Genomic DNA, 72089 nt, shown 5'->3' with positions numbered 1-72089 from the left:
CCATTCTTAGCTGCCTTCACTATCTGCTTTTTCCTATCAGCTTTCTTTCAGTTATGGCTCCATTTATCCCAATATTTGGAACACAATTCTTGGTACGATTTTAAATGCCTACAGGCTCAAATTAAGGTGGATTGTTACTCTTGCCATTTAGATGTGCTGCGTCCTCCTACTCTTCAGCCCAGCTCTGTGGATGTTCTGTAAATGTCAAACCATGTTTTCTTCTTTCCACCAGAATCTTTCAACTGTTCTGTCCTTACCCTGTATTTATCACCTTTATGTTTTATGAAGCTCTTGAAAAGAAAAAAGCCACCCACAGCACTGTATGAATTCCCTTTTTCTTCCTCTTCTGCCTCCCACAGTCTCCTTTCACTTTAATCATTAATACAGTTTCAAACTACTTATCTTGATGACAAGCTTTAAGATATTCATCCATGGTCAAAAGCCAGAGAAAAACATTCCTACTTCTATACGTACCAGTTGTCATTATTCATTCAGATTCTCCAAATTCTTTCATCAAAACAAGCTTCTTCCTTTATCATCTGCCAACCCTAAGAAACGAAGCCCCTCGGGAGCTCATCTGCTCTGTGAAATGCTGTCTTAAGTGTGCCTTTATTCTGTACTTTCACAAAAATGAAAAGAAAGTTTCAGGAGCTTTATCAGTGAAAAATCATGAACTCTTGTGAGTGTTGTCAGACAAAGAGAGGGGGGAAAAAGCAATCAACTTAATTGTTAAAGTGTTCAAGATGCAACATATTGGCAGCTTTGTTTACCAGATTCTTACAGTCCTCTTGGCACACCTTCATTTAATATATATTTCCAGTTACAGTCCTGCTATTTGACTGGATATAATCACCATGGGCCTTGCTTTTACCTCACAAAGAGGTGCTCAGTTAGAAAATATTCTTATGTTGCTACACGAGAAAAAGAAACAGAACCAAAAGACGGCAACAACAAACCCCAAAATGTGCAGTTTAAAACATGTTTTTCCTCAGAAGCAGAAAATTAACCTGAATTTCAAGGATGGCAGAGAAAATTAGCTTAAGAAAACACATGTTTTTATTATTAAATATAGCCACAGGATCTGCCAGCAGCATCACCTGAGTGATTTATATGCAGACAAGAATAGGGGAAAAAAGTCAAGCAAATACCAACAGATTCATTAAGCAGGTATGGATTTCATTCACATGAACAGCCATGAGGTAAAGCACTTCACCAGAAAGGAGCAGACACACAAACATTGTCTGGTGATAATCTTTGAAGGTTTTATCACCCCTCTACCTCCTAAATTTGAACCTCAAATCCACCTTCAAAGCTGAATAAAACAGAAGCCCCAGAGCCCTCCTATTGATGCCTTGAGAGGCTACCTACAACAGAGGCTAAAGACAATGTTAAAGGAATTAAGTAGGTATTTATTAAAAAGGCCTTCAAAGGATACACCTTGGGGAATACAAGAGCCTGGCCAAGGCTACACCAAAGATGGATGATGGATCACACGTTTCACACTTTTATAAGTTTTGGACAATTTCCATATTGGGGCCAAGTGTCCAATTACAGCTTCAGGTTATGAAGTCCCATCCTCCCAGATTGCTCTCATCAATTTGCTGTTTTTATACTTTTTGGGCCTGAAGCTGTAACGTTGTCCTTGGTTCTTGGGCTGGAAAAAGAATTATTTTGTCTAATTACCCTGTGAAGAGAGCTTTATATGAGGCTTGGAGTTGCACAGTACAGAAGGCAGTACAGAATCTGGAAAATATGAAAGCTAGATTTTAAGGCATCACTGTGCCCTTCCCTTTGCCCAGAGCCCGGGTGGAGCTGGGGAGCACAGAATCCACATGGGGAGCTCTCCCCGTGCAGGCTGCTCTGCGAATGGACAGCCCTACGACACACATCTGCTTCCACCACTAGCCCTGGTGGGGTGGGACAGTCCAGAAGCAAGAAGAGAAGCAGCACCAGGGAGGCAGCCTGGGAATCACCAGTAGAGAGGTAACTTTATGAAGCAAAAATCCTTGAAATGAGCATAAAGGTGCTCTGCAGTAACCTTCCTGTAATTCACTCAACAGTCAGGCTGAAGCTAGGCTGGAATCCAGGGTATACAAGTCACACTGTGTAGCACTTTTAAATCACAATTAAAAATATAAACAACTGAACAAGGAAAATAAAGTTCCCCATTTTTCTTAAAATTTTAAACAAGCCTTTCATATTTTTTCAGCATTATCCCGCAAAATCTAGAAATTACAAAAGGGCTAATTTATGAAGCAGCAGTACTAAACTCAAAACCAGGAATCCATAAAACAACAATACAAAAACACCTTTAGAAGACAACAAATGTTCCTTCCACCACAGAAACCCAGAAAACCGACCAACATGACCCTGTTGTTGCTGGTTCTTTTACAGTTTGGCTGTGATTTGTGAAATTTTTGGCTGAGGGACCTAGGGAAGGTTTGGCTCATTGGCAGCAGCAGTAGATAGATTAAATCTAGAAATTAATAACAAATTAATCAATCTCCAGATTAAATGAGAAGACACAGGTGACTTGCAGTGTCCAGTCAGGGGAACCAAGGAAGAAAGGAGTGAACAGGGTAAATGTTCACGTGTGCACTTGGGAAGGGGAGATGGGACCTCACAGAGACAGTTCTATGACCAGAGACAGCCTGTGGGTCACAGTTTCTCCTCCCTCCATTAAGAAATGTGTTGCTTTGTTGAATTTTAGCTACTTCATCTGCATAAAGGTGGAAAGATGTTATTACAACATCAGGATGACTGCCTGTGGGCTACAAGAGCTGGATAACTCTCAGCTTTATCTTCACATTTTTCTCTGAAGGAAATTTGGTACAGCCAGCTTCCCAGTTTGTGTTTCTGCTCCAGATTAGCACAGAGGGCAATGGATGCCAGACTCATGGTATGATGGCATGATGCTGCTCTCAGACCACTCCCAGTGCACAAGAGCACTGTGTCAAGTTCAGTGGTGTCAGCAATGAATTTTTGATGTAGATGCTCAGAGCTGCTTTTCCACCTGGCTCTCAGAAGGTGAGAACTGGTGAAATATCTCAGGGCAATGATGGCCATGAGTACACAGCTGAGGTGTCTTCAGCCTTTGTAGCTGCAGGAACTTAAACTCTTCATTAGCACAGCAGCCTCAGAGCAGCCTGATTTGGATCACACAAAAGCCAAGTGAGGTGCCCTGCCCCATGTGACATTACAACTTTGTTTAGAATTGGCTGGTGCTGGACACAAAATGTCCCCGAGGCTGTCTGCTGCTCATAGCTTAGAGAAAACCCCTTTTAGTGAGACAAAGAGGATGCTCTTACAGCAATGATATATGGTTAATAATGTCAGCAGTGGAGCTAATGTGCAACCATTTAAATGAGATGCAGAGTTACATAGCTGCAGCTATTGTCTAACCATCAAATTTAACTTTTCTCTTTCCTTCCAATATCTATCTCTGTAATTATACATCTAATATCTCCACTATGGATTATTTATAAGGTGAGTTTTTCCCTGAGTTTCTGTGGGACACCCTGGCAGCCAATTGCTAATTTAAGAACAGTGCCTCAGCCTATAGGAAACATGGAAAATTTTGCCCCAAGTACAAGAGTACATGTTATTTCTTTTTTTAGAATAACCCAACTCTACCAGCCCTAATGTCTTTCTTCATTTATATTGCAGTTAAATTTGGACCTTTCACTTCTCAGGAAGCCTAAAAAAGAGAATGCATACTCTAGTTTGTGGACAGTGATGAATAGCACTCATTCAGCCTCCTAATACACCCCGAGGTGTCAAAAATATTTTCACATGTGTTTCATTAATAGACAAATTAGGGTCTGGCTTGCAAAGAGAGTGAGGCTAGCAGAGGCAGGATAAGAGCACTAAACCCATTTCTTCCTGTGAAGGAGAACCTACATACTCTGGCTTTTTTATAGTGACTGAATTTCATCTTCTTACAAAACATTACTGAATCTCCATATTAAGAGAGATCTTGTGCTCTTCCCTTTTTTCAATGCTGCCTTATCCAGTGTTGGGCTCTTTTCTTTGCTACATGCATTTTTCTCCTACTTTTCAAAGGAAAAAGGAGTGATTTTCTTACTGACTCTAACACCCTGTCAGCTGAAATGCTGAATGAGAAAACATTTTTCCTCAGCAGTTTGCTCATTTAAATGTCTGCCCATAGGTTTATTTCATAAACTACATGGGAAATGAGCTGAAAACACATCTTCCTAACTCCTTCCACTTTCTGCTGAGTAAGGCAACCCAAAATCCAGACCTGAGGATGTTTATTCAGCACCAAAGTCCTCTGTCAAAAGGTTTTTCTTCTTCTTAAGTAGTCCAGGTGCTGAAATAATGCTCAATCTCAAATTAACAGACCTGGTCTGTGCACAAGGTTGTACTCTGCTTGCAGAAATGAACAATTCCTTGCTTCCAAAGCACTAATTATAACAGCACCTGGCATCATCACTGGAGATAGGGGCCCTGTCAGCATTTTCTCCAGACCCTCTCATGTAGACATTTATAGCTCAGTCATTTCTATCTCCTTCAGCTTAAAACTTGATAGAGAATTTTTAGTGGTGTTTTTGTCAGGTATGTTTTGTATGGCCAAATTCATTTATTCAGTCCATCAAACAGAGGTTTCAATAAAATTGCAGAGGTGGGCTGCAATTGGTTATTTTCCCCTGAGTATCTTTAAAGAATAAGAACTGATAATGAATTTTTCAGAAAAATAGCTGATTTTATGTGTGTACATTTGCCAAATATATTCTTTGAAGCCTTGAGGGGTTTGAAAAGCTGGGAGTAACATCTTGCTTAAAATGATTGGATCATATTTAAAAATACATTTTTATAAATACGTATCAATATCAAACAAAATAACAAAAAAAGCTCAAGCACACCAACTCCACGATCTGACTATACACTTTTTACCCCATATGTGATATGAGAAATTACACAGTGAATCTCATGTTTGGCTGTAAATTGGGGCCATTGCTGTGAAACCAAGAAACTTTTTCTGACTGTAGGACTGAATTAGGGCAGAATTATATTTCCTCCCTCCTGTATCCTTGTGTATTTTTAAAAAAGGAGGAATGAAATTAATTCAGTTATCTCAGACTGATACACTATAATCAATTCAGACTTCAAGCTTGAAAAGAATTCAGCTTGGCTTAATCCATCTGATCTCTCCTTAACAAGAAAGGATTTTTAACACTAGAGAAATATTTTATAAAATCTAGATAAGTAAATGGTACCAGCTGGCTCCTACCTCATGGTAGCAGAACTAGCACCTTGTTAATTTTGTTTATGTAATTTCTGATTCTCTTAAAAATATACAGTTAATAATTTAGGTAATTCTAGTTCCATATACAGATTCAGTTGCTTGCCAGAGCTTTTCTCATGCTCCACTAGAAAATGAAACAAAGTAGAGAATTATATTTAAAAAATAAATTAATTAAATTAAAATAAATCAAATAAAATATAAACAACACTGTCAAGGTTAAAAATTTTGCATTTCCCTAGAAAGATAACCTGTTAACCTTATGTCTAAGCCACTGTTCTAGTGCTTCTCTGGCAGTTGTTGTCAATCTAACTCTTGCATCCAGCAATATATAAAATGTATGTCAATTCTAGAGCTAACAAACAGAATGTCCCACTGAAAATAACTCCCCAATTCCAAGTTACAGAAAACAAAAGTCGTGACTTAAAAGCAAAACAAAACAAAAAACAAACAAGAAACCAACCAAAACAAACTCAACTGAAAACCAAGTCACAAAAACAACAAAACAAGCCAAAGCCCTGAGTTTCTTTACAGAGCAGCATTTGTGTTAGTTTTCCTGCATCCCTGGACATGCATATCTTTGGCAGAATTAGCTTCTTATGTAATATTTATGGCATTGTCTTGCAAAGGAGAGAGACAGAAGGAAAATCTTACCTCACTGTGTATTTTGAGTTTTCTTATGAAAAGAGGAGCAGCGTGCAAAATGACATAAACATGAAAATTCTCCTATTCAATTATTATCCTATTGAATTATGTTATTGAACTTCCAGAAGTTTTCAGTAGTCCCTCTCCAGTGACATGGAATTGCCTTTGTTTCTGGTGTTGGAGGTGTTTGAGGAATGAGAGAGACGTGGAGGTGAGGCTCAGCCCTTTGAAAGGACTTGTTAGAAGAAAAAGAGGCAAATGGGTGACATCAGATGTCCCCTAAAAGCTGACCACTGCCCTTGTCCCACACATGACACTCCCTGAGCTCCATGTGGAGCAGAGAGCTGTGGTGAACATCCAAGAGAATTGAATGCATCTATATTTTAATTAAAGTGTATGTTAACTTAACTGCAGAAGTAAGAAACAATGTTAAAAATTACTCCAATACGGAAGACATTAGCTATGAAAACAAAAACCAACAGCCTTAATCATTTCCATAAAGCAGTTAAATGTGTTAACCACCTCAGGATGTAATGAATAAATGAGTTTGGGTTCTCTTGCTGCCAGATGATCAAGGAGAAATTTTCTCCATTCCAAAGAGCATAAATTCTGCTGAATGAGATTGTTATAACTGTGCCTACAAACTCAAAGTTCTTCCAAAGTGCCCCAGTCCCCACCTAGGCAAAAAGATCAGCGTGGCTGGGGGGAGGGAGGGTTTGTTCTGTGGTTTCAAAGGCCCTGCTGCCTGCAGTTATTTATTACCCTCCTGTGTGGTCCCTGAGCTCCAGCCAGGGACCACAGAACTCAGGTGAGGTGACCCAGACCCCTCCCAGCTGGGCTCAGCCTGGCTGCCTTAGCCCAGGGCTGCTCTGGGAGTGCTGATGTGGCCGGATCGTACAGGAACAGAAGTCTCTGAAGGAGGATGGGAAGGACCACACAGGGAATGAGCAGGCATTGAACATCTATGACTGTTTCCAAGATTATATTAATCAGGCTCCTAGCAATCCTTCTGGTAGCCTGATATCTCAGTATTCCCATTATAAGTTTTTTAATTATTAATTCATTAAGACAGGGGTTACAGCACTGGGTGATACATCAAAGCCTTCAGCTCAGCTGTGACAGAAGAGTCTTTGGAGTCCCATGTTGAAGCTCTGTGTGTGATAAGGTTTTTTGTCTTTTGCCCTGAGGCAGAGTCAGTTGTTTTTCACTGGCAATAGTTTTCTGCTAACCCTGTGGATAAAATTTATTGGATTTGGGCCACTGGTTGTTAAGCCTCTGGTCAAGAATTCATCTATTGCATTGTTACAGTTTCACACTCTTCTTTCTTACCCCTCTTAGGTCTCACTCTGTCCCTTTGATATCTTTTATTTCCCAGCTAAACTGGGCCCCCAGCATGTTTTAATTTGTCTTAGAGTAACAAAATGTATTAATTTGAAATGATATTTCAAACAACATTCCTCTCTGAAACTAACAAGCAGCTATTGTATGCGTACCAAGATATAAGATTGTGGTTTTTAGGGTGTACAGTATGAAAAAATGCACAATGTCTTGGATAGAATGGACAGAGCTACCCAAATGGTGGTGGGGGATGACAGATGTTTCAGAGCAGAAGCCCTGGCTGAACCCTGTGAGGAGGCTCACAGGCAGGGCTGGCCGAGCTCACCAGCCTGTGGGACACCAAAATGTGCTCCAAGGTTATCCTTGAATTCAAGCAATGTCACAGCCCAGCCTTCCCTCCCAAAGATGCCAGTGCTGAATCCCTCCTTTAGGGCTCCCAGAGTCCATGAAGAGCATAGCAACCCAAGGGAGGAGTACAAAAGCAGAGTTCTACCTCAAGCTCCACCATTCTTATCTACAACATTTACATTTTTGGTGATAAGTACCATTATTTACTATTATCTACTATTTACCAAACACGTTTGCTGCTATTTGCTATATACTGCTGCCTTTTCTCTTTTCTCCACAAGAATTAACCAAGAGATAGCTCCTGACTTTGTAGCCTGAGTCTCCTGCCTGGGGTAATCTGCTTTTAGCAGCAGTGCAGGACCTCCAGGCTCCCTGCTCACACTCAGTGACAGCATCAACACAGGGAAGTGAAATCTGTGGCTGTCTCCACTGCTTTGGGTTGCTCAGAAAGCAGCCAGGCCCTTCAAGCATTAACACATGGTAATTATCAGCTACACCTAGCTCACATGACTCATATATTCCCACACCACTTTCTTAACCATGATATTCCCTTTTCAACGAGCCATTAGAAAAGTAAATGAAAACCTCCAGGTGTGAAAGCTAAATGAAAATGCTTAATAGAGAAAGATATATAACAAGAAATTATTGTCTATTAATAGTGTTGAGAGAATTAGGTGGTGGAAATGCCTTAAAATCCCAGCAAGGGAACCAGGCAAAGTGACATTACCTTTGGCAAGTTGAGGTAGAAGGATTTGTACCTCATAATCTGTCTGAGTGATGGACAGGGCTGTCAGTAAGGCAGCAGCAGATGAACAGAACTGGCCAAGGAAAGGCAAGGAGCAAGGACACAGCCCTGCATCCCCAGAGGGACAGACCTTCATGGGCAGGAGAGCTGAGGCAGCTCCTGCCCCCTCCCCTCCCATCAGTGCTTATCACAAGAGACCCAGGGGTGCTGGGGGCACAGAAGAGACCACAGAGGTTAAGTGGAGACCTCTGTGAGAAATGTGAAGCAGTGTCTCCATACAGACACTGTGTGAAAGGTGTCCAGAGGTGTGTTTATAAATATGCAATATATATTCGTTTATTTTTGAGAGCATTCCTGGCTAGAGACTTACTGCCTCAGCTGCCACATAAATCAGAGGAGAAGTACAATGAATTCATGGCCCAGTGTACACTATGCCAACACAAACCAGGACACAAACACATCTCCATATGTATATGTATGACATTTAAAGCAAAGCAGATGCATTCCAAACAACCAGCAGATCTTGCTGCTCCTTTCAGGAGCGGGCTGAGCACAAAAACTCAGTACATGTATGAAAACAGATATATTTCCTTGTGTGAGAGGTGAAAAATAAAAGCATTTTATAACATTTCCAAGTAAATTCTAGGCAGTTTCTTTAAACTCAGTTTATTTAAGTTTTCCCTCAGCAGATATTTGTTACTCTGTGCTCCTGAGAGTCCACTGCAGATCTACTGCAAGGCAGTAATGAATTCTGCTTTTAACTTGGACATCCCCAGTTTGGGCTCCAAGAGGATGGTTATTGCATATCAAAGGATATAAATAAGACTCTGTGACTAATGAAGCCAGCCTTGTTGACCAGATGGCAGGGAATGATTGGAAGATTTGAGAAAATTCCACAGGCAATAATTTGTTCACATAAGTGATCTGACAAACACTTATGAATAAGGAATGAAGTAATAAAAGTCACATTCTTCTTATGGATATTTTGTAGAGCTGGAAAAAAAGGCTAAATTATTTCAATAAATGATTTTTTTTTTTAGGAACAGTTTGACCAGATGCAGATGCAATAAATAAGGTGATATATGACCCCATTGGGTGGCCATTAAAACAGCTAGTGGAGAGCAAATAACATGTGCTCACTAGTGAGGTAGGATCATATGACAAAAATCTTCAGAAAAAAAATGGTGCTTATAGTTGGGAAAAAGTAATTTGCTACACTTAAGTTGAAATAATGGTATAGGACCAAGCTACATATTGAATAAAATGCCTTTAGTACATTCATTTGCTTTTTCTGGTCATTACCCACTCTTCTATTTCAAAAGAAAAGTATAAGATGCAGCCCTCAGAAACTAATTTCTATCAAACTAAAATCATCCAAAAGACTGGAAAACTGCAATGCTGTGACTGGAATGAGAGTTAGGGACTTTAGAATGATTTATTCCCTATACCAACCTGTTGTGTCTTTGACACTATTTAACATAAATACGTGATGAAATCTAAACAGAAACTGTTGGTTAAAAGGAATTGGAGGTGTCTGACATGACCCAGCCCATGTTAATAAAACAGAAGTTTACAATCAGAACTCACCTGGAATCATTTTGAAGATGGCTTTCAGGAGACACCTGCAGCTCTAACACCTGCAGTTAGCCCAAAGACATGTGGTTGTTCCCCAAGCATTTCTTATCATTCTTTGTTTGAGCAATCCAAAATAAATTGTACAGCTAAACAAGATGATAGCAGTGATAGAAATGTCCTGACTTTGCTGAGACATGCTGAAATCCCCTGAAGAACTTTTTGTTGACAAGCTTGCTTACCTCAGGGGCATAATTCCACAGCAAAATTTTCTCTGGAAAAAAGATTCCTTACCTGCATCTGTGATGGCTTAGAGGAAGAGACTTAGGAATTAAATTGAGGGTTTTGACTTAGAAAATTCTCCTGCTTATTATCAATGATTGCTTTTATGCTTCCTAAGGAAATGTTCATAAAACTCTTGAGAGTTTTATGAGGAAAAACAAAACAGAGAGGAGCAGGTGTCTGTGAATTAGGCATTGGATCTGCTTTTCCCACATCCAGGAAAAGGCCTATTCCCTCTGTGTAACTGAGCACTGGGTGACAGCAGTGGCTGCTGATGGATAGTTTGGAGTGTAAAGCACTCGAGCAGCTTCTGCCCTGCTCCAGCTCTGCTGTGTCAATGTTTCACTCGTCAGGTTCTTACACTGGGTTCTATCTCCGGCTTCATTTGAAACACTGTTTAAGCCAATGGCCATTTTAGCAAGTCAGATTAAAAAAAGGCCCTGAAAAACCACCCCAGCAACCTCTGCTGAAGATGCCATTCCCTGCTACTGAGTAAGACTGCTATGAAAGCCTGTTCTCAGATTCAATATAAAAATGGGCTTGTTTTGGGAAGAGCTCACAACACAACAGCAGCCAGCTGGAAAAGTGCTCTGGTTTCAGCTGTTACTTTTTTTCCTGTTGGCTATTATAGTGCTGTATTTTGGATTTAGACTGAGTTTGATAACATACTGATGTTTTAGGTGTTGCTGAGCAGAGCTTCCATTAAACCAAGGGTTTATCAGTCCTGGCAGCGACAGGGCTGGAGGGCACAAGAAGCTGGGAGGGGACACAGCCAGAGCCAGGACAGCTGATCCCAACTGGATAAAGGGATATCCTGTACCATATGGTGCCATGCTCAGCATATAAAGCCAGGGAAGTTGGCTGGGGGCTGCAGCCCACAGTTCAGGACTGGCTGCACATTGTTCAGCAGGTGATGAGCAACTGATGGCACATCCCTCATTTTCTGTATTTTTTTTCATTATTTTTTGTTCTTCTGAGCTGCCTTTATATCTCAATCCCTGGGTGTTACCTTTTATCCAATTCTCTCCCCATCCCATGTATGTCAGTGAGCAAACGGCTGTTTAAACCACAACAAAAATAAAACCCTGCTGCCCTTCTTTGTGTGGGCTGACAGGATGTTAGAGGTGGAGAACCTTGCTCTGATCTCTTCTGGAGGCATCAGAAGTGTTCCCTTTGTCTGATAAGAGGGCAGGGGTATGCCTGAGACAAAACTAAGCACCAGCTTCACAGTGATGCTTTCAAGGGTCACAGATTCTGTGCTCCAGGGAGGCAGTATGAGATTTTAATTAACATGATACAGTTGCCTCTATCAAACATGTTTGCTGTCTTTCACCTCTATTATTCTTCTTCTAGAGGTTTGCTGAATCTTAAACTAAGGGTAGTTCTTCTCTTCAAGCCTATATTCTTCACTGAGTCATGTTTATCAAATTCATGAGATGATCTTGAAAGTAAGGCCAAGCCTTTTCAGCTGTATAAATTAAACATGTTTTTCTCCCTGCTAGAATAGCAGAGCAGTGACTGTTCTAAACATAATGGTTGCAGCAAAGGAGAAAAAAAGTTCAATTGCATCTATAATCTAATCTAAATGTTGTGATTAATACCCTTCTCTTTTCATAGCCAGCCATGTGACACTTATCCATGTTATACATTTTTAAAGCTATCAACTGCATGGATTTTTATTTTTTTTTTAATATGAGAATTAATCACAGCCCTGAATGCATGGATATTGTTAGAAAAGAATCAGTCCTAACAACTTCAGAGCATTGGAGTTGTTAGACTTTGTGGAAGAAGGCCAATCTGGCAAATAAATTCTGTTTAAAAAGCCTAAACATTTGAAGAGCTTGTCATTTCTGCATCTGTAAGAAAATTAATCAGAGGCAGAGCTAAATGGGAAAACTAAATGTAAAAGTAAATGATAAGGAGAGCATTAAGTAATAAAGTAATGCAAAAATTGATACTAGAGGGACTGAGGAGGCGAATTATTCTTCCTGTTTGGTTACAGTTTAGGTAATTTTATTTTTATATCCATTCTCTCTATGTAACTCTGTGTACAGCCATGACAGGCATCTAAAATATGAGGTGGTACCAGAAGCAGAGCACACAGGCCATCAGAATCCAACTCTTGCACTTCTCTGTTTGATGCTGGAATGGAGCAGAGGGAAGTTCAGGAGTCCTGAGGATGTAAGGATGGGTAGGGTAGGTACACACATGCAGAAAGCTCTCAGAACACTTATACAGATAAATAACATCTGATTGGGGGGACTGATCGGTCACTGGGACACAGCTCTGTGGAAAGGACCGACCACACAAACATGGACCTTCCAGATTCCTTGCTGAGATATTGCCAGGGCACTGGACTGATAATTCAGACCTTTGCACCCAATCTTGCTATGGAGAAAGATTTTTAAGAAGATTAATTTCAGTTTTTTTTGCATACACTTTGAACTCCGCCTCCTCCTCTGTGTGTTCATTCCTTGTCACCATCACCCTCAGCCTTCCCTCTGAATTGATGCAATTACTGAGTAGAAGATGCTCTGATAATCAAACCAAGCTGGTAATTCTTTAACAATGTACTAATGAAACATTCCAAGAACATCAGGCCCTAGTGAAAAGATGAATTTTGTTATTCATTGTCTCAACACCAACTTACACCTTCATTTGGACCTGTTTCTGGCTCTGCTGCATACAGGAGGCCCAGTAAATTTGTTCAGATATAGACTTTGCTGTCTGAGGCCTTGCAGATACACAGATATAAATTTAACCAATTGTTTATCCCAAAAGAGGGCGATCTGGCTCTTAGCAAGTATCGCGATGAAGAAAAAACAATTTTAAGTTAAAATAAAAATGAACATTTGGTTAATGAAACTGCTGGTTAATTTTGAGTGGCTGGATGTTATTCTATTGGGGAGAGAAATTCCCATACAAGTGTACTGCAAGAAAAAGTGGTACAAGAAAAATTTCTTAAGAAAATATTTGTTTCACTAATTTCTGCATCTCCAAAGCAAAGTATGGACAATTTAAATGGTGCCTATATATTATTTTTGGCTCAACCTCTAGTTAATTTGCTAAGGTGATCATATACTGTGATTGAAGTACAATGTGATAAGAATTAAATATCAAATCCTAGGAACACTTTAGGGTATAAAAAGCCCCGGCAAACAGATATTTTTGGACTTCTTCCTTTTGCATACAACACACTGCTGAGGATCTCCACGCTTTAAACTCCTGTCAAGCTGGCAAAGCTCTGTTCATTTTCTTAATTCAACCTCAAACTCAGAAATGTTTGACTTCCTTTTATTCTGCTTATCAAAACTGAAATGCTCTTCAAATCACCAGTGAGTTTAGAGGTTTTTTCCCCCATGTTATCAGTAAATGTTTTGTCTTCTGGTTTAACAAAGGCTTTCAGTCTGCACAGCAAGTTGTAAGTTTTTTGCCCCCATTGCACTCAAGAAAAACACCAGCTTTATCTCATCAGCAGTGCTAATAGAGGTTGTCCAGGCTTTTCACAGAGCATACTATTGAACTGTCATACAGGTCCATTTTCCCTCCACAACAGGCATTTTTAATCCCCTCACACTTTTCCTCCCTGCTTTCAGTGGGATTTTCATCGGGTATGTCACTGCATTTGGGATTTTTGCCCATTTATTGCCAGACATCCCAGCTTTTACTTCCTCTGGCACAAAGTCAGGACATAAAAATTATGCAGGCAATTTAGATCTGAATTTTGTGTATATAATAAATATCGTGAAAGGCTAAGTTATATTCTTATCACTGTGATCATTATTTTCTGAGTCCTAAAACACAGAACATGGCCAACAACTACTTGCATGGAAGTGGCTTGAAGAGATTAACTTTTTCACATACCCTGTAGGGAATGTTTAAGCTCCAATTTCTAGAGAAAAGAAATGGGTAGGAATTCATCATGGATGATAGGTTATTTGCCTGTTTATTGCCTCTGTGCCTCATTATGAACAAAGATTTAAAAAGCATGAAATTTAAGAAATTAATGAATGAATAAAAAATATGCAGCTTTGTTGGTCTGAATTTACTCTTTCTGTTCTCCTTGTGTCTCCCATGCTCTTGATGAAGTAACAGATCTATTTAAGACACTATGTCCTGACAAAAATATTTACCATTGCTTAAATCTTTAAAAATGCTTATTCTGTGATTTGGTCAGAACACAGAAGTACGTGGGAACAAATTAGTGGCATTGGTTCAGAAAGTAGGAAAAGTTTCTTCCTCTAGGGATCCTAATTTTCATAAATGGGCACATGTGCTAAAAGACTCCTTATTCTATTCTTTTGAAAGTCACAGTGTGTGACCTGGAACTGCTGCATTTAACCATGACTGAACAAAAAGTATGACAAAAGGTGCTTTATGATTCAGTCCAACCCAATCTATGTATTTCTAATGCAAATGGGGACATGCAGGAAAGCACATTCTTAAAAAGCTTTTTTGAAAGCTTTCTTATCTGTAGAGATGGATCTTTGTATTGTGGTGCTTTGGGTTTTTGTTTAGTATTTTTTCCATTTTTTTTTTTTTGTAATTCTTAGTAGACTGGCAAGGGAGTTTATATTACTTACTAAAAGCTGAGCACTGGTGAATTATGGGTGTAATCACATAAAGTATCCATTTTGCTGTGCTGATTCTTTGTCTTACTATGTCACAAGAGTGCTCTTTGATTTGTAATGCCGAATTTCTCTTTGAAAAATAAATTATCCTTCAATTGTAAGCCTTAAGTTCCTCAAATTTTCAAGCTCCACAAGCAGTGCTGTCACTTGTCCACTAAGCTTCCATGCCATGCAAGCTCATTTCCAAATAAGCCTGTGCTGCCAGGAAAAAGGAGAATAAATATTCCCAGGTTCATGAGTTACTCTCTTAGAATTAGGTTCCTTTCCCTTTGTTAAATTCTCATTAAGAAACCCTGGAATAGTACCATTTCTTGGTTTTGCTCTTCATGCTCATCAAGACAAATGTTTTTGATTACTGCTAGACCAGACTTTGCTACAACTGCTCAACAATTGCATTATCAGTCATTTTACTATCAGTCTTTACACCTCATCAGTTAAAATACATTTTGTCCCGACAGTGTAATTTCCTGGAGTTTCTTTGCAGACTTTTTCCAGAATTAAATTAATGAGTTCTGCTTGCTAAAAGAAAACACCACATCCACAGCTCCATTTATTTGATGAATCCAACTAAATACAACTCAGCAAATTGACTTGACTAAATGGTTTCTGACAAGATGTTGGAGTTACAATGAAAGAAGCACTTGGAATGCTGTGGCATCTTCTATCCAGTGCTTGTAAGGTGATTGCATCAGTTTGTTCTTACAACACCCTGTGTTAATTTTAGTAATTCCAACATGACCAAGAACATTAAAAAGTCATTTTCTGTGTATGCTCTTTATTTTCACTAGGCCTTTAAAACAAAATTAACTCCATCAGTCAATCTCAAAAGTGGGCATTCATATATCAAATGGTAAAATCTCAATAGACACAGTATATGTTATTCTCAGCCTCATGGTTCCTGTCATTAATTCTCACATAAAACTTGAGAAAAAGAGGTCATTTAAATAGCTTGAGCTTATTGGTCCCCAATCACCTGCCAAGAGGGTTATACCAGCATGTAAGTGTACAGCATGTGCACAGGTTGTATTATTTATCATAACACCTAGGAGAACTATTACAATTTATGTGCCTGGGCAAAGTTTCTTGGTCTACCTGGCACTGTACAACTAGGTAATGGATCTATCAGCATAGTGCATTTTCCTGTAATTTCAAATTTCTAGGGGTTTTTTTTTCAGTAATGAAGTCAGCCTTCTGTATATATCTGACTTTTTCCTTCTAGTACCTAGTGCATAGTAAATCACTTCTGAGGGACAGAGGAACCTCTTTCCAAACACGACACTCTGAAGGAAGCCCCTGTCCCAAAACTACTCTTCTGTTCCTTTTCCATGATGTGATGTTCAGCTCTCCTTGTGGGACCACAGGCTGGGCTGGCTCACACCAGACAGCTTTGGATACATTTATGCAAATGATCAAATCTGTGAAGTCATTTAATGAAAAGGCTTTTTAGAATAAGCCAGTGTAATGAAAACACTACTCCACATAAAGCTATATGATCAAGCAATGATTTTCCTTCAGACTTTGCAGGTGATTTCCAAGACACTCCTGCTGCCACACTTTGGCACAGTTTTATTTAAAGACTTACTAACGGGTTTTTGCCTTTGTGAAAATCAGCCTGGAGATGTCCTGCCTGCTGTCACATGGGTGAATCAAAGGTGGTGGGCAAACAACTGAAGAGAAGCACCTTGGCATTTCATTTGACACATACTCAGGAAAATTTCTAGATAAATGACAGGAGAGTTGTGCAGACTTGGTGCCGAGTGGGGAAATGTCATGTCATCGAAGAGTCACTGGGACAGCCTGTGAGAGAACACCTCTGAGAGCCCTGTAGCTTTCAGCTACATGTTCTGGGGACATGAGACAGAGAGAATGAATCAAAACCCAAATCTTAGACATCTCTTTCTTTGCTCCAGCCTGCTGAGAGGCTTCTTTAGCTACTGCTGACTTTTCATCCTCTGCCCTGCAGATCCTTACGGGTTGCCAGCCTCTTCCCTTCCTGGTGTCATCCCTGCCACTGCAAGATTCCCTGGGGAAGCAGCAAGTCTCCAAAGTAAAATAAATTGTCCACATGCTCCAAGACTTTCCCATTAATTTTAACTCACTGTAACACACAGTTCAGGTCTGTCTTTGCACAGAACTGCTAATGAACGGATAGGAAATTTGGTTTTTTAGGTCAGTCTGGATGCAAGTAACTGGGAATTCACCACATATGATCAGACCCTGTGGTGTGGGCTTTGCTATCACAGACAGTCATGTGCCACAGGCTATTATTAAAAGACAAGAGTTTCATTAGTACTCACTACAGCTAGGATCAAAATGCTATTGATTTATGTAAAAAAACATCCATAGTTGCCTAAAGCCTTTGGGTTCTTTTATTTGTCCTTTTAAGAAAATGAAAATTGCAGTGCTTGGAATATGGCACACCTTTCTGGTGTCACTACACATGCTTTACAACACTGATATTAAGACTTGAGAGGAAACATACACAAATGCAGGATTTAAACTAATCTCTACATACAGCAAAATATCTCTCCAGTGGTTGCAGTCATCTAGGTGTTATTTAGGTTTATTTTTCTCACTGATTTTATCCAAAACATGCAGTTATGGGATTTCCATCGATGATATTTTTTCATTCCACCTTACACTGTTTTTAAATCACTTGATTTAATAGTTGCTATACTAACATTTTTAATTTTCTGAAGCAAATTAGTTTAGATTGAATTTGAGGCAAGTATATTTACTTATTCTGCAACAAGACCAGACCTTTAGTCATACAAAAATGTCTCTCTGCCAGTGTAATACAGGCTAGTAAATCATCCCTGTGACATCTCTGCCTTTGTTTCTATGGAGCAGACAGTGTTTCAGGGGTTTCTGTCAATCACAAGAGCATCTGTTTTTCCTTGTGGGTATTTCCACCTCCAATACATGGGGTGTGTGTGTTCAGAGATAACAGCTGATCTAATTTCATGCAGGAAAATGCATTCAGATAAGGTGAGAGGGGAGTAATTGAGTTAAAATCTGTCTGCTGTGTGACAGCAGAGATCAGATACACTCTTCATATATTTTGCTAGAATTGCCATTAATAACCAGGGATGAGTGAGAAATGGACTTCAGCGTATTTTTCTCTGAATGGTTCTCCAAAACAATGACTTTCAGTGCTAATTACCTAACAGGAGTAGGTGCAAGTTTCTTTGTGGTACGGTGCCATCCTTCACAGAAAGTAACCTAAGTGCACTTCTGTGAGCTCCAACAGACAGTTCAAATGGGGAAAAACACTGTGGGCTTCTGTACTGGTAGTTTTCTGTGAATCAGGAGTGGATGGAATTTGTTTTGATGTGTTTTTCTCACTGACATCAACACAGCTAGGTGAAGAGCTTGCTAGGTTTCTTTTTTTTTTTTTTTTAATTCCCTCAGGATCCTGAGGATCACAACATGCAATTTCTTATTTCTGTTACCATCTCCAGTACCCATGGGGCAGCACACAGGTGCGCCTGTCTTATCACAAAACAGAACTCAAGATCTATTGCTCTCCTAATTGGACTGAACAAGACATTTGCATTTTTTTATGGCCCCATTTTTATTCAGGTAGAAGGCCAGCATTGTGTACAACTACTCCAAAAAGGCCACAATGAATGAGGTGTCCCTAAAGCAATGGAGGAGCAGAGCAATAAGAGATTGAACTTGTCCCTCCCACTGTCACCGATGGTGGGATGGAGTGAGAGGTTGAAGAGGAGCAGAAATAAGGTTCTGTTGCACTGGGACCTTACAGTGACCCTAGTCAAAGGGGAAAGTCTCATTAAGCCCTCAGATCAAACTGATTTCATGTATGTTCTGAATCCAATCAAGGCTGCATCTAGAATCCCTCTAGCATGTACCTCCCACAAAAACAAACAAACAAAAATCCAACCAGCCAACCAAAAAAACCAACAAAACCCCCAAACAGTTCCTAACGCCTCAGTGCATCTGTAGTGCCTTTTCCTGCAGCATACCCAGGTTTCAGTGTAACATATTGGAACTAACCTGAACTAATGCTGAGCAAGGGAGCTCAGAGCCAAGCTCTCAGCAGGGGAAATGAATTCCCACCGATTTCCACGTACACCTAGCAGGCTGATTTTGATCCCACTGTTACTTGCACACAACTATTGTTTTCCCTTGGGTTGCAATCCAATATATTAGATATAGGAAACTCCTACACTGCAGATTTCAGGAAGCTGTAGAGGATTCAGAGAAGCACACTATATACTTAAGGTGCTCTTTTTGGCCTTTTTGAGACACCCACTGATTCTCTTTTAGGGCCACTTTAAAGGGGAGATGGGGGCCAGATGGGCCAGGATGGCCATTCCTATGTCAGGCAGAGCACTGATCTGTTCTTCATCACAGTGGGAGCGATCCCTTTCCTTCTGCTTTGCAGTCTCCCTTGAAATCATCTGTCAGAGGTCACACCCGGAGTCAAAGGACAGCTGAGAATAGATACAAAGAATCTGAACTTCAGTTTGTACCTACCAACAGACTTCTTTTCCTGAAATAATCTCAGGTTTGAGACTCGGAGGTAACGTTCCCTCTTTATATTTGACACACAAAATATTCCACCCATTCAATTTCTGTTATTTTTCTGAAGTGAAGATTATTATTACTTTCAAATGTAACTTTATGGATTGATTCCATAAGCTGAGAACCTGCAAGGGATGACAGAAAAATTTATATATGCTAGGCATATTTAAATGTACCTGCAGGTCTAATGATATGTAAACTTGCATCATCATGTTTCTTTTCTATCAACACAGGAATTTTATCACCAAAACCTCCACTTGGCAGAACCTGAATATGGATTCTCTGTATGTGGATATTAGCCCTGAAGGCCTCCAGCAAACCCAAGATACATTTGGACCACAGTAAATGGTGCCTACCTCCACTCATCTCCACATCCATCTTGATCTGCTTTAGCACACGGCAGACTTTATATGAAACCTACTGTTGGCATTTTTTAAATTTACTCTTATGTTTTTCACTGGTGATTGAAAAAAAAAAAAAAAGTATTTAGGTGTTTCTTCAGAAATTGTTTATGGAAATCAGGGTTGATTTTTTTCCTACTTAAAGGCTCGATTTTTAAAGCTGCTTTTTCACACTTCAACCTAAATAAGAACATGTTCTGCCACAAATTTTTCTGAATTTTATTTTGTGATCTAAATGCAGTATTCATTAATATGTGTGAGTGGTAGGATTTTCAGGAACACTTCATGCTGGCCTGACATTGTTACTATAGTTTTCTGGTATTTAGACTTTTTTAAACAATGTACACTCATGTATTATTTTTGGCAGCAATGCTGAAATACTTAAAACCCCCCACTTAAATATTTTACACTTCTACAAGTGAATATAATTTCTTTATAATTCTGATGAAACTGGAGACTAGTTTAGTGATCTCATACCAGTTTATGCTATGAACTGGCTATTAACTTGATTCCTAAGTAGCATCAGCAATAAAGGAAGTTTTGATTCTGTAGCTTCCTGAATTATTTTGGGTTATAAACTGCCTCCTCCTATCCAGGCTCACAGTGAACATTTAATGTTATTTTCCAAAGGTTCCTTGCTAGTTTACCTTACTAGTCCCACTGAACTATTCTGTCATAAATCCACTGGCATCAGGTGAATTTTAATTCTTTCTTTCACAGCTTATCTATTCAGGAGTCATTTCAAAGCCTTTTAACACTGTCTCTTCATTTCACTCCCTGTCCCTGCCACCAGCCCCTCTAGTAATCTGTCACAGAGTCATGACCCCCTCAGCTTCTTCCATGAAGTCTGAAACAAAGAAATGAACCCAGGCTTCCAGGGATATCAACCTTATCTCTGTCATTAAAGTGTTTTTCATGACCTCTCGGCCCTCTGCCCTCACTGATGTGGACCTGGATCTTTGCTGCTTATGCTGCTCACATGCTCCTTGTTGCCTTCCTTTTGTATTTCCTTCCCTGTATTTATGCACTTTTTCTACTTTCGTTCCTTATCAGGTTTTTACACAGGTTTAGCTTCTAGCTTTGTATACCTTTCCTATTCTTCTGGCATTTTTAATTTTCTCTAAGCTGCTCTCTACTCTTACAAATCACCTTGCTAAGCTCTTCACTGAGCTGAACAAATCTTTCCTTAGCCATCTTTTCTCTTGTGTGGACTTCTACCTGAGCAGCAGCTCCTTGGCTGTGCTGGCCACCAGCAGAGCAGTGAAAGCCTCTGTACATAAATCTGGAGAGATGGGATTTTCCAAATCCATGGGTGAGGTTTATCACACCTGACTGTGGAGTGACTGGGCAGACTGGCTTTGCAGGCAGGCTTTGTCCTGGGGGATTACATTGTGAGACTGGAAGTTCAGATCCTTTGAGAAGGTTGGTGCCTTACTGTAAGGCAAGGAAGATAAACCTCCCTCCCCTGAAGTTTAGCAAGCAAGAGGATGAATTCAGATTTAGGTGAAAAGTGGATGAGAATGGTGAACCTGAATTCCCACAGTGACTGTGAACAAGCCATCTCCAACATGGCTTTCTGTGGGACATGGTGGGTGGGCTCCAGCAAGAACCAAGTGCTCTTCTGGGCTTCCAGTGATCTGTCAGGGAAAGCTGGAGCCAACAGTTCCCTCAGGAAGTGTTTAGCTACACCTTGTGCATTCATACACCACATTCACCTGTGCACTAAAGTTTCTAGGTTTATGCTGACTTATTTGAGGTTTCCTCCTCAGCTTCGACCTGCTACGTAGGCTTGGGTGAGTTATCCTCTAATATAAGAAATACAGTATTTTTTATCTTTAATTACCTGACATTTTCCTTGGTATCCTCCCCTGTATTTTCTCCTGGTAGGGAGATTTCTGTTTAAGATAAAAGCTGATGCCAGCCTGACAGGAGAGAAGCTGAGTGAATTAATAAAATCTCAGGGATCCTGCTGAACAGGTTCCAGTGCTCTTGCAATCTGAACCACTACCAGCACACTGCAAAGACCAGCAGGTAACTCTTCACCATTTCTGACAAGCCTCAGTTTTGGCAAAAACTTGTCTCCTGGTGCATTGCAAAATTTTTATGATAAAGGTAGAACTTCCCAACACGTCATGTGACAAATGTAGAGTGAGCACAACAGGTGGATGTTAGGGTGCTATTTTATTTCTTGGTCAAACTCAGGGTATTGGGTCTTCCCCTTTGCCTGGCTCATGCTGCCTTTGCAAATACAGTCACTCACCAAGGGCTGCTGTAGTGCAGTTCAATGCACAGTACAAAAACTTAGCAGGCACAAACTTTCAGGAAATGAAAATAGAGATGCCAAGCCTGAGGAAAAGAGAATGGATACTGAATAGAGGAAGAAATATGGAAAAGAGAAAAAAACCTATGTCAGTGGAGAACAGGGTTATGTTTCCCCCCGAGTTTCAGACCCAAGGCAAGAGCCCTGTACTTTGATTAATAAGAGGGACAGAGATTCTAAAAATAAGCAATTTTTGTAACCCTCCTCTTGGTGGTTGCTTTTTTAATTGCCACACATCTGGGCAAGTAAATCTTCACTATTGCATGGGCTGTTAGCACTTCAGCAGGGGAGGAAATAGTTTCCTGTGTTTCTTTATCACTTATCTCTGTGATTGTGGATGCATGAGACCCTGGCACAGAGAGGACAAAAGGATGGCAGGGACACAGTGCCTTGGCCTCATGTGCTGCTCAGCAGAATAAACCTCTTCCCTGCTCAAAGTGAAGAAAAACACAGGAATGAAACCTTCAAACAAAAAATGACCCTTCTATTCTCTCACTCCCATCTGCTGCTTCTTTACCTTTCCTTTGCTTTACCAGCGCTGGTGCTGGCAGACACAGCAGGATGGAAAGAAATTAATCTTCACCCACTAAAATATGTTTTCTCAGAGTGAAATCTGTGACTTGAAAACCAACCTGACTTAAAAAACTCCAAACACACATACCCAGGAGGTTTTCACAGTTGTCTGATATATTTTTCAAATGTTTACTGAGACACCATTTCTTTCTCCCCATCTTTCTAACAAACTGGACCCTGTCAGCAGCTAGGCAATAATGAATGGCTCTGAGTGAAAAGCAAACCTCTCTGAAAAGGGGTCCACTGAAAACCTTATTTTTCCTAGGCACTGCTGTGTGGTCAGCTTGGTTAAGTGCCTTCTCTGGATCCGACACTTTGCATTCTTTTATAAAAAGCATACCTCATCAAAACGTGTCATTTTTTTAGTGTTTTAGTTGATTTCTAATTTGAAGCTGTGGGAGTTTGTTCCATGCCTCTGTAGGTCCCTCCCCTAGTGTCCCTCAGCTTGGACATCTACTTTTCTTTAATTGCAAATATTATGGCATCATTAATTGGTGTTATATCTCTATGCTGATTGCTTTTACTCTCTTGACTTGATCAAGATATGTGCAGAACAGTTAAATTTTCACTTTTATTGATACAAATCACCAAAGAGTTTTTCTAGACTACTTACTTTTCTAGACTTATTACTGTGACAGTAGACTTATTTTTTTTTAACATTTGCATATTGTGTGTTCTGCCCTAATAACTTTTAAACTACTTGCATAACTCCAGCAAAATTTGGCAAAGATAGAACATTTTCAAGCATATCAAATTGTGATTAGTTTAATGAAAACAGAGTAGCCAGAACCTATTAGCACTTTTACTGAGGATGAGTGAATTAATTCAAGTTGGAGAGAGATCCTGAAAGCCTTGTGTCTTCAGAGAAAAAAATATAACACAAATCCAAAGGAAATGAAATTATTCACATTATTACACATTTTTCTCATCATAGCAAACATAGCTGGACACTGTTATTTTTCGTTCAATTCATGTTTCACACAGTAATTCTTATCTACCAAGGATATAAAAAAATGCTTCAGAAGGAGAAAAGGAGAATTTCTTTTTATCTTGCAGATTCTACAACCTCCAACCACTGGACAACGATATTTGGAATAAAGTGGTTACATCTGTTAAAAAAGTGCCAATTCCATCTCCTTTCATGTATTGTCCTTGGGACAATATTTACCCTTAGAAGCTGCTAAAGCCCTTACTTGGCTGCAGCCAGGTAGTTTGTGGCAGCTGGATTCCAGCTGAATTCAGCATGAGTCCCGTGGGCCTGCTGAGCGATGCATTGACATCTGCACACCGAGAAGTGCTGCATGTCCTCTCCCAGCAGCCTGCCTGTCACAGGGCAGGGAGCAGGGAAACACGGGGGAAAAAGCTCCTGAGCTTGGGATCCTCTGAGCAAACACTTTTTCTTTCACATCATTGCTTCAACATTTACCTGTCAACCCCCTTCCCTTGCACATTTACTGTAATAAATGCATTAAACCAGCAATAATCCCACATCATCCATTTCTTTTCAATCGAGTTTTTCAAGCAGATTTTAGTTACCTGTGTAGGAACTCCTTGACTGAGCTGCCTACAAACTCACATTTGGTTATTAGCATGCTGTTAGTAAGCATATCCTGAGGAACAGCTAAAAGCTGCTGAGTTGTATGTTCAGCATTGCCTTGGATCTTATTTTCTCTTTTTATGTTCTTTATAAAACATTGTTTTAGACTGCTGGATGGTAAGCACTTCCTTGACAGTTAGCTAGGGTTTGAATGGCCAAGAACTGCCTAATTGGTATCGAGCTGTGAGCAAATGACATCATTAAAAAAATACAACTGTTTTTCTGTCTAACTGCTTGTAGTTTCAGTGCTATGGAATGCCTGAAAAGCTAGAGATTAGTAAAATATATGGCTGATATAACAAGAAGTTGAAATGGTTTCTTTTTTTATTCACTTCTCATTTGAGAGGGGCTGTGAATGAAATTCTTCTAGGTTAATGGCAGTGATTTTAAATTTTGAATGCCCTGATTCACACTTGGCTTGGTTTAATCATGTGTTATTTATCTAATAATTTCATCAAGAGCATAAAAATTTGTGTACAAACACTACACTGATGCACTTCTGATTACTGTCTTTCAAGCCCATGTAGATGTACTTTTCAGAAGGCAGGTATGTTTATTTCTGAATTTTCTTTGTGTGGCACATGCAAGTGGAAGCATGCAGTAATTTTCTGCCTCCACAGCTCACAACCACATGCAACTGGAAAGAGTTACATACTAAAGAAGCTGGTGCTGTGTGTTTGAGTAGGAGCTTGGACTTCAGCTGGTGGGAAGAGAAAATCTCTTTTAAGTGTCTGAGGAAGCACTGAGGAATTGCTACATCCAGTGCAGGGCACTTGAAGGAAGCAATTTTAAAAAGTGAGCTGGGAAAAAAATATGTAAATTTGGAATAAACGAGTAGAAATTAAGATGGGAAAAAGTTCATCAGGATTTTGAGAATAAGCGTCAAAGACGTTGGTCACAAAAACCCCTGATATCAAGTGTTGAACTTTCTGCTTGTTCACAGAAATGGATTCCTCTATTACAAAATTTTCTGCTAATGACAGATACAGAGGATTTAAGTTTCATTTGGGAGGTCTCAACTTAGAAAGAAGAGCAAAACCAAGCCAGGAAGAGAGCTGCAGATGAACATGATATTTGACATCTGCTAATCAAAGCACATCTCTGTAATCTGTGTTATTTTCTTGCTGTTGCTTTTAACTAGGATCCAGTTTAACATCAAAACAAGAGTAGTTACCTATTGGCAGGGATGTTAAGGGGTGGAAAGAGAAAGAATAAAGACTTGGAGCAATGATTCCTTTACTGATGTATTTTACTTGCCATCATTGCTTCTACTCCCTGTTTTAATTTCCTGTTACACCTGTTTAGCTGACTTTGCCACCTACAGAAGGAGACATTAATTTTATGAGTGTATCCAAACAAAGTCCATGAGGTGTCTGCATAATGTTGCAGGAAGCTCTAGTGGCAGATGCAAGGATACAGCTGCAGTATGGAGAACACAACTCAGCTTTGTTACCCACTCGTTATTTCCTTATTTGTGTGTACATAAAGCAGAGGCTTTAATTCTGTCTCTACTGAAAACCTTGGAAGTCAGTAAAAGTCATAAAAAATGTTTGTGGGGTAGAACATTGCCTAGGCACAACTTTTTAAGCAGATGTACTGAACACCATTAGGGCTGTGCTATGATGAGCTGCAAACATTTCAACTTTTAAAAAAAACCATCATGGCTAATGGCTTCTGCTTGGAAATGGAAACATCTGTGAAGCTGAACTGACAGAACGGGGTTGTTTTTATTTTTTTTAGAAAACAAATTTGTTCCACTTGCATTGGAAGGCAGAAAAAAAAATAAAATAAATTAAAACAGAAACCCCCAAAACTAAGAAAGCAATTTCATCTTTGAATTTCATGGCACCTCCCATCCATACATAGTTCACTCTTAAGTAGGACATCCTGAGAGAAGTTCACAAAGGTTGAGTGGTTTGGATGTTTTCTGAAGCACTTACAGTCCAGGACTTTCCAAGGCATCAGCTCATGTGAGCTCTTTCCTGAGCTGGACCCATTCAGAGGTGTGTTTTTCCTTCAGAGGGATTCCTCTACTGAGCACCTGCATCATTCAGGGGTGCATGAGGCCATTGATGGAAGCCGTGTCAAACATAAGGCTGAGCACTTTAAAGAATTTTTAAGAGGAGTTTGGAAAGATATCAAGAAAGTATTTTTAAACCATGCAAGTGTATTTTATTTTCAAATCTAGTCTCTGATGATGTGAAAAAAGGGAAGAGACAGATATTGAAGACAGACATATTTTTAAACTTGGAATGATTCAAGCTGTCCTCTGTATTTTGTGGCTGTGATCAATTCTTGTTTTATCTTGCTGTATATTTTAATCTCAAACTTACTTCCATCTACATTTTGTTGTGCTGTGCTTTTTTTTATTGGCATATTGTTAGCAAATGGAGAAAGGATTAAAAAATCTCCAGCAGAGACTTAAATATATTTTTGATTTTAGTATCCATTCCACAAAATAATTCACCCTGATGCAGAGGCCATGATAAAAAGGGACATCTTTACAATATTTTTGGCTGGGAGCTGTTTTTGACGTTGAGAAATTCAGCTCATATGTTTTATTTTCTTTATTGGCTGAAGATGTGCTTTGTGCTGATGAGGTTTGGGAATCATAATTTCATGCTCTGTCTCAAAGCAAGAGGCTGAATTCGGTCGATTTTGTGCCTGTTTATCTGTCAGTACCATTAGAAATTTAATCCAGACACCATGGTGTGTTTTGTGAGCTGAGGAGATGCTCAGGAATGAGGGCTCCTTCAGGGGACACCTGGGGACACCTCCCCACCCTCCCCAGAACAATGCCCACCTCCCTAAAACCTTTGTTCTTCTGTCACCATAGAATGTGCAGAGAAAATGCAGTGAACAGAGCAAACTCAAAGCCTTTCCACAACATCTTTTACTGACCCTTGACAGAGTACTGGTGTAGCTGTCTGCCTGCACGTGAATCCCCAGTGCAGACTTTGCTCCAAGTCCACAGAGGGGGACATGCAGGAGCTTGGGCTGAACACTGAGAATGTGTGGGACACAGTTATGAGGTCCCTTAAAAGGCAGAGACAAGTCTTTTTCTGTTTTTCCCCACATTATCCCGATGGTGAGTAGCCCACACTTTTGTACAATATTGCAATACTGCTCTCCAACACATAAACACACACAAATTTTCACACTAGACCTGACAATGGTTCTTTCTTTGCAGACATTTGAAAGAACACTTTGAAGATCTTTTAATTACACAAGTCATCAACAACTTGTTATTTTTTTCAGCGCTTTCTCATTGCTGTATATCCTTCTGCTGTTGTACATCTGAACACATCCCTGCAGCTTTTTATCCCTTTAAGTCAAAACTGCTGCATATTTATCACAGGAAGATGCTTATGCCTCAATTACAAAATCATGAATTATGCTACTTAGCTCTACTTTGGAAGCACCCAAAGAGCTCAAATTTTGCTCTTTCTGTGTTTCCACAAACTGATTTATTTTCCCTAAATAAATTGTCTTAATTATTATGTATGGAAAATTATTGATTGATGTTAGCTTTGCCCCAAGAATGTAAAGTATATTCAGTCATGGAGTGATGGAGCAATGGCCTTTATTGAGTGTTTTTCTCTTAACAGCACAGAAATCAGCAGTTTATAATAAACTTCTGTCTGGATCATCAGCTGAAACAGACATCAACGAGACTGTCCTCCATGAATTTGTCTAATTTTCTTTTTGGAGACGATTTCAGATTCTGTAATTTATGATAACAAGTTCCACAAGGAAAGGTTTGTTTTTAATTTGTCCCAAGCCTGTTTTCTTTTACTGCCTTTACTTTGATACCATGAAAATCACTGAATGCCTTCTTTATGCATGATGCATCACTTTTTGTTTCAACACTAAGAATTCTCAAAACACGTGAAGAGCAGCAGACGTAATCTCCTTCTTTTCCCTAAAGAACACAATATATATTACTTTTAAACATGTCTTCTGCTGAATTCTGAATATTTGATACTGTAGTTTTAATCCAAGTCATGTATTTTTGATAACCTGAGCTGTATGGTTTAGGAGGAAGTACAGCTATTAGCAAGTGTTTATTTGGTGTATTAAAAAAAAAAATAAATTAATAACTATGCTGGAAACCAGAGAATAAATTATATACTCATAATGCCTTACCCAGGAAGTTTGAAACAGTTTCATAAGGAAGTTGAACCTAGATTTAGAAATCCTGTGTCTAAAACCATGGTGCACCACTTCACCCTTTTCAAAGTGGAGTGTGAGAACATGACTTGCTGACACCAACAGCATTTCTCCCACTGTCTTGGGCAGTGTCAGCATTTTTGCCAATTGTTCATTTAAGATCAAGATTATTTGTACCAAGAACTGAACACTGGAATTGGCAATCAGCTCTCCATTTTTACTATTAAAAAAAAAAATAAAAAAAAATAAAAGAGAAAATCAATGGCTAGACTCCTTGCTAAAAAAGAGAAATTATCTATCTTACTTCTGGAAAGAGTAGAATGATATTGCACAAAGAGAATAATTATTTAGCTGATGGCTATTTGATTGGAAGATAATAATTCTGCATTTGTTAATCACGCTTTGTTGTGGCTAATGCCCTATTTCTATGGGTGTTGCATTGCAGAGTGTTGACTGATTGATACTTTTCTTGTCATTTACTTGTTTGGATTCATTAGTGTAGATCGTTGTTATATCAAAGTGTTATCACTTTTTCGTTTTTAATGCATTTTGATTTACATTTGAGGCAGTACAAGAGTTTATTGGTGGCTTCACTGTTTCTCTTTTTATGAGATACTGTAAGAAATTGTTGCAAAATTTAAGTCAGACAGATCTGGGTTTATATCTGGTTATAAAATAGTGCAGTAACAATCACTTGATATACTAGTCCCAAACTTAAGCAAGATATCCATTGTGATGCTGATCTGTATTAAATTATTTTTCATTTCTTCTAAAACATGAATCCTAAATAAGAAAACAGAAAGCCTACTTTGAAAAGTGAATAATGCCTCAGCCCTGGAAAAGAAATTGAGCATGAGGATATCCACAAGTGTCTGAAAGGGGAAGCAGAAATGAGTGGTCTCATAAGAGAGAAATGCAGCACAGGGCTCTGGATTTTGATCTAAATACCAGGAGTCTGCAGATCTCTCTGGGGCTGCAGTAGGGCACACTCTCGGCTTGATGAATTTAAGATAAACAGCTCTAAAAGTCACAAATGTTTAAGTCACTGGGTAACATTATTAGGTATTGGACACTATCTATCAGACCTTCTACAAAAAACAAACAGTTTATGGTCTTCCTTGAACTAGTAGTTCCATGGCAAACAGTAAAAGAACTTTCTTAAGCTTATTCCATTAGTTTGCAAGCAAGCAATTAAAACGTTTTACTAAGTAATCCAAAGCCAAACTAGAAGTAAACAGTGCATGCAGTCTCAAAACAGTGGTGCATGATCACACACAAACCCCAGTGTTACTTAACACCATATTATCATAGCTTTAATTGACATTAAAAAGGCATAAAATACTATATAGAACAGAAAAAAAAAAAAATGGTGCCTCCTTAAAGAATAACACACCTTTGTAAATAAAAGTGATTCCTTGAAAAAACTCTAACTAAACATCAATTCTCTTGTATTTATTAATACCTATGTGCATACAGAGATGTATGAGTGTACTTAGATACACACCCCATCATGTATTTTCTCTGATTACGCTAATTTTGGTGCACACACTTTTCTGTGCACACAGAAATCTCCTTTGTGCCCTGTTGGTATCTTTCTGCATACATTACTGAGCATTTGACTAAGGAAAAATTCAATCAGCAATGAAAGAGTTACCGTGAGGAAGAAACTGAATGTTGCAATGATGATTTTGATGTTATTGTATTCCTAGGGACACACTCGATCACTGAATTCCAGAACATCCAGAAAATACCATGCAGTGAATAAACATTAGCTTTTTTTTTCCCCACTAATGTTACATTATGCTTTATGTAGAATCCTTATAATAGAAACATGTTCTACTGACGTTGAAATGACATATCTCAAACTGACTATATTAAGCCCTCTGCTGGCGAAGAGTTATACAAATGCAACATGATTAAAGTAATGATAAACAAAAAGAGAACTTGACGGGACATATGCAATATTTATGTACAAGCATTAAACAAGTAAAAAACTAGAAATAAATACATTTTTCTTTATAGTCCTGTTTCTTGGGTTTTTAAAGTGTGTGAAACCATATTCTTGTTTCACACACAGTACCTGAGGTACTTGGCTCTTTGGCTCTAGGAATAGAGCTTTTTATCCTTTCTTTTTCCTACACTCTGTGAAGAAGACAAATACAGCTCTTCTCATGTATAACAGGAATATAATGAATATTCAGCATCACATTGAATTCTAGAGCATACCATGACTCAAAACTGATTTACCACAATGATCTTAAGATTTCTGTGGAAATGGACTTTTCTTCTGTCCTCCCACTTTGCAGCTGTTGGATGAAAAATCCCCACATTGTCCTTTGGAAATTCTTCAGAAGGAGAAACGGATTGAAAGTGGGTCAAAACAACTTTTACAAAATCTGCAGATGGCTAAAATGAGGGTGGTCATCAACTCCATCACTCTCTAGCATAAGGTCTGAACATAGGAGAAGCATTTTTAGAACTTTCACAACTATTTCAGAAAGAAGGGAGAGAAAACATCTTGTTCATCTGTGTAGCCATGAACTGACCCCAGCCACTGCTTTGGGGTGTTTTTTCTGCCCATTTCTAGTTTCTCTGCCCCATGCAGAACTGCTCTGGATGAAGACTTGGCCCCAGAGAGACTTTAAAACAGATTTCTGGTGAGAACAGGTAGATAAGCTCACTTCTGGGTTTTTTCAGACCAAATGAACATGGAGAGCAAGGAGGGAAAAGATAATTTTAGAGGAGACGTGGAAATTGTTACCTTGATTGATCGATTGATTGATTGCGTGCCTTTAGTTCCCAAATACAGGGAACAATTTGTGGTCTGTGCAGATGATTCAGCTCACAAAACATATTTACAGGTGAGGAAGATATCATGAGTCTGTGCTGTATATTATACTTTAAAATGCACGTAGAATCTGCAAGTCGATCTACAACATTACTTTTGTAGGATGAGAAATGTACTAAGCAGAGGCAGAATAGTAATATCAGAACTGTCTAAAACTGTATTTCTGTGACACTTTTATCTTTCAGCCCATTATCTTCAGCTATAGGCGTTAAAAGACATGAAAGAACATAAACTGAAAGTTTATATTTTTTAACAAGTTTTGCTATTTATTTTTTTCAATTTTGAGGTTTTTTCTCATAGATTTTCTTACTAACGATGAGATTGTGCAAACCTCTGTCTTAGGGCATTGCCTGGATTCTAGCAATCACATGATTTTCACTTGTTGTGACACTCTTTCCTTCAGCTGTCTAGTTTCTGAGTGACAGTGACCACTTAGAAATGGTGCCAATGAGGTGAAAAATAAGCCATTTACACCCTGAGAACGTCCTGTCCTTGCAGACCAAATGTGTCCCATATGAGGCAACATTTCACTTGCAGAGAAAGCCAGTGAAGTGTAGGTCATTGACGTTGCATATATTTCTGACCAGGCTATATACAGGCAATAACCACAGCCCCATTTGCCCTTTGGTCTTATAAAAGAAGGCAGAAGATGATAGAAAATTGAATTAGATCAAATATATGCACACATCATAAGGATTCTGAATATGAGGATTCTCCTTAGTATGTATTGCATACGAATGAAGCATTCTTTTCCACTCTAAATTAGTATGAGTTTGATGTGAGTATAAGAAACAGAACTGCAGGGATTCTAGAAGTGTATTGTCCTTCTAGTCAAAATCCAAGTACATAACCTGGTGACAAAAAATGGAATATGCAAATATTTTCTATGGAAAAATTATGAAGATTTTGTTTAGATTTTTTGTTGTTGCTGTTCATTAAGCAGAAAGAAGCTTCATGATTTCTTCAAAACTTCCAAAATAACACATAGTCTGCAGAGGCGCTTCAGGGTTTGATAATGGCTTTAGGTGTTTTGACCTTCCCAGACCTCAAACTGTGTGAACATACTGCAAATTTGCTGTTGCTACTTTTTGTTGGTAGGCAACAGGCAGTGCAGAGCAAGTGTAATTAAGGTGTTCTGCAGTGCAGCAGAGGGAATGCTCTCCTCTGCCTAAAGGAATTAATTCACCCTCATGTAAGGGAGCTCAACTTTTACAGCTTACTCTGGCTATGAGCAATAATTACCAGCCTTGATAAACTCCTGGGTCCTGTCCATTAACATCAGCAGTCTTTCACAGCCCTGACATCACACTGCACTTGCCCACTGAGGGACACACAGACGTGTGACTGGAAACATCCTTTGGGATACTTTGCATGGATCATGTCCCCTACCATTTGCCACTCTGAAAGGTAGCTATAAATAAATACTTAGAATGTAGGTACATCTGAGGGATACTCACAGATATACAGGCTAGAGATTGATGAGAACCAATGAGTTAATGAACTGACAGTTTCAGTTCCTGTCTGTAGATGCACTAAATCAGAAAAACTGTGGAAAAAAGCCCACTGCAGTAAATATGACCTAGACATTAATTAAGAAAGCCCTGTAATGACTGCTGATTCTCCTCTCTGCAAGAATGTAGAGATCCTTGCCACCACGCCAGGTTGCAGGACATACTATACCAGGACTGCTAAACTGCCTTAAGGAGCGTGCAGAGATAGGATGAAGGGAAATAGCTTTAAACTGACTGAGGGGAGGTTTAGATTTGATGTGGGGAAGAAATTCTTCCCTGTGAGGGTGGTGAGGCACAGGAACAGGCTACCCAGAGAAGATGTAGATGCCCCATCCCTGGAAGTGTTCAAGGCCAGGTTGGATGGGGCTCTGAGCAACCTGGTCTAGTGGAAGATGTCCCTGCCCACAGCAGGGGTTTTGGAGTAAGATGATCTTTAAGATTCCTTCCAACCCAAAACATCCTATGATTCTATGATCCATGAAATACTTGCCTCACTGCCCTTCACACTCATGTAGGCTTTCTGGCACCCTCACAGCAAATGCATTTATATAGCCATGGGAACCAATCCAGCTACAGACAAATCTTTCAAAATGATTTTTCAGCCACAATGACCTCTTGATCTACTTCACAACACCACACTTAAAGGCACAGCATGTGGGTGAAAATGAGTAACCAATGGCTTTTGCCACCAAAGTGAGAAACAAATCAAACATCTGCCACTGCCACACCCCCTTGTACAGTCTTTTGAAATCATGCTATGGCTCAGGGTATATGAAAAGATCAAAATATTACGCAGATTACTCATTTTAATAAAGAAACCAACCAGCTATACCTGGAACACTACAAATGAGCTCTCCAAAGTGTCCAAGGAAGAGGCGACATAGCTCTGAGGATAGAACGTATCTGCAGCAAATGGGACTGGCTGTGCTTCCTTGTTTCCTGTGAACACTATTGCCAGAATGGTGATTTATTGGTTTCTTGTGTGAAACTCAAACAATGAGCATTAGAGACTCTTTTTCCATAGGAACTTTTCTAATGACCATCTTCATGACATGGGTGGATAGCATAGCAGCCAAGAACAGCAGCATCCTTTTTAAACAATTCAGACATGAGATGACTGATTTCTTTTTCCTGACACTTGTTTTGGAAACATAAATACAAGAGTAATTTTTCTGACATACTGCCAAGACAGCTCCAGGCTTGGAAAAGTTTTTGAGAAGTAACGATGTCTTTTCCATGCTGTTCATTACATATTGTTCTTAGGTAAGTATCACAGAGAGCCATACAGCAAGACAGCCAATTATAAGTTGAGGAGAAAAATGAAATTTTTTGTGGAAAGAGATTAAAAGAAAAGGTGATTTATTGTCTTGGGGTGAATAAAGAAAAAGGGAGTTCCAGATCAATAGGGAGGGAAAAAACCGAAGCACAAATTAAAAAGTGACTTCCAACCTCACACTCAGGGAAAGGGACAGAAAGGGACTGGAGTAAAGATTGGGATTAGATAGACTATATTGACGGGTGCTTTTTAGTATAACCAAACACCCCCCCAAAAAAACAACAACAAAAAAACCCCAAAAAAACAAAAAATCAAACTGTGCTCCTTAGAGATATGAAAAGATCTATTATTCTAAGCATGCTATGTATCCTAAAGGCAGCAAGTTGCCGAGGGTAAGGTAAATCATCAGTTCCTTTACTTTGTATGTTCTACAATGGGTGAGAGACTGTATTTTCATCTCTTTGATTGTAAGATTGTATCTGAATGGCAATGCTCTAATGCTAACACATTTTAAGAGGCTGTCCTGAGCACTGATTTGAAAGTATTTGCACTGAGATCTCTTTAAATGAGTGAAAAAAAAAAGTTGTAAAGCACCAAATATCAAGTTCTCCTTTCCATCTTTTCTATTTGAAGTTGTCATGGGCATTAAAGATGCTGATGAATCAGTTCTTCAAACACCTTTTCTTTTCACAGGGTGCCATTTCTGTAGCAAGCAGGAATATGCACACAAGAGATACTATTTTTTTCAGGCAACTCATTTATTTATCACGGTCTGCAAGACATAATGACTTCGGGGTGCTGCTCAGAAAGAAAAGTTAGTCTTCTTTAGGACTTAAAATGAGCAAGCTTCTTTAGGGTTACAGAATCAGTTAGAAGTACAGATCTTCAATAGGGTTTATGGTGAGTCAGTTGTTTGCAAAGGTATTTCCAAGAGTCCTGCAATCTTGTCACAGCCAGGGACTACCACAACCGAGAACTGGCTTGTATTTCTGATGTGTATCTTTACCCTGGAAACTCTGTTCAGGCAAAGTCTGGAGAACCTGTAAAAATTCTCACTACATATCCTCTCTTTTTGAGGAAGTTGTAAATCATAGCTGACAATTTCTGTGATCTTTACCTCAGAGCAGTGACCCTTCAATACTGAGGAGCTCCAAGGACATTGTTCCTCCATGTTAACATTCAGAGTGAGTGAAATTTTGACTTCTGGTCTACAGTCTTTCAGACTAAGCTGGGAGAGGAACGGATGTTATGATAATTGCCCATGTTTCTGAAGGATGTATTTTGTCCCTGCTATTGCTATCCAAAAGCTATCACCACTTCTACCCATGAGCCATACCTCTGTCAAAAGTGGATATAAAGTAGGGGAAGGTAAGATTTATTTTCTTAAAAGGTGTTGGAGTCTGTCAGGGCAAGGGGTGGATGATATGCTCTAAGGCACATGATGGGTTCCTTAGGGCTGTCCTGTGCACCCCTTCCAATGCAGGATATTCTATAATTTTATGATTGTGAAAAAACAACTGCAAGAAAGGGCAATACAACAGGATGAGAAGTACTCTTAGATAGTGGAACACTACAGTTTAAAGAGCTGCCCCTTTCTTGCCTGCTGCAAGAAACTACTCAGACAGATCGGTCTCACTCTCTCTCCTGTAAGTTTTCACATTCTATCTCACCCAATCATTTTAAAAATACTGTGTAAAAAGCTAAGACTCAGAAAAGCTTTACTAATCATAACAGGGAATGACAAGCAAGGAAAAATATATGAATTTGATCCCTCCATGTTTAGCTGCACTGAACATTTTGTTTGCAGTGTGCATATGCATTCTATACAATGGAAAATTGCATGAAATATAGAAAGAGGAAAATATGAAAATGGCTCTGAGAGGCTTCGGAGAGGCTTTAGTCTAGTAAAACTCTTGAGAGGCTACCAATGGTAAAACTTGAAAAAAACAGAGCTAAGCATGGCCAGAGTCCAGCAAAGCAAATCAGTTTATGCATAACATTTGCAAAAGATTGAAGACTGCAAATCCTACGTATCCAGAATGAAAATCCCATCCTGAAATCACCCCACATTTCATACATGGTAGCAGATAACTAACCGTAATCAGTCACAAACGGGGCATTCAGCACGGGTGTGCTGCGAGGTGAGACTCCTTCTTCTGTTGCCAAGACAACTCAATAGACGCTAATGGTGTAAGTTTATTTGGCAGCACTGCTCTATACCACAACGTGGATATTAACAGGGGGCCTTCAGGCAGTCATAAAATATTTAGATTTTTTATTTTTGCCATTTTTTAAAGCCGGCGTAATATACAAACAGGTATTAAATGAATGTTGGAGTCTGTCAGGACAAGGAATTGACAAAGGACTTTGCCCCAGGCCCTTGAAAGATCTCCGTAGTTACGGTGAGCAAGAGCTCACCCACAATGCCCCTAAAAAGTTATATGTTAAATTTGCTGGAAAGTTCTACAGTTTCCTTGTTATTATTGGTTGAGATTTACTGCATTATTTTACATATTCCTAATCCCCAGTTTTTATTTGTTCCTTTCCCTCAAACTCTGCCCTCAGCCTATGTTATAGACTTACTGTAGCACCCTGGACCCTGGCATTTTGTGTACATCCTCTTACTGTGTATGGTTTATGCATTTGTTGTTTTGCTTATTAAAATATTTTATTTTTGGGTCACAAAATTGTGCCCATTCCTCTTTATTACTGCCACCCTCAGAGCTCACGCCGATTATCTCTGACGTAACACCCAGCCAGACCACCCAGGCCTGGCTAGAAATGAACACTGCTGTCCATGGAAAATTATTAGTACTCCGAAAAAAAATTAATAATGCTAATAAAAGTAAGTGTATAGATCAAGTGAAGGATGGATTCTGGACGAGAGTGCCCCAGAAAGGCAAGAAAGTTCTCTGTCTTTATGCATTTCCTTTGTGTGGACTCTCGGTTGCTGGGACACTGACTTGCTATACAAGAAAAGGATTGCCTTAACACCCCCGTTTCCTCAATTACCAATACTCTGGAATTATTCAGCCTTTGAGCAGAGGGTAGAAATTCAATGTTGAAAGTGATTTTAAAAACACTTGCAAAAAATTCAAGATGTCACCTTGCATCACCTTACATGTTCAGCACAGCAAGCAGCCGAGTCCCACAAAAGCTTTTTAAGACTTCAAAATCCACTTCTCATGTTTACAAAAGTCAAAATAGGCCAGAAAACCACAGAAACACCATCTAGCACCTGGACTTGTTGACTTGGACCTTTTTCAAGACTTCTTTTACAGTGGCTACGAAGCCAGATAGTGGGATGGTGGGCAGACTGCTCAGGCTGTTCAAAGGGCCTGCACCTGCCCCAGCACAGCAGCCTGAAGAGCCCAGCAGTGCTCCATTCCTACACAGACACGGGAAGAGGGCAGAACCAGAGGCCATCGTGGCCTAACGGTGAGCTTTGGGTGTGCCAAAAAGCAAATGAAGCAGCAGCAGCAGCAGCGGAGTGGCTGAGACTCAGAGCCGCNTGCGTGGTTTTGGGCCTTTGCCCCGGCAGGCCTGGAGTAGCTGCTGCTACTGAGGTCTTCTCCTTTCCTCCAGGACAACAGCCACGTGCAGCTGCTCGCCATTCAGCTCTTCGGCAAGGTGATGGAGCAGGTCATGGAAGAGGGGAAAAAGCCTCTCACGAGAATCGTGAACCAGAGCCTGCTCCCTCTCTTCTTGCGCTGGCATGAGGAGAACTGGCGCGTGGCAAAGGTGAGGTTTTGTGTGACGGTGCTGCTGCTGCTGCATCGCTGGCAGGGGGCTCGGCTGCCTCCAGCCCTGGCACCTCGCGGGCTCCAGCCTCCCCCTGGCCTTGGCACAGGGACGCGGGTCCCGTGCCCCGGGCTCTGGTGCCACCTGCGGCTCTCTGCTGCTCTCCAGGCATCTCGCCAAACACTGCTTTGTGCGGCACGGTTCCTGAGGAGGAGCGATCTCGAGGTGCTACTGAGGAAGCAGCTGCGGATGAAGTTCGCCGAGTGCCTGGTAAGGACGGCCTGGAAGCCCCAGCCACGGCCTGGAGAAGACCCCGGTGCTCAGTGTTTGGGGTGGCAGCCGGCCCCTGCTCGGCGCTACAGCCAGGGGCGCCGGCCTGCGCCCCACACGCTGCTCCCTTCCCTGGGCCCGCGGGCTCTTGCCCGGGCTCCTCCGGCGCCGAGCCGGGTGCCCACGGAGTCCCGGCCCGGCCTCGGGGCTGTGCGGGCCGGGCAGGCCGGTGCTGGACGCGGGGAGAAGCCCGGCCGAGGGGCAGAGCCCGCGCTGAGCCTTCCCTGCTGGCGCTCTCCGCAGCTGCTGGAGGACGAGAGCCGAGCGGCCGAACACGTGCGCTGGGCCCTGCCGTGCCTGCAGAGCCCACAGAGGTGCCTGCGAGAGGCGGCCGTCAGGTTCATCGGTGAGCCACGGGCCCGCCGTCCCTCCCTGCCTCTCTGCCCGCCCGCTGCCCCGGGCCGCTGCAGCCCTCGGGCGTCGGGATGCGGCGGGGGCCCGGGCTGAGCCCCGCCGGGGGACGAGGCCGTGTGGCCAAGGGCTGGCAGCGCCCGTGCGGGGCAGCCGTGCCGCCTGGTGCCGCGACACGCTCTGTCTTGGCAGGGGTCGCCGGGGTGCTCATGATGGGGCAGAAGGAGGAGCTCCAGGTGCTCAGCGAGGGTGAGTGAGGGAGGGCAGCACAAGCTGCAAATGCCGGGCACGGAGCTCCAATCCCTGCCCGGGCTGCGGGGGGCTCGGCTCCCCGTGCGGCCGAGGGCCCGTGGGCGGAGCACGGACAGCTCGCAGGGACACGGCGGAGCCGTGGCCAGCATCTTGCGGCCGATGCCCTTGGCTCCCGCTCCCTCCTGCCATGGCAAGAGCTGGCCAGGAGGCTTTCCTTGGACTCCCACAACCCGGCCTCTGACCGTGGCTCTGTTCCTCTCTCTCCCAGCCCTTCAAGCCCTCAGAGAAGATGAGAGCCCCTCCTTAATGAGCCAGGTTGTCCAGCAGACGTTTGACAGAAGATCTGCTCAACTTCGTCTGCTGGATCAATAGAACCGGTGTCCTTCGGCGACCTCCAGGTCCCATTGAAGATGGGACCACCTGCAGAGCAGAGGGGACCAGCTCCAGCTCCAGCTCCAGCTGATGCTGGTCCTAGCTGAACCTGTTGGAAGCTCCAGCAGCTCCTGCATCTCTCTCCCTGTTGGCAGCTCCCTCCCTCCAGCCCTTGGCCCCTGCCCATCCCCTTTTTTCCCTCCCAGCTCACCCCTTCGCTTTGCCTTCCCCTATTAAACAGTTTGATTTCTTCACTTTACCCACGTCTCTGTGGAGCTGAAGTAGCACAAAACCTGAGCCCTGGGACACGCAGGGCCCTGCTGCCGTTCCCTTCTGCGCTGTGTTTTGTGCACGGACACAGAGGAACGAGCTGAGGCTGCAAAGGTCCCTGTCCTGCAGGTGCAGCAGCACAATATCGTGGAGTTCAAGGTCACTCTGAGCACGCTGCAGGGGACAAGGACCCTGGCTTTTAGAAGAGCCAACCTGAGTATGCTCTGATCCCAGTCGTGAGGGATTCCATGGCGAGCATTGACGGAGGGCAAAGGAGCTTGCAGGGTTGGAAGTTTTCACAGAGCTTCCTCCAAGCACAGCAATGCTCCATTCCTACACAGACACGGGAAGAGGGCAGAACCAGAGGCCATCGTGGCCTAACGGTGAGCTTTGGGTGTGCCAAAAAGCAAATGAAGCAGCAGCAGCAGCAGCGGAGTGGCTGAGACTCAGAGCCGCGACCGTGCTGGGTGTGGGTCTGGCGGTTCAGCTCTCCCCACAAGCGAGGAATCGCAGCCCCTGCCTCAGAGCCAGTCAGAAAGCCAACCAAGTGAGACCAGAGGCTGGGGAGCCTTCCCATCTCTCTTGGCCATGGCTGCAAAGCACCACTGCGTCTTCCTGCGCCTGTGTTTGGGGTGTGCTGAGCCCAGAGGCGGCCAGCTCGGGCTCTGTTGTCCCAAGAGCGTTCTGGGTGGGCACGGGAAGTGCTGTGTGCACAGTGGAGTGTCCTGGAAGGTGCTCACGAGAAGCTCCTGTGGGAACAGGGCTCTGCTCTCTGGCTGGGAACAGCCTGGATTTGCTGCCAAGACCGCAGGCAGGAGTTGAGGCACGTGAAGAGGCCGCGGGCAGCTCGTGTTTGCAGGGGACGTGGGGCTGTGCACCAAAAGAGACATGGGGAAACAGACTTAGGTTAAGGAATGGCATTCTAGCCAAGAAGAGGGAATTTATATTGTTTAGGGAATGAATACACCCTACAAGTACTGACTATGTAGCAATGCACTTTAGCGCTTCCTTACACTAGATTTAGTGAAAGGTGAAACATATGGTCGGGTCTTAACATAAAATTAGGTGCAAAACCTTTTTTTCCTGTAAAGCAATTTTCAGGAGATTAAGATCTACAAATGGATTAGAAAATACATGTTCTATCTATACCTTTAAAACAACCTTTACATTGCTGATAGATGGTATGTTTGGAAATAGCTGAAGGAGATCAGCTCTGTCCAAACATATTTCTTAGTGTTACAGATGAGTGTGTTTTTCCAGTAGCTAGGTAACCAGAAACACTTCCCTTCAGCTTGTTGGCCTTTGGACTTTTTCATTTTAAGTAGAGAAAAAGTGAAAAAGAAGACATTGGGTTAATAGATGTCTGTGGTAACAAGATGTACACAACTTTGTCTCCTCAAGGGTGGACCTGCCCCTGCAGTTAATATGCAGCTCAAACTTGCTTTGTTCTGTTGTTGGACTGCTTTGGAATTCTGCTTGGGAATGCCCTCATTGACCGTTTTGAGGCCGCAAGTGGGTTGAACTGCATTTTTAGTCATTGAAGTGCACTGGAAAATGCAACTAGATCCTCAATTTGACCTTGAAAAATGAAATGCTTTGAAATGTAGGATTTGCTTCACACCAGCAATGTAAGAACTGTTTCTGCTGAGCTTTAATTTGGTATTGTCTGAAACTCTTTTATATTTCCAGAGGACATTTACTTTCAAATCTCTAGGGAAATCCAGATTTCCAGACATTTATTTTCAAATATCTGAGGAAAAGGAACTAATTTTCTATTCCAAACACATTGAAAGGCAACAGAACATAATTCTGTGGTTTTGCCACTGACATTGGCTGATGAAATAATAATGGTTATTTTTAATGAGAACAGAGAGGATTTTTTGAGGTGCAGTGAGAACCAGAATGATTCCATCATATCTGTCCTTAGATTTCTGAATGGTTTTGCAGAGAAAAAGACGCAAGTGATTCCAGAGATTTCTAAATTTTGTGCTAGAAAGGGAAGATGTTCATAGCAAGAGTATATGGTGAGATTTTAATGGGATATATTGTTTCATGCAATACCTCTTAGTTGTATCTTAATAAAGACTTCAAAATGTGTTTGGAGGATGTTTCTGCATATATGTTTCACCTCTATTAACTGCGAAGATAATGGATTTTTTCCTATTAGTTCTGTGTACTAATTTGCCATCTTTAAAGACTACAATAAATATTTACATCATCGATGACATTAGATATCAACAGAAACACTGGTTTGGAAATAAATTAATGAAAATAAATGCATCTATACAAGCTCTTTAAAAGGAAAAGTTCAGATGTAAATAAATCCATCTTGAAAAAGAAAAGAAAGGACTCAATTTCCCTAGAAATTGGATATCAAATTCACTTTCTAGCTTTTATTGAGTATTGCTTTTTCTTTTCCCTCTGACATTTTAGGCTTTCTGTAAGAGGCACTGATGTGTTTTCTGCCCAGTGTTTTCTGTTTGGCGGAGCTTTTATCACAGGCATACAAACCTTTTCTCCCCAGAAAATGTTTCCAGATCAATGATTCCAAGTGATCTGTTCAGAACCCACAGGTGCCAGAATATTGATTTCCTGCTCAGGACCAGAGAAGAGCAAATCAGGATAAGGTGGGAGAGAACAGGGTTGATGTGAGGTAGAGAAGCTCTTCCACAGGGAGTGGGGCAGGGAGTGCGGCTGGGCACACCCAGAGGAGCAGCAAGGGCTGCAGACAGCAAGGATATTTGGAGGTGTGTGTCTGGGAAGGGTGAGGATGGCAGCTATCCAAGTGGGGGAGCAGCTCACTGCCCCTGCAGAAGCACAAGGACTGACACAGGTATGTGTGTGAGGGCACTGCTCAGAGCCCTGCCACACCACCTGCACACGTAGATGTTGCTGGGTGTAAGGGTTGGCATAAGCCCCTGGTGCAGCAGTGAGAGAGGCAGCCTTTCCAAACTACACCCCATTATTTTGAACTGGGAGCACAATAAGGTTTCAGAGTCTTATCTACATGAAACACAAAGTCACCCACCATCATTCTTGTCACAGCAGCCTTAAAATCAGGGCTCAGCTCTGCCTCTCCTGTCATCCTGCTTCCAGCCCATTCCAACTCACAATATGTCCTACTGTGTGTGATGATCTGGTATTTAAGTTTATTGACAGTAGGAAACATTGTGGTCTTCCACATTGAGCTTCTGAAGCCTCACAGCTTTTATTTAAACAATCTTCATTGTTTTCAAATAATTTCAGTGCATAAGTCTTATGTTGCCAGACTGGGAGTTAAATAGTTCATCCTACATAGTTTAAGGAGTTCTCACATTTCCACATGGTTTGGCTACTGAAGATTGGAGTCTGTGCCCTACTTCCTTATCTTATAACACACTCTAGAAAACATAGTCTTAGGTTTGCTGATTATTTTCTTTGGTCTATGGAACAAGAAGTCAGATAAAATTCTGACTTTGACCAAGAAATTTGCAGTAGACATGAATTCAAACAAACAATTAATTTCAAACTTCAGGCTGAATGCAAAATTAAATTTCTATCTTAGAATCCTTTACAGTTCAGGTGAAATCAATGGTGTCGTCTTGCATGTGCAGAATGATACAGCCACCAAAAATGATGCATTTTCCTAGCAGCAGCTGAGTCATGAGCAACAGGTAACAATTAGCAGCACATAAAACCCCACATACATTCCAGCCCTTTTTCCCTGTGAACATGCCCATGGCTACAGTCTTGGGATGGTCCACTGCAAAGGAATAAACAATGAAATTGCATAAAAGACAGCTCATCTCAGCTGTTTGAGAAAACAAGGGGCAGTTTAGAATGAGTTTTGGTAACAAGAATGCAACTGCTATAAAATACACTGTGTGACATTACACGACTTGATCCTGCTTAGTCTTGGTTTCCATAGCTGTTGCTCTAATCTTTGGACAAAGGAAGATGTTGTAATCTGAATTATTATCTTTAATTAAAGAAACAGTAGAAAAACAAAGGATTCACACTTAATGATTTATCACTGGAACCAGATAAGAAAATGCATGAAGAAATTCTTTAGAACTGTTAGGCAATGTATAGCATACCTCTCATTTTAGGAATCAGCTATTTCTTACTGACTTTGCCAAAACCAAAATTCTGAAGAAGGCTAAAATGGTCAATTAAAATCTTACATTTTTAGTAGTCCTTTTCTTTTTTTCTGTGCAGTACTGATTTTTATAATTAATTTTTCCTGATACCCCAGTGGTTCTCCAGGAGGGGTTTCTGAAGGTGTAAGATTAATGGTAGAAGTTCTTATACAGACACGCTCACAAGCACTAGCAAGCAACAAAACCAAACTGGTAATAAGTTCTTTAGAACCTCCTCAGACAACAGAATTCAGGCTGTAAACAGAATTTCTAGAGCACGCAGAAGGTCCAGTTCCTTATTCATTAGCACTCATATTCACCCCTCTCAGCCTAAGGGTGGGGAAAGGAGGTCAGGATGACAGCCTTTGAGAGCCTGGCACTCACAGCAGAAAGTTGTCACCCATGTAGTGGATGGCAAGAGGTAATTGAAATGGCAATTACTGTAACACAGGCAACCACACCAGCGTTTACAAGTCAGGCTTAAGGGCCCTGAGAACACGGATTTCCTCTCTGTGGAAACCAAGGGCAGGATGCCCCCGTCCTCCCAGGGCAACCTCATCCCCATCACATTCCCACCCCAACAAAGCTTCCAGGCAGGCAGGTACTCCTTTCCCTTCCCTTTATGGGAAATGCAGAGGGAGGGGAAGGAGGGAGCTGCAGTGCTTGCTCATACCTCTCACATTATATTAACACATTTTTGGCACTTAATGTGGCTAGCTAGCAAAGGGGATGGGAATGCTGCCCTTGGTCTGGGCCTCATTGTCTTGCAGCTCCTCTGGCTTTTCTTGCTACAAAAAAAGAAAGGGAAAAAAACAAAACTGGCAAAAGAAGAAAAAAGGAAATGAAAAAGAAAGGAAGACTAAAACAAAGAATATTGGAAAAAGGAAAAAGCAAAGGCAAATCTGTTTCTCTGAACTCTTTCTTTTCTCTGTAGAGCCAGATCTGCTGCAAGTTAGCAGAAGGTGTTGCACAACTCTGTAGTTAATCAACAGAACTGGTATAATTTTTATTTAATTGCTCATAAAAAAAAAGCACAATGAAATAGTTTGCCTGGTACTTCCCAGTCCAGCTGTCTTCAAGTAAGCATTTTCCAAGGAATTAAAAGATTAAGTGTATTCTCCTTGTAACTGAGCAGACATACAACACATCTAACTCTACTGTTATGCAATTCATCACCAACATGTATATGTAGGTTTTTCTGTTATCTTTATTACCTATTCTTAATGATAGCTGGTTTCTAACTGAAAAGTCCGTGTTTCTGAGACTTATTTTTTTGTGTTTTTTTCATTGTATTATCATACTGTCTTTTTATGGCCACTGTTATGTGTGTTACTGGGCAAACTACTCTGAGCCCTGGAGAATGCTATGGCTTCCACAGGCAGGGACCCTAGAGGGAACCTGGGAGCCCCAGTGATGGATGTGGAAGCTCCTGGGAGCTGAGCAGGGTGCCAGGGGCTGCAGGGTGCTGTGCCCCCCCAGCACCACCTGCCCTGGAGCAGGAACACCACGGACACAGAGAGCTCAGCCCATATCGCTGCCCTGAGCACTGGGGAAATGTGTGTCTGCCACTGCTGACTGAAAATTAAGGTAATCAACTGCAGGGTGCGTTTCTGCTCTTCTCATATACCCAGCTAATTACACTGAGCTATAATCACCTAATGCTAATTTCGACATGATACGGTGAATGAAGTTACATAGAACGTTAACGCTGGCTTAAGGTACTTGGAAGATCTGTTTCCTGGGAAATCAGTAAGGAGTAGAAGCATTTACCCAAGCATATATGTATTGATAGACAGACAGACAGACAGATAGATAGATAATCTAAAGACCAAATAATTTTTTCATGCTTTAAGACAAAGATTGGTACAGATTTCACCGATGTCAGCTATGTAATAGTGCCCAAACTGTTGCAGTAGTACCTGTGCCATTTGTGTGTTTTATAGATCCTATTTATTTTTTGGATAACTGGAAAAAAAAATGAATCCCATAGCTACAATCAGATAGTTTCGCTGGAATGCATTGTTCAAGCACACTATTCCTCTAGACATCCTTTCAAAGTAGCAATATAATAGGATATTGACTGCATATGAATTGATGGAAAGAATAAAGGCTAGTTGTGACCAAATCATTGAACTTTTCTGATTCGAGTTTTGATCAATAATGTATTAATTTAGAACCCTGAGCAGAAACCTTTTACCTTTTTCTCCCTCCCACACTTTCTATCTTTCTTTTATCAGTCTCTTATCTCTCAGCATTCAAAAGGAGCTCCATCATGGTTCTGTGCAATGAAATGGAGGCAGTGGAATTGTGAAAGGTTACCAAATTGTAACTTTTATATAAAATGTGTTATTGTGTTGCTGTGAAAAGACTTTTTAGTTATTGCAAGATACCAGAGAATTGTGAGCCAACTTTGGAGTACTCACCCTCTTATTATCAAACTAACAGCAAACACCATCTTTTCATCTGCTGCTGTCTGCCTTGGCTGACGTCTTTCATGTCCCAGCCAAGCTGTAGGATTCTTAGCTCTAGGCACCCTCTCAGAAATGCTCAGATATGTATTTTTGGATTATTGGATTCTGGAAAATATAATTTCTGTCTGGTGGTAGCAAACAAAATGGAAGGGATTAGATTAGGTAGTGTTTCACATGTAACAATGTACTTAGTTATTACAGGAATTACCAAGAGTATCTAATATCTAAATAAGTTATTTTTCAATTGTTTTCATGGAAGGTAGGGAAATCACAGAGCTGATAAACTTCTCTGTGATTTAAGAAATCCTATATCCTGTATGTCATAAATTCCCTCTATGACTGTGTGCAAGTCATTGTGATTACCAGTTAAAAAAGCCCTGGAGAACCATGTTTAATCTCAAAAATATGTCCTTGTTTATGCAAAAGGGGTAACATGTGCTTAATATGAAACTAATGCCTTTGTCTTTCTGACCAGGAAGGGGACTCTTTCTGTGCCTATATTAATTATATCACTTCAGTTCAGAAGATCACATTAGCAGCCAAGTTTTTTTGTTGTTTTTTTTTTTGCCACTGGAAATGAGGAACTCTGAGTAATTCCCTGATCTGTCTTTCCACTTCAGGCTGTAGTCTATGTAAAGTTCCTAATTTGTTATATATTGGAAATGTCATCTAATGTGATGCAGCCTGGTGCCACTGTAATACAAGTAATAAACAGCAATAGCTCATAATCTAATGGCTTTTTTCTTCTACAAATAAAGTAAGTGGCAAGGTCTTATATAAAGATTCAAAGGAAAAAAAAAATACATCATGGTTCATATATTTTCATAATTAATCTCACAATGACCTGCAAACATGGTCTAATTTATGTGATTACCTGATCAAGTGAAGTAGATCTCTCTAAAGACTGTGATCTGCAATTACTGAAGACAAAAGTGCAGTACATTTGCTGTGCATGCTTTAGCTTGCAATGAACAGATTGCTTCAACGCGTTTTTGTGCAAACTTCTTAAGCATTTTGCATAGAATTCATAACTGTTAGGAAAGAATTGGAGAAGTGGAAAGGATTATTTCACACAAAATATCTCATAGCGCATGTGAATTTTTTAATTAATATTACATTCATATAAATACAGTTACAGCTGCAGTTCATTTTGAAGTTAATGGATCTGCTCACATCACATAATCAGACTGGGAATGTATTAATGTACAAACATCCATATGTGAAATCATCCTGATCTAGTAGGTTCTTTTTATTCTATTTATCTAAAAGAGCTTCCAATCTCTAAGTGCAAGAATGGATCACGGAGAGGTCAGGGAGGGATGCTTGAAGTATTTTGGTGTTCTGTTTCTGGTCAGAAATACATTTTTAAAGTAAATTTTATGAAAACATTATGCCAACCACATGCTGGAAATGACATTTTTCAGTGAACACAGTGCTGTATCTGTCTCTGCTTGGGAGGAGGTGAAAGCAATTAGTGCAGTTCAGATCCAAAGCCAGACAAGACATGCCTTGCCATGTTCTAGTGCTGATGGGAATTCACAAACAGGGAGCTGTGTTCATGCAGATTTGTTTGGTGTAGCTGAGGAGAGAACAAAACTCATCTATTGACATGACTTTAGAGCACTGATTCCCTATATCCATCTCCCCCTTTAAAAGCAAGACACTGCTATTTGATTTGAACATAAAATATTAAAATTGAAGGAAGGGGAACTGGACTTGACCTTAACAATGTGACTCGTTCCTCCTGCCCTACACTGCTCATCAAGGCAGCAAGGAGGGAGTCAGAGATCCTTCCAGGAAACCTCACTTCCAAAACTCAGTTTCCACAATGCAGTTAGTGGTCCTGGGCTCTAATTACACCTTAAGGCATTGCTACAAAGTGATTAGCATGTGGTTATAAGGTTCCATTAGACTCCTAGAAATTAGGACACTTTGGATGAAATTTAGATAACTGTCCAACATAAGCTTTCAGATGCAGTACTTGGTCAGATGAACCAAATTTTCTTTTTTGGAAAGGTTGCAACCATTTTCCTATGTCACAAGAGAAAATGAGTGAGAGGAAGGACCTCTGCAGATCATTATCACCTTTGACCACAATTTACAGAGGTCTGTGTGGGTATTTTTGAAATGTTTTCAAATGCTTTTACTAACTTACAATGGAGTCAGCGTTCCTGTCTTGGCAATCAAGGCTTCATGCAAAAACTGATTTCCTTGTGGTTCGCTCTGCTTTGCACTTCATCCCATTCTGAATGTGACATTAGCCAGGGGTGCCAGTCAGTGCCTTTTTTCCCCCTGATGCGAGGCAGGCAGGAAGGGGCCTGCCAGGAGGGTTCCTGTGAGCACAGGACCTGCTGGACCAGGCTGGGCTTCTGTTTGACTTGTGGGAGGGAGAAGCTTCCCCACCATCAGCTCCATGTCCGTGTGCCATGGCCAGCCTTCATGGGGCTGGGCTCAGGTTGTTCTCCCAGCCTTGCTGCACTCCGTCTGGGCATCAACATAGGAGTGTGTCGAAATCCAGTCCTTGCTTTCTGCAATGTATTTTGAGAGTCTAACACTGAAAGCACAAGAGAGAAACAGAACATTAATCAAAATAGCTTGCTGTTGGTAAAATTTCACACTGACTTCATGTTGAAAGCGTGCCAAAGAAAGGTGAAAAGGTTTTGTTTCCTCTGTGGGATTTAGTAAATAAGATGCAGTTTGTGAAAGCTGATAGTGAGTGATAGTGGATCTGGCTGACACAGAGGTAGTGTTGGGCAAAGAGATCACTCCAGAAGTTCAGCTGCCACACTAAAGCCTGCATAAAGATCTTACATTTACTCCACTTCTATTGCTTCTATGAAATACACATCACTAGGAAACAAGTGAAAGTAAAAAACAACAAGGGGCTGAACACAAAAGCAAGAGGTATGAGAAATTCAGAACATGAGAAAACACTGAAAAATAATTTAGTTCAATTATATTTTTTCTTTACAGTTGATGTGAATCTGCTTCTCAAGCTGGGAAGGGGAGAATATTTTTTTAAAAAATTGCACAAGAGACTTTTTATGTGAGGTTAACCAGCAGAAATGCAAGAGTTGTCTGAATAAAATGGATCCTAAAACCCCAACAAAACAGTAATGTGTTAAACTGACATCAAACCTCCCCTCCAAACCCCCAACTTATCAGTGAGAAAAGCAGATACCAGCCTTTCACTGGACAGAGATAAGTGCTTCTTCCATTTTGGTGATTTGGGGTTTTTTTTCTGCTGTGAGGCATACAATGCCAAAAGGAAGATGACTTACAAACAAACGTGTTCTGCTCTAAAGACAGTGTTCTACTCTAACACTTTGAATTTGGCTCCTGGGAGCCAGTGAGGAATTTACTGAGGAAAAAGGGGATCAAAAAAAATTTTCCTATTTCAGTTACAAAGTAGTGATCCAGCTAATTCCTGCCATTTTAGTCATTCCTCATCTCTTAATCCTCAGGTTGGTCTCAGCTCTTAACTCATCATGTCAAGGTTGGGAGAAATTTATTGGCCTCGCCTATACAAGGAGTAGAGTTTTAGGCTGAATGCACACAGGACAGCTATGAAACAGAACTAAAATGAACCATGGCTAGACAAAAAACTAGGAAAAATTCCAAGATATTTGCACATGAATAGTGTCCAAAGTCCTCAACTCTGTGAAATGAAGTAGATATGCTTCTTTGAATAGTTATTTTATACCCTCAGACATGATCCTGACAATGGAGTTAGTTTTGATTCTTCCATTTTCTTTAAATAATTGCAATTGTAGGGAAGACATGAATATGCTAGTGGTATGCAATGAAATCTGAAATTTGAAACAGATTATATATTCCAAGTGGAGAACACTGCAATTGATTTATTCAAAATGCAACCTATCATTAGAAGTCAAGGACTCTCAGAAACATAAGGGTTCTGAATTAAAATGTCAATTTTTTCCTTTAAAAGTAGAAATTAGCCATCTTTCCTTTCTCTATATATGGTCTGGCTTAATTTGCACAAGCCTTGTATTAAATAATATAACTTAATGAAGATAGTTTCTTGCTGGGAGTGTTAAATCGTTTTGCCATTGCCCTAGGCAGCACTGGCTCTGCCTCCACTGTTAAAAAAGACTCTATTTTCTAAGGCAAGGAACTTGCATATTTTATTTTACCTGCAACACTTCTATATTATATAGAGGATAATTTTTAGAGTGATTTATGTTTAAATATATATTTATCACATTTACACAAAGGGGAAGGGTGGGCCCATGATGGCTTTGCTGATGCAAGGCATTAAGAGATCTGGGGTTAATTTGATGATTTCTGCTTTATTTATGTAATTATCTTCAAAAACTATTGGTGCTCAAAGTGTGGCATGAGTAGGATTTAGGTGTTTAAGTCCAGAAACACAATCCTCAAAATCTTGGCTTATTCTCTGCAGGATCTTCTTGTCATTGTCTCAGAAGGAACATTGGGCAAAGGCTGATTTCAGATGCTTCTCACTCATCGCTAGAGCTTGTGTCAAATGATGAATATACAGAAATAATTCCTAGAAACCAACATGCTTTTTGAAGGACTTTTACCAGGAGCTCTGGTACCATTTAAAAAACCATTAGATCATGAGACACTTAGCTTTTATTTGGAATTTGGTTACATTTCCAAGGATTTTTTACCCTCTACTAACATATTACTTTCCATAAATTAGCATTGTACAGTAAATCTTACTTTAATTAGCTTTTTGCATAGATTTTTACTACATCTGACTCACTTTTATAAAATGTTGTGTTTGTTTTTCCTTGTTGATGCATTGTTATTAAGAGATTTTCAATGCATTTCAGTTTTGTGCATCAGAAATGTTATTTTTTAAAATTACCTTATAAATGTTCAGCATCTGTTTAGCATTCAAATGGTAAATACTCAGGAGGCTGGATTTGCTTTCGCAAGTACATTATTATGAGACAGAATAAATCATAATTAGAATTTTAGTCTAATATATTATTAAAGCAGTGCTGCTTAACTGTTCTGGCAAATGCCATTGCTGCTGTCTTAGATCTTCAATGGGCAGTATCTCAATTTAATGGGCTCCTCATAAACCAGTAAGGAATTTAAAATTTATTTTTCTTCTACATTTCCTGAGTAATTTTAAGCTGATGGTTCTGTGAAACCAAAGCCTTTATCCCTTCATAAAGAAAGACATCTGATGCTTCAATTGAACCAGACTAAATTTTTTGTGAAAGTTAATCACCAATTAATTAAATTTCTGGAAAACACATTCTTGAAGAAGAAAAAGGCAAACCAAAATTACCAGGAAATGCTAGCATTTTTACATGTATTTAAATAAAGGCTTGGAAGCTGGGGGTTGTATCATCAGGATTTACAGTGGGCTGGGGTAAAAAGTTACAAAACTTTGTGTCAGGGGGAGTCATTTTTCTAGGAAGAGCAAGTTCCCAGTGATGAATGGGAGGCACATGGCGAGGCAGGTCGATTCAGAGTGGCTTTGCTGGCAGCAGAAAGCAGTGTATAAATTTTCTCTGCCTGCTGCTCAGGCTGTCCTGTTGACAGAACCCCTGGAAAGCTCTGCCACAGGGGAGGTGCAGAGGGAGCTGCGGTGTGCAGGGGATGGCCAGCCAGGCACTGTGTCTGCTCTGGGAGCCTGCCTGTGCCATCTCCTCTCTGCACTTCCCAAAGACAAGAAGGCTGCAGACATGTGGCACTTGGAAAGAAAACTGTGTGGCCCTAGGGTGTTGTTTTCTTTGCTCGGTTTTCAGTGAGACACGGAATCCTGATTCAGTTAGGCTATTTCGAACACCCTACTGATGTAGTTTGTTTGCCAGAGATTTTTGGTACTAAAGAGTGATTTATACTGAACCAGACACCCATTTTCTCTTGGCTGCTATTCAGAAGCATAATTGTTTACACAAAATATTTTTTTTTCAGTTTTTTTCCTGTGAATTTTAAAGATTCCCTTCACCATATGTAGAGACACAGAAAGCAAATGATAATGACAGCTACTGGTCTATAGAGGTTAATCTCTTTTAAATGAAATGTAAGGCCAGACCTTTCTTGTTAGCTATAAAATATTATTCCCACAGGTTTGCCTATTTTCAGTCTTAAATATCAGGTTTTCCCTTAATTGCTTGAGAATACTTATGCTGGAAACACCTATTCAGAAGAAATGTTCTGCAGACCTTCTGCGTACACTGATCTGCTGTAGCACACCTCATCCATTTAGAGCTGATAATGCCTCAAGCAAATTCCTCTGAAAGATTTTGTACTGCAAGGTCCAAAGAGTTTTTTTTTACACTTGTTAGGATTATCTACTATGGCTTTTGTTTAATGCTCTTACCAGTTCCGTGTTCCTAAATAATCCTAAAAGCCATGTTGGGATTCCTTTGCTTATTTAGCTGTACATAAAGTTTTGAGGAACTAAGCTCAGATTTTTATAGGGAGATTATATACCAGGCATTTTATTCCTCTTTTTCACATGCTGAATGTTTCCAGGATAAGTTAAGAGACTATAAATCAAAGCGATTTAAACAGTGATGATATGTAAAATAAAAGAAAATGGGGCTGTATGAAATAGATAAACTAATGTTATTGCAGTTAGACAGTGGGTATACATGAGCTCTTAACTCTAGGGAGACAACCAAAATGCAATGCAAAACAGGGTATTTCCAGTCTAAATCTCTTATGCTTTCACCTAAATACATTCTCACACAGCATGCACTACTCCAAATTTTTTCCACTGTGTTTGCTCATTTTTTATTCACTCTTTTTAGTACAGAAAACTCCTCAAAGCTACAAGAAGGAATCTGCACAGCCTCTCCAAGCATGCAGGGCTGAATGAGCTGGGAGGGAGAAGTCTGTTTTACTTGTTCACTGAGAACTTTCTGTGCAGATTCACACAGAGAACCCAAAAAGGACCCCTATAAAGGCATTTTCACAAGGCCAGTACAGAACAGAACTTCGAGGGAATTTGGGGCAGTGCCTGTGTGCCTGGGAGCTGTGGCTACCCAGGGCTACCCAGGGCTGTGAACTGACAAACACCTTCTGTAGAGAAGCCTAGGAAACCTCACCAAGACAAAAAATAACTAAATAACCAAAGGACATGGAGCATCAGAAGATATCCAGCACCTCAAAGGTGTAGGTTTTACACTTCATCTGTGGTTATTCTCTTTTAAGACTTAGATTTTGCATGTATATTTAATACTGCCATTTTAACCTGTTCTGGTAATTATATTTCATTATGAATAGCACACCTTTGATTGATAGATGAAGCTGACACTATTAATTAGGATTTTGACCCCACTTCCTTTAAAGTCAATGACAAAAATCCGATTGACTTCAAAAAGCATAGGATAAGGCTTTAAAGGATAAATTTTTCTTGTATTCATATCAAATAAATTGCTCATACCTAGACACTGCTGAAAGATGATGAGTATTAATAGGGAGACATTGTGAGTCAAGGATCTTGCTACAGAGGCTTCAATTTCAGATTTCTTTGGTATTGTAAACCGAAAGATGCTGTGGTGGGCTGACCCTGGCTGGATTCCCGGTGCCCACCAAAGCCACTCTATACCTCCCCTCCTCATCTGGACAGGGGAGGGAAAATGTAACCAAAGCCTGGTGGGCTGGGATAAGGGCAGGGAGAGACCACTCAGCTGCCTTGGGCAACACACAGGGGACTTCAGGGCAGTTGTTTGTCTCCCACATTCTCACTGCTCTCTCCCCTGGCTGCAGCTGAGCAGGGTTTTCTCTCTGTTATCCCAGAGGGGCTCTCACCCTCACTGCTGGGCTCAGCCTGGGCCAGAGCTGTTTCCATCCTGGAGCCTCCTGGCACGGGCTCCATCAGACACGGGGGAAGCTTCTGGCAGCTTCTCACAGCAGTCAGCCCTGTGGGGCCCCCTCTACCAAAACTTTGCCACACAAACACTTTTAGAGACACCAACTTTCATAAGCACAGGCTTGCCATTTGAAATGAGATCTGTGTCAAATGAAATGAAACTGTTTTACAGAGGCCTGTTCATTTTCTATTACTATGCATTCCAAAGTATCATGGGACCTTTGCTACTGGCTTCAGTACGTCCCTGAACTAATTCCAGAAAACTGACAGATTTATGGAAAGCACATTTCAGTATGTTATTCCTTCTCCCCTTATATCATGGAGAAACAATATTGTATTTATTATGTCTTGCTTTCTGTATGCACATATTTCCTTTTGCACAGAGGAAAAAGTCTGTAAACAATGGCCCTACTGGGATGTGGATAAGGAATTGTCCTCCATCAGTGGGGCAATTAATTATTCCATGTCAGAAATGAGAAAGAAAAAGATGCAGGACTGACGCATGCAGTGCACTTCCCATCAGCACAAAACTGGTGGGGGGGTGTTCAATGGGACTGATGTGGAAAATACATTAATAGGTACTCAAAAGCATGGAAAAATTTGAGTCTGGGATTGCAAAGACATATTTTTCCCACATAAAAGATGTTAGCCAGGTCCTAACCCTGTTTTGGCCCATGTCACCATTCACTTTCCCTCAGTTCTGTGGGCATGCTATTTTGTGGTGTTACAATACAGTGTCACTCAGAGGCAGGGACAGAACTTCTAATATACCGAAGGAGATAGAGAATATTTAAAGCAGATTTATTCATGGAGAAGTACTTTAAAGTACAGAGAGAAGAATCATTTATGTGTAAATCATTGACTCATATAGTTTGCATATATAAGTTGAATTAAGTATCATGAATCATGAATTCTGAAGTGTGAGTCCCCTCACACTCAGAATAACAACTCTCAGTATTCCAGCCCTAGAATTAATACTAGATTTTATGCAAGAGCTGTTTCATAAAATATCAGAAATCTTTTAAAATAACACTGGCACGGGCAAAGTGGCTGTTCTGGGGTTTTTTTAACCGTGGGATTATTGGACCATGGCGTTTTAGAGAGTTATTGGAACAGAGTTGGGCTCATGCTGCTGCAGTTGGCAGATGTCAGGTACCTAGTGGAGTTCTTCACCCTTGGGGTTTTGGGCTCCTGATAAATCATGCTTGAAATTAGCCCTGGTGGGAGGCACACCTTCAAGAGGATAGAGAGCTAAACTGCACCAGCAAGCTGATAATCCCTTTTCCATGCTGTGCCTTTAGCATGGTGGTTAGAAAGTTCCTATTTTGCACACTCCTGTACACCTCTGCCTTTTGCTGTCCCTGGGATGCTCTTGGGCACTGATTTGACACGGGCCTTGTCCAGGGGAGGTCATGCCCTTTGCCTGCCCATGCCTTTGAGAGAAGCATCTACTGCTACAGCCCAAATTTCTCATCTGCAAACAGGACCTGCCACAGAGGGCAGGGAGTCGCTACCTCTTATCACGTGGAAATGATTAAAGAAATAATCATGATCTGCACTGTCCAAGTTATGGCCCTTCACTTCCCAGATGAGTTAAATTAGTACAATTGCAGCCTGATTAAACCACATCTCCTGCATCTTAATTTCCTTCTGGTGTATCTGGTTCAATCAGGCTCCTTTCCAATAGATTCACATTTCCATTTAGAGTATCACACCAGCCTTGCAGATCAAAGTGGACATTTATCAGAGTCCTTTTCAATGAATAGTTATATTATAATGTAGCTCTCAAAAACTAATTTAGGATACAGCAGCCTACATAGATCTTGTTTTCATAGCAAGTTGCTTTTAAATAAATGTCTGATAATGCTAAGAAAATGAAAAATGGATTTGCATAAGATGGGGTTTTTTTAAGTCTGGTAAATGTATGCAGAAATATAGTTATCTGATAGGATATATGAGGGAATTGGATGAACAAAAAGGTCTCTTCTATCTATAAAGATATGTGGTGGTAACCAATTTATGAGAAATTATATATAGTGCTGTGTACTTACTGATGGAAACTTAAGAACATAAGTCAATGATAAAATCATAATTAAAATCTCCTTAGATTATTTTTCAGGGAAATGTAATTGTATTGTTAAGTAGGTTTTAATTTCCACACTACTTAGGCACATAGCAAAAAATTAAAAAAAAGAAAGGAAAAAGTTATTAACATATATAGAAATATGTAGAATTACCTTAGGAGGGTGTAGAAATTTTTTTTTCAAGGACCCCGACTACTTAATTTTGTTGGATTGTTGAGAATTTTTTACCAAAAAAAGTCACAGATGTTTGATATGGGAAATTATTTCTTAGTTTGTGAGAGGTATGTAACACAAATGCCTTAGGTGTTTAATAGTATGAATAAAGCCAAGGAGACACATAGCTACAGTGAAGATTCAAGGTTTGTTTCATTAGTTTGCTCCTCAGATAGGATGGGGTGAACCAGAACTTTTCATGAAGTGTGAGTCTACTGTAAAATCTTGGTAAATATAAATCTCCAACAGCAAGAATATTCCAATGCTACTGTCATTATCTTAGTTCTGAAACAAGCAGAAAAGAATGCTCCAGGATAACAGGAGAGTATAATTAAGTTGCACAGATTTAACACACTAATTACAAGCTAATCATAATGATTTACCTATACCATAGCTGGAGGCTCACAGAGATGTTAGAAAACGCATTATTGTTATTTTTACTACTACCCAAAAAATCTGAAATATTCTGCATCTGCTTTTGAAGGGTTCTGAGTTTTCTGTTTCCTATTTCAAAATCAGGATGGGATTTCACAAATACAAATACATTGCTAACAACTAGAAATCAGTTAGAAACAGTTAACAGAGAAATGTGTTGTTAAATTTAAAATGTATTTTTGCCATTATTGTATTACTACTACCTTCTCTGAGTTCCAGCTGATCTTTTCTGTTCCCTTCTAGCTGCAAGCATTGTTTCACTTCCAATGGAAGCAAATTGTTAAAGAACAGAAACTGGGCAGCTAAAATTAGTTCATGTTAGAGGTTGAGTTTGTTATACACCATCAGTTTATGCTGCTCACATGGTGAGAATGGCTTTGTTATTTATGTATCTCAAATGTAAAGCTGTCACTTTCTACACAGTCATGTCCGTGATCCAGACAACCCTTTAAACAGAAACTTCATACACAACAATTAAAAAAATTCTACCAAATTCAGCAGAAGAAATCATCATCTCCACAATCCATTGAGGTTATCCAACTGAATTGAGTCCCTTGACAGGCTGTTTATCCCATCGTATTCCTGACTTGTGTCTGACCAGCAAGGGTCAGGGACATCCAGGATTTATTAGAAACAGAGGTCATTCCCTAAAGTATACAACATGCTATTTTCAGGCCACTTGTGCTGAAATAGAGAAAGATATTGTCTCGGGTGAGTCAGGGATTTAAAAGCCAGCTAATATGTCAGAGAGGATGTGTGAGGTTTGTCTCCACTGAAGAATTACTGCAGGGGTAGAGGCATTTGCTTGGTGTTATGGCCAGCGGTGAACATTACTGAGATCATCTGAAGATACTCTTTGCCTTTGGCAGCAGTTCACACCTTGCTTCTCACCTAATATCACATTTAAAAGCAGTAGACCTGGCGAGAATCTTATAATGAATTGTTTGTCATGGTCAAAACAGCCTCTGGTGAAATATCCAAGAAACATCAGTAAATAATTCTACAATACAACCACAAGTTTTAATGTGTGGGAACACATGATGGCAACCAACTTTGCCATATTTGACAATGACTGCCTTAGGGCAAGCTCTTTGCCTATGACGTTTATAGTATTAAATAATTTGGCTAATTATACTCATGCCTTTATATTCAAGTTCTCAAGTAATTAAGTAGTTCTGTCCTGAACTGATTGAGTTTCCACTGGGCTGTTCTTCAGATAAGAACAGTTTTCAGAATAAAATTGGCACATGCATCTTTTATGAACTCCAGTGATTTTCTTTTAAGAGAAAGTGAAGGAACTAATGGTGGTTGAGTTACTTTTTGTTTGCCAGTAGTTATATCCATGAGACCAGCTTTGTCTAAGTATTAGTGCTGGATACCATAGTTCATTTCTTTTCATAGGTGACCTTATAAAGTACGTGTTTCTGGGATGCTGAAGAAATTCTATTGCTTGCCTACAAGAAATTTGAAGATGTTACTCACAGATACATTCCTGATACACCAGGGAACGTTGGGAATTACACTAGATATTAACAAGATGGTGAAGGGTATGTTGAATGACTACCCTGTGCAGAATAATTTTTAATCACATATATTTATGTTTTGTCAACATACATTTCCCCTGACCTTTGTCTCTCAGACACACCTAAGTTAATAATTTAATGTTTACTGATATTAATATTGATGGCATCATACCTTCTACAATCAGGGGATAAACCAAGGTCTTCCAAACTGATAGGCAGAATTTGTGCTTTCAAGAAAATTTAGGGAGAGCTGTCCATCAGATGGTTAAGTGCTTACCTCTGGCTGTGTAAAGATTACTAAATTAAGCATCCAAAGAAGTTCTCAGAAGTACTCAGAAGTACTCCTTTCTTAAAAAATCCTGACCCCCATGTGACTGCAGGGTAGATATCACAGCTGGCAAGGTGCTAAAATGTGATGTACCTGAGCTTCTTGAGAAGCCCACGAGGTGAGAAGCAGTGACACCTGATTTTACTGGGCAGTTCTGCTGTGTATGTACACATGCACAATACTGATTGATAATGACACACTCTGTTCATCTGATTAGTCACGATACAAGAGCCACAGGGAAAAATGTGTGGCCATAAGGATGAAGTGTTTTACTTTTGCAGCATTAGTGCATTTCTGCAGATTCAAAAGGGAGTACTCTTGAATTATTGCAAATGCATCAACAGCATTAAAGCTGAGGGTCCAGCACAAACCAAAGGAGTAAATGTACGTTCCTCTAATATCTACACAAACATAAACCCGTAAGCTTCATCCTAAATTCAGTTTTAACTGTAAACTCTTCAATAACCAGCTGGTATTTCTACGTGTCCAAGCCTACACACCCTAAAGTTTATAAATTTGCCATTCCCTAAGAACAGTGTCTCACCCTGTAAGAGTATCTGAGCTGTGCAAGAAGAAAAAAGAGCTTCTGTTTTCAAACCTTATGAGCTGGCATAAAGCACTAAATTAATATTCAGACGCTATATTTATTATACCTGACAAGAGATAATGAGGTGTTATTAATACATAATAAGTATCATACATTAGGAATGTAATGAAGATGCAGTCTCTGACTTTAAACCAATTATATCATTTCATTGCTTTATGTTGTGAAATTTGCCCAATTTTTCTAAAGAGTTCAAAAGGAATAGAATCAATACTTCTTGAATATTGTTTTGTAGATCTGATCAAAATGCTGCCAGTCTTTCTTGTGAGTCTCAGTAGTATTTTCTAACTGAACTCAGAGAGAGATACATGAATACATTGCAAACCTGTCTTTGCTTTTAATGAAAGGAGTTTTTCCAAAAGAAAAGAAAACTGAATGTGGGACAATACATTCAGCCCAGAAGGTCTGAAAGCCAAATGGTGAATTCAAAGCTACACACAGTGTCTTATGGAAGCCTTATTTCTGCAATTTCTGTGCTTGAGAATGGCAGTATTGTGGATGAGAGAGAATACCCCATTTCCCCACTTCTTGTTCCTTGTGTAGATTTTTCAATATTTTCTTTCATTAACCTTTAATTAAGATTTTAAAACTCCATAGCTCATTGGGGCAGCTCCAGATTCCAATAGTAGGTAAATATTAATATGATACATCACTGTCATTCAAACCCAATATTCTTTCCTACCTCTGTTGGTGTCCATATTAAAAAAAAAAAGCATCCAATTGAAATGTTATATTTAACCAACAAACAAGCTTGCCTGTGGCAGGTCAAGCTAAATATTGAGAGGAGGATTTATCAAGCCTACTTTACTGAAAAGTTGCTGGAAAGGAAGATGCTGCTTGAAATAAGACCAAGAACAAAAATGTGTGATGGGCTAGAGTTGCTGTTAATAATTATTTTTACAACTGTACATCAGTACATCACAGAGTTACAAGCACAGTCATGATGCCATGACAGCTGTGAGGAGCAGCAATGTCTCAGACTGTGGGCGAGCTTTATCTCCAAAGATTCCAAAGTGAGAGGGGGTAAAATGAGAGAGAACATTGCAAGACAGAGAAAGCCAGGGCATTTTCTGTCACTGAACCAAACTTCTCAACCTCCTTCTGTACCTACTGCCTAAGAATCTGAGGAAAAAAAATACAAATAAAAAACTGTGCTAAGCAAAGTAATCTCCAACTGATGCTGAAAATGTCTGAGATGCTGCAAAGCTTTAGAAAAAGAAACATGGTAATTTCAAACAAGCTATACAAGGAGTATGGAATGATTCAGCAGTCTCTTGTGAATCGAAGGTCTCACTCTTCTGAATAAATGATTTTCATTAATTTTTTTCCTGCATGATTTTAAAATGAATGAGTCAGCCTATTAAGGTCAAACAAGGGAAAGGAGGTACTGTATGTTTAACTTTCTGTGCTATCTATGCAGTTATTAATCCAGTGCAGAAAATAAAACCTTCACAAAACCTAGAGACACACACCATTTGGCAACACCATGTTTTGAATTAGTAGACAATATTTTATTATTAGACAACACCATTTTGAATTTTTATTTTTTTTACTTTTGGTTTAAAATTTTAGCAGAAATAGTTTGAATAACTGAATAAATTAAATGCTAACTCATTCCTAGAAACTACTGTCCTGCACAAATAGAAAAAAATATTTTAAAAAGATGTGAATATTTGGCTTCCCTAAAACTTCTGTCTCAGTGAAAATTTCAATGGCCTTCAGTGGAGTCTGTCCACAGAGCAGTCAAACAGTTCCAGTATCTGCTTTTCCCTCCATTTGTGGAAATAGATGCCTGGGGACAGCTTCTGTCAAGGGAAATAAACCTCACCAGCCAGATAAAAGTGGGCAAGCAGGAAGCACATTAAAAGCAGCATCTTGCACTGTGAAAGGAAAGTGATAAGAGCTGATCCTCGCTTTCTATGGCAGATGATATGTCTGTAAACGAGCATTTGGTTAATAGCACCTTATCTCATCTCCAGAGAACCTGTCTGGACAATATGATTGCAGGTTTTTTTAGTTTTGTAGCAAAAGGAAAAAGAAACAGTTTTCTGCATTGGCAGAGCTTGGACTACTCTTTGGGGAAGGTTGGCATCATTGCATTTAAGCAGTGGTTTCATTTGTGAGGGCTTGCATGTGCAGGAGTTCTTGCTCCTCCAGGCAAGCTCAACCAGCCTGGGTGGGTACCTGCTGCCTGAAGCCTCTCTGCCTGCTGGTACACTGCTCTGGGAATTCAGGGGTGCTCAGCATCACTCCCCTCAGCATGGAGGCAGACCACAGCAAAAGGTTTCTGAACAGCCAGCAGTGTTTAAATGGGAAGAAAATCTCATACCACTCTGCACGTGGTCATATATGTCCTGGTCAGTTATGCAGCCCTTTTTAATTTGGCACCTTTTGAATACAAAGCGGAGGAAATTACATACGAAAGAAATGTGGACCACAGCCTTTGTGTGCCATTGCCAATTTGTAGAGCAATCCTGCTGCCTGTTGTAGTTTGAACTGCTGAGGCTCTGTACTCTGAGCCAAGGCAGAGTGGTCCTGATCCCCCCCTGCGGGAGCCCCAGCAACAGCTCAGCAGGACACTGTCTGTGCAGGTAATTCTGGAGTCTCTGAGTGATTGGATTCATAACCCCACTGAAGTCTTGGAAAACAAGATCTCATTTTATAGCACATAATATACCTAAGAAGTGGGCTGTTGAGAATTCATTAACATTGTAAACTAAAGGGGTTTGCAATATTATAAACAGGACCACACAACAAATTTTAAAACCATTTTAAAGCTTAAGTTCTCCTGAGTTTTCCTCTTAGTCCTTTAGAAAAAGCTCCTGATGTCTAGGCAAAGAATAGTGAAGTCAGATGACCAACAGCAGCCTTCTCTATTGCTGAAATGAGCCAGAGGTATATAATATATGGCTAGTCAGGGTGTCTGGCTTTTAAACTGGTACCAACAAGAATTATTCTTGTCCCTTTGGAGGGATAGATAACATCATAGCTGAGATTTTTAAATCTATCCCCTGCTCATCTCTCAATACAATTTGTGCTGCTCTGGTTTTCTGTCTAGACCCTTGTGAGCAGAGTCCAGCTCACTGAGCATTAGTCAGTTAATGTCATCCCTGTCTCTCTGGACTGTGTTTTATCTTGAACTGCGTGTGAAAAAGTAGACAGCGTGAGCTAACCCGTACTTATCAAGGCTGACAAAGCAAGAGGAAATTCTGTTGAAGGAAGACATGGAAATTTAGCATGCAGATGACAGACAGAAGATATATTAAATTCCCAGGGTTGTGTGGCCAGTGATGTCTCTCTTTCTCTGACAGATCCCCATTTGTTATTTTGCTTGTTGCCCTTTTGACGGTAATTTGCTTCTTCATTTTGGCCATTCTCAGGCCTCCTGATGACAGGTACATGAGGAGTGCAGAATATTTTTCTTAGCCTTTCTGGACTCCTAGGCACTTCTCAATGAGAACAGAGTAATGAGAATTCAGCCTTTTTTTTTTTTTTTTCCCCTTCTGAAAGTGCTGCTTGAATACTGTGAGGAGGAAAAGCAAGAGCCTGGTTTTAATTTCACACACTCACATATGTGCATGCAGACACACACACAAACCCTCACAGAAGCAAGAGAGTTATGCCTGCAGGGTTCAGGCTGAGCTGAAGAACAAACTGTTTTAATGAATATTTCGATCAATCTTGCCAAATTGATTTAGAGTGTGAGTACAGTCTGGGAATTTTTCTCATTAGTAGTGAACTTCATGTTAGAGGAACATGCAGTGGTGAGCTCATTAGTATCAGTCTGCCTGTGTCAGACGGCGTACACGGTGACAGGATGACACAAGTGATGGGAGACAGAGGCTGTGCTGCTGCATGTTAAAAATATCCCTTGCAGGGCGGCTCTGAAATATTAATTTTACTAACATAGTTCTTACAATCAGTTACCAAGAATTAATAGAAGAATGAGTTGGGTTTAAAGCATTTCCCTAAAAAGAAATCTGCTGGCTCCTTCGGCGAAGAGTGAAACAAATACTGGAACATCTGCCTTGGATTAGCGGCTTGTTTGCTTCAAAAAGAGGAACATGCAGCAGATGTGTTACACAGGAAATCACAGCTATTTCTCTTTACTGAGCAGAAGCATACACAAAATTGCCAGGCTGGCTTTGCCTCTAATACACCTGTGCTAGCAAAATAACGCTGCAAAGAAATGAATGAATAAAAAATAAAAGCAGCAGTAGGAGCAGAGATGAAACAGGCAGACCTGTGATGCCATGATAGAGTGGCACTCAACCTCATCTTCCCTTGACTGTAGCCCAAGCATGGCAGCAGCTCCAAGGAGCCCTGGCCATGACAGAATAACCTGCCAGCTGAAAACACTCCCTCCTAACCCCCCCTGAGTTAGTGGCTGCCTTATGGCCTGAAGCATTGGACTTTATGTCCTCTATAAAAGCATTTTATGCTCTCTAATGTAACGAGGTAACTTCTGATTGTACATAAAAATGTCCACTCTTTCTAAATCCTGCTGCAGTCTTGACCCCAGTGATACCATATGGCAACAAGTTCCAAAGGTTAATTGTGAGTTTTGTAAGAATGTCTTCTTACACTTTAAATCTATTGCATTTAAATACTTTTGAATACCCTCTTCTTCTGGTGTAGAAAAAATGTATGTAGAAGTATAGATACTCTACAATATACAATTCTTACATATATCTCAGTATTTTCCTTTGCTATGGTTGAAATAGCCCCAAACTCACCATGAATTGAGTATTTTCTATCACCAGTCTTTTCATCTTACTGCCTCTGTCCTGTCTTTGAAACAGGTAACTCAGAAATCAGTGCATCATCCCAAGAAAAGTTCTTTATTTTAGCCATTTTCATCACTGGCATTATATATAAAGGGAGTTCCTTTTTTGCTACATCCTAATATTTTTGTCTTCCCCTTCTGACTGACTAAGACTTAGAGCAGTATTCAGGATGTTGCTTTATTTATTTTTTTTTTCTTTCTTTTTTCCTAAATAGATGTTTGGAATTTTGATATTCCAGGTGTGAATTTATGACAGGTATGCAAAAACTATTTTATCAAGGTTAAGGCAGTGTACTGATCTTTCTGTTCCAAGATCAATGTAGCAAACAAAGAACAACATTTATACTTCATGTCAGTGACAAAAATGGTTAAAATATGTGGAGGTATTCTGTCAGAGGTAGCTGCTTGTTTGGGATGACAGCCCATGGGTCTCAGCTTGTCATTGAAGAGAGACTGAGAAATAAACCCATGTATTTTCCAAACATCTGCAAACCAAAGGTAGCTCTTGGTCAAACTCAATTGAATTGTTTGGATGGCACTGATTTCACTCTTCAATTAAATGCTTCCTGATCTTTCTAAAATAATATTTCTTATATTTTAATAATCAAAAATTAATTATTGCTATTGAGTGTTCCTTGACTATTATTCTGACTTTTTTTGGTTTTAACTTTAATAAAAATGTAACAATGTCACCATTTTCTGGTTTTTCACTGTATAATAATCCTCATTTTCTTTTATCTCTGTTGCTGTATTGTAATGCTGTGCAGTTTTGCAATGTTTTACTACTCATGTTATTTGCAATTGTTAGTGTCTCAGCAGGTTCTGGTGCAACTCCATTTCTTGTCCTTCCTTCCCCCTGCAACAGACAGGGATTTTTTTTGTGAGTTATTAACTTTTAATTTGTCTTGTTTTAAGAGCACCATAAAAAGTTATGTACTAGTTTTCAACAGTGAAATATTTATGCACACTGGAATTATTTATGTACTGTTAATTGACATGAAACAATTTGCAATTCTTTTTTTTTCATAGTCAAATCAGTAATTATGTTGTAAACAACCGAATCATCTGCACTAATAACTTAAACATTACTGTACATATTTTTAATGATCAAAGATTTTTTTTCATCTAATTTAATTCCCTGTGATTTTAGATACTTACTTTCAAATACAACCAGGTTTAAGAGACCACACCAATAATTAGAGACAGGATCCAAATCATTAGCTTTGATTTATAAGTAAAACTGTCTGGATTTAAGGATATACAGAATAAATAATTTTCTTAATAAAGTACTTCTTTTCTATAAGAAGCATCCAGGGTGATTTTTTTGCCTGTGTACTACTTAATGTGAAGTTATCAATTTGATTTCAGACATGCTCTGCATTTTTCTTTCACCTGTCAACAGACTAGCTGATGTGTTTGCTCAATACAGCTATGTCTTTAATCAGGGTAAAAAGATGTAGCTTGACAGAGTGTAATTATTTTAATTGCTTTGGAAAGAACTAAATTATAGAAGAAATTTGATTTTCAAACTTAAGTGTGTTCTAGAACTGAACTAAGATTTCAGACACCTAACAAAATTTTGAACTCTGAGGGTTGTTGTTTCAAACACAATAAACTTTTCTATAAGGACCCATCCAATAATGACAAACAATTCTTACACATGTGAACACTTCTTACTTTGGGAAGATTTGGTTTCCAAGCACTTTTAGGGTTTCTGTGGTACAGAGTAAATGCCAAGCAGCTTGTTCATGCAATCTTTCCATTCCCGTTTGTCTACCCTTAAACATTTTGTGTCACAAGGGGACCTGTGTTCATTTGACAGTCACACTAAAATGAAAATAGCTTTGATGACTGACATCCCTCACCCCTCCAAGATGTTTTAAATTGTCAGAAAAAAACTAACTAGAAAGGAGTCTTTGGGCTTCAGGTTGCAAACAATAATTGTTGAATGGTGGGATTTTTGACAAACTTCATGTTTATTTCATACTGGGACACACTGGAGCCGTTGTCAGATAGCCAGAATTGTGCACCAATTTCCTGTGTTTGCTAGGAGCAAAGTCATCCTGTTGCAGGCCATAACTCAAGAGGTTTCTCAGGTATTTCTGGCTAGAGCATGGACATGTAAGAGCTGAGCACACAGAAGGCAGCAGCTTGCCACGCTCGGGGAGCGGCTGATTTACACCCCAGTGCCCCAAAGCCAGCAGCCAGCTAGAGCTGCAGCCCTGGAGGGGCACTTGTGTCATCTTTGTTTCTATTCTCATACCCTAAATGAATGTGTATCGTTTTCACTTTTTGACAGCTTAGAAAAATCCACACTTTAAAACAAGACACAACCGTTCTCAAGGCCTTGGAGGCTTTTCCAGCCTGCAAATATTTGCTCTTAGCTCCTGCTCTCACCGTGCCCACAGAGGGCTTGGCCCTCAGCTAGCAGGAGGCTTTGTAGCTCTATTAGTTGGCACCATCAGAAGACACAACCAGGTTTTAGTTTTTTGTCTTTTCCACGCTGTTTTTGTGTGAAAAGAGAAGCTCTGGGAATTTGCTGTTTGGCATCCTCGGATGCCAGGGAAGGCACCGTTTTTAGACTTTATGGCACATAGTTTAGGCTGTTACTTAGGTCACACAGCTTAGCATTTTAGTAGTCTTTTCCTCTGAGAAAAAAAGAAAAAAAATTGAAATCTCTACATCCAGAAATAAAAAGGAGAAGCAGGAGAGCACAGAAATCTATCCCAGAGAGCTTATTCCCCTAAGTGAAATGGAGTAGGTGAGAAGTATTTTTGATTCTCTCTGACACTTTCCCACCAATTTATTTATCATCTATTCATGAGAAGACAGGACCTGATACTGTGTTAAAGCAGGCTGCACAGAACAAAGATTTACTTCTAAGTAAAACTGACATAATTTAAATAAGTACAGTTGGGAAAAAATCCAAAAATCAAACCAAATCAAAACCAGACAGGTTTTTAGATGCAGTAGTTTTAGTTTGGGTTTTTTGTTTGGTGGTGCTTTTTTTTTTCCCCACAGCTATATTTCTAATCAATACTACTTATAGAAGGGCTGTAATTTCTTTATATTTTGCTCCAGATAGATAACAACTGGAAAAGTTCCCACATGCTTGAGGGACTATTTCCACTATTCCGTGGACTGAAATTGGCTGCAAAAATAATCTTAAAGCCATTTGAGTAATCTTGCAAGTGTTAGATGATTTCTTGCTACAGAGACTGATGGAAAAGGTAGCACTTTTGTTCAAGTTGTCAAGTGACATCTGGAATCCCTAAAGTACTTGTTAAATATCAGTTTCACTGCAGATGCTGCCATATAAAAGTGCTTTTTTTTTTTTTTTCCCAAAAAGAAATGGATTATAAACCCTTTACATATCCAGTCACAGAAAGAGTCACTTCTATAATTATTAGCTTTTCCCTGCATGGAAACACGGTATGGAACACTGAGGTGTTAGAATTGTCAGTGCCTTTTTGAGTGACACAAGCAGTGTAATCTCTGTAGAGGTTTTTGTACGTGCTTTGTTTGTGGTGGGAGGCAGGAGCATAAACAAGTGAAAAATCAGCAGATGGGGGGGCCCTGTTACTGGTTGGTTAAACCCTCTGGAGCCCAGCTGGCAAAAAGAAGAGCATTTCTTCATGAAGGTGACTTTTCAAACCAAGATGCATCAAGCTAACCTGGGTGGTGGTGGTGGTGGTGAAGAGTCCAGTGTCCTTCATGGAAATACAGTCTCACATCATGTGATGGGCTCAGTCACTGGGTGAGGTGTACACTAATTGCAGAAAAGGTCCATTGTAACCAATTAAACATTAACAAGCCGCTGTTCAGGCCTTAGCAGGGCTGAATCAAATAACTGCCTTGAAATGAAGCAGTCGTCCTATAACTAATGTTATTGTACAAAAGTGTTCCCTGTTTGCCTTTCCCTGCCTCTTCCACATGTTTTTACAGATCCTTGGGCATGTCTGGCTGAAACTCATCGAGGATTACAAGTGATTCAGGCTGTGATAAAACTTTGTGGAAATGCACTCCTCAGTGAGCCTGGCAGAGGTGCCCAGGACAGGACACCCGGGCACCAGACCAGGAAAGCCTGAGAGGAAACAGCCAACAAATTACTGCCTCTGCAAGAAGTTTGAATGTCTCACTCTATTTCTTTCACATATCAATGTTGCATTTAAGGCTGCTCAAGCTTACAACACATTTAACTGAAAGGTTAAACGAGAGACATGGAAAGATCCCAAGAAAAGGGTTATCTCTCTTTACAGTTATGTCATACGAGTTTGTGTTACCCAGTTGCAAGTGTTTCTACTTGCAATTTATTCACAGGGAGTACTTAAAGCGTCTTGTAACCCTTACTTCCTTTTATTTATGCAAGACTATTCAATACAATATCTGCATCCATGCTTCCCAATAGCTTCATCTGTGGATCTCTGTAAGTAGTTATTTTTTGCATTGTAAGATGTACACAAAAGGTTTGTTGTTGACTATACATGTAATTTCTTAGAAGTCAACATTTCTGTAAAGAGGTTCTATAGCAAAACATATTTTGAACTCTTTTTTTCAGGCACTAATTTTCCTTTCTGTTTAAGACACATTTTTAAAATTATAATGTGTCATCTATTTGGGGTTTTTCTTAAAAAAACTCACCTAAACAACAACAAAGAAAAAGTATACACAATCCTTTAGCTTTAATAAGTAACTGAATAATGTGTGTCTGGAGAGGAGCTGAAATACTATTACAGAAGAATTGCTTGCCCTCCCATCCAGGGTCAGAGCAGCCATCTGAGGTTTTTTTCCATGCAAAACTGTAAAAGCTAAAGGAAATGGAAAAATAAAGGAAAATCCAACACAAATTATGTTTTAGAGCAAGCTGAAAGTAACAGTTTTTCAAAATATCACCCATTTTCAAGTAAGAATCAACAAACTGCTGTTTTTAAAGCCCAGACAGCCAGTTTTGGCAAGACAGCTGTGAGAAGTGCCTGGAATCCCACACTCAAGGTGCTGTTCTTACCTTGTTTTTGCAGTGGAGCAAGAGATAAGCCAGGGCTTAGGGCTGACCTAAAACTCGGGCTTAGGGCTGACCTAGGTCAGGTGTGAGGACAGGGAGATGAGAGGTGGGCTGACTGGGAAAGAGCACTGACACCTTCAACATTGAGGTAAGCATGACTGTGGGGAAGGTTAGAAGGGAAAATAAATAAAAATAATTACCAGCAGAAATGTGATGTGCTGGGAGAGAAAACAAATTCCAGGTTTCTTGGCAATCCTGGCTGCAGTGACCTAAGGGTGAAGCTCTCGGTGCCCCTCATGACCTGTGTGCAGCCAGGACAGAACTTGCTTTGAGTTTCACCTGTCAAATACCATGTGGTGTGCCAGAGTTAACTGGGGAATGGAGGGATAGGGATTTCAGGGAACTGGTACCTGCTTCTTATGGAGAAGAGTTGAGAGACTGAAACTTAAACCTTCATTTCTCCTTAAGTGTGTGTGCAGTGGGATGTGCTGTTCTGGGCACAGCAAGGGAATTAACAGCATCCTTGCTGTCGGTTTGGAGACTTCACAGTGTTCCACCCCTACCTTTCAGAACATTTAATTACATCTCTCAGGCAATAAAAAGGACTTTTTAGGATTATTAGATATGCCATTATGTTATTAGATATGTTTTTGAATATATGGGCAGAGCTGTCATTTTGTAAGTTTGTCAGATATCAGGAAACAACAGAGAATGTGGGGAAAAACATCAATTCCTACCTCCATATAACTCATACTGCTCAGCTAATTATCCACCACTTGTAACTAGGAATTTAGAAGAATGAGTATTGTTAAAAATCCTTGGCACTATTTGGAGCAACCTCCAGCTGCCATTTGAAAGCTGTGGGCAATCCAGGACATCCTACACTGGAAGTTTGATCCCAAAGAGAGATCCCAAAGAGCCCTGGGTTCTGGATTTCCAGAGTTTGCACTCACTGCTGGTGAATGGATATTTGCAGAAGTGTCTTTATAAGTTAATCAATAAATAAAAATGTAATTCATAATATTTTAAAATTGCCATGTCTTTCCCAATTGTACAGCTTCTACTTCTACTACAGTCAGTGATGTTATATCACTATAGAAAGACATCTCTTATAATTGTATTTTACAAGGCAACTGAGTGCCAGTGTCACTGTTCAGAGTCCCTTGAGACTTGTAGAGTCATTTTCCTCCAGAATACTGAAATATTCTCCTGTCCACGTGCATTTTCCTGGAAGCTTATCCCCTGTAACCTTCAAATTAATGCTCTGTTCTGATCACCAGGTGTACAGTTTGGTGATGTCCTGTTGTATATATTGAATGTGTAGGCACACAAATGAAAATGTGACTCCCATCCTGTGAAGAAGAGTCCTGTGTGTGAGATATTGGGACCTGAGTTAGTTTACACCAAAGCAGAACAGAAACCTGTCAGAAGGTGACTCAGAATAGATTCTGCAGGGTAGAGCCATTTCCACCAGATCTGCTCCACATCTTTTCCACACTATGCCTGATAGCCATACGTTGCAACACATCGCTCACCCCAAGCAGCGCCATTTCATTCTTGAAACATTCCGTCCTGCACTAAAGGATGGCACTGGGAAAATTCACTGTTGGTCCTTCTAAATTTCTCTTTTTATTCCCTTGTTTTACCATGTTGGTTTTGGTCTCCTTAATCCCATCTCACAGACTTATGCAAGTATTCTTTTACTCACTGAGAAGTCAAATAGGGGAGGTAGTTTTTTGCAGGCAGTGCAAAAGATGAATTATAAACATACACTAGAACCATAATCTGAAACAGATATTCATATCAATAGCAGATAAACATGCATAGACCCTAGATCAAACAAGGGGTTCAGGGTACTGGGGGTTCACTTGTTTTGGTTTAACTATCAGCTTGTCTATAGGAACAAAACAGCTGTGAATACTAAAATTGTAGCAGAGTTTGGTTTTTTTGGGGCCCCTGCAATGCTCTAAATTTATTTTTGTCCCTTACCATAATATTTCCTGTAGCTTGACCAGACTGTATCACAGAAACTCCAGGCAGAAAACTGATGAACAGCAAAAATCCATGGATAAGGCCTCTCCCTCAGCTCTGGAACCACCAGACATGATGTTGATACAGGTTTTTGCAAGGAACGGGCATGGTGCCACCACAGTGATGTTTCCATAACCAAGGTGCAGATGTGAGATGCATGGCCAAGATGCAGGCACTGGAGTGCCTCAAGAGTAAAGTAAACTGCAAATCACCAGGGAAAGAAAGGGAAAATACCCAGGTATGTTCATGCACAGGCACACACACTGATATTTCTCAAGGTAGGCCGGTTTGATAAAAATTATGACCTTTTTTTCCTCTATCCTATTTTATTTTCCAGTACTAAAAATATTGCAAATGCCTGAGGCGTAAGTCAGAGCAAGCCTCCATTATCACTCCAGAGACTTGGCACTTTGCTCGTTAGGCTTCTTAGGATCTAACTGAGTGACCTTGTTTGGTGGGAAGGCACAGATGGAGGCTGTCAGTAAATCTTGTTAATGTAGCAGGTATTCCTACTGCTAGATGAGGTTTGCACCTCATATGAGCTTTTCTACAAGGAGTAAACAACCACTATTTCCTCCTTCCAATGTCAGCCCCCTTACTTCATGCCACCGGGTACTCCAGCATTTGTTTTTACTGTGAATTACAAAAGAAAAGAACATCTCGCTGTGAGCGTAGGATGATCTTTCCCTCAAAGGCAATCATGCACCTCACTTCTAGAGAAACTGATGTTTGCTTTTAAATTTGGATGTGTTACTTGATAAACACAAAAGCTTTCTTCTGCTGTGGATCTTTTCCTGAGCATGAGAAATACTTTTATGATGGGAAAGCAGTTTTTCCCTAAAGTCATACTCACACAAATGTACTATACAATAGAAATAACTAATACACAAATAATAAATAAAAGGCTTATCTATGAAGCAATTTTCAGTGGTCTGAATTTTCAGGATGTAGTCTATTTAGTTTTGGTGATAAAATAAAAAGCTGCTTTTAAAGGGCATTCGGCTTCTAAAGGGCAATGCTAAAAATGTGACACCACCTTGGTTCAATGAATGCCTTTGGGTAAAAGAAGAGGGATACAACACTAACTGAAATATTAAAGTAAAATTAAGTGTCGTGACCCTGACCACCAGGACAAAATCCACACTGTATAAGCAGCCATATTTTCTAAGTGTTTTGCACTGCTGAAGTATAGCAGCAAAGCTAAGAGTGGTTGAATTAGGGACTCCCAGTTTCCAGTTCTGTCTTCAGATTTATTCACTAAATTTTCCATCTAAATGCAGTTGTG

The sequence above is a fragment of the Parus major genome, chromosome 7, assembly GCF_001522545.3.
Source record: "Parus major isolate Abel chromosome 7, Parus_major1.1, whole genome shotgun sequence".
In the NCBI taxonomy this organism is placed as follows: Eukaryota; Metazoa; Chordata; class Aves; order Passeriformes; family Paridae; genus Parus; species Parus major.
Note: the sequence above shows the minus strand (reverse complement) of the source record.